This window comes from Neolamprologus brichardi, unplaced genomic scaffold, assembly GCF_056152115.1.
Source record: "Neolamprologus brichardi isolate AB-2024 unplaced genomic scaffold, ASM5615211v1 NODE_ptg000031l+_length_7269946_cov_1, whole genome shotgun sequence".
NCBI lineage: Eukaryota > Metazoa > Chordata > Actinopteri > Cichliformes > Cichlidae > Neolamprologus > Neolamprologus brichardi.
This window is the reverse complement of record NW_028270136.1, coordinates 3,363,031-3,423,978: the sequence shown is the minus strand read 5'-3', so window position 1 is coordinate 3,423,978 and position 60,948 is coordinate 3,363,031. Positions and strand designations below refer to the sequence as shown.

The 60,948-nt window shown below is 41.3% G+C and overlaps 5 protein-coding genes across 6 annotated transcripts in view; 3 read left to right on the top strand and 2 right to left on the bottom strand.

Annotated features, from left to right (window-relative positions):
* Positions 1–1,796: 1,796 nt before the first annotated feature.
* LOC102791077 (cyclin-dependent kinase 5 activator 1-like) lies at positions 1,797–11,783 on the bottom strand. Its single transcript, XM_006805121.2, has 3 exons — positions 11,287–11,783; positions 8,318–8,957; positions 1,797–8,230 (listed from the first exon to the last, which is right to left on the bottom strand). The coding sequence occupies exons 2-3, from the start codon at positions 8,831–8,833 to the stop codon at positions 7,739–7,741; spliced, it is 1,008 nt and encodes a 335-aa protein (XP_006805184.2). The 5' UTR covers positions 8,834–8,957; positions 11,287–11,783; the 3' UTR covers positions 1,797–7,738.
* Positions 11,784–15,594: 3,811 nt separating this feature from the next.
* On the top strand, positions 15,595–18,887 carry rpain (RPA interacting protein). Of its 2 annotated transcripts, none has more exons than XM_006805123.3 (7): positions 15,595–15,770; positions 15,870–16,061; positions 16,299–16,371; positions 16,451–16,562; positions 16,835–16,898; positions 18,507–18,644; positions 18,757–18,887. In XM_006805123.3, exons 1-7 carry the CDS (start codon positions 15,699–15,701, stop codon positions 18,784–18,786), a joined length of 681 nt encoding a protein of 226 aa, XP_006805186.2. In that variant the 5' UTR covers positions 15,595–15,698; the 3' UTR covers positions 18,787–18,887. The 2 variants fall into 2 exon arrangements, with proteins under 2 accessions (XP_006805186.2, XP_006805185.2); XM_006805122.3 differs by having other exon boundaries at positions 18,504–18,644.
* Positions 18,888–20,017: 1,130 nt separating this feature from the next.
* On the top strand, positions 20,018–32,208 carry LOC102791842 (26S proteasome non-ATPase regulatory subunit 11A). Its single transcript, XM_006805124.3, has 13 exons — positions 20,018–20,125; positions 20,837–20,938; positions 22,922–23,118; positions 23,551–23,608; positions 23,815–24,009; positions 24,098–24,242; positions 24,353–24,413; positions 25,328–25,390; positions 25,536–25,661; positions 26,605–26,640; positions 26,753–26,804; positions 28,996–29,139; positions 30,958–32,208. Exons 1-12 carry the CDS (start codon positions 20,035–20,037, stop codon positions 29,136–29,138), a joined length of 1,269 nt encoding a protein of 422 aa, XP_006805187.1. The 5' UTR covers positions 20,018–20,034; the 3' UTR covers position 29,139; positions 30,958–32,208.
* Positions 32,209–33,953: 1,745 nt separating this feature from the next.
* On the top strand, positions 33,954–39,530 carry LOC102792132 (homeobox protein Dlx3b-like). The gene is made up of 3 exons (XM_006805125.3): positions 33,954–34,374; positions 36,716–36,900; positions 39,006–39,530. Exons 1-3 carry the CDS (start codon positions 34,023–34,025, stop codon positions 39,450–39,452), a joined length of 984 nt encoding a protein of 327 aa, XP_006805188.2. The 5' UTR covers positions 33,954–34,022; the 3' UTR covers positions 39,453–39,530.
* An 18,781-nt stretch (positions 39,531–58,311) lies between these two features.
* Positions 58,312–60,948, bottom strand: part of LOC102792426 (homeobox protein Dlx4a-like) — a 12,662-nt gene continuing 10,025 nt past the window's right edge. The window contains exon 3 of the mRNA XM_006805126.3: positions 58,312–59,498. Within this exon, the coding sequence (XP_006805189.1) occupies positions 59,256–59,498 (243 nt within the window). The 3' untranslated portion in view covers positions 58,312–59,255. The remainder of the gene's footprint in view (positions 59,499–60,948) is intronic.

Sequence of the window (60,948 nt, the reverse complement as noted above, 5' to 3'; positions counted from 1 at the left end):
GTTGATTATCTTGGCCTGCCTGCTACCCCACCATCACCACCTTAAAGAAACAAACTATATTTCCATTTAGGCTCTTGTAAAATAATCTATAGACTTGCTATACTCACCAGACCTAAAGGTCTCTTTCTGTGAATTTCAACGGTCCCTGGAGTCAAATCAGGATTGAAATCAGGATGCTGTGCTGTGTCTCTTTCTTAGACAAGTCTCTGGTAATACCTTGGGTTAGGGATGCACCGATACCGGTATCGGGTATCGGCCTCGATACCACATTTAAAAGTCATCTAAAGTACTCGTACTCGTTAAAAGTCCCCCGATACCACGGCATTTTAAACACTCCGCCTTAGCCTACTCCCGCCTCGAGGACATTCAGGGACAGCTCAACCAGCCAATAAAGAGACTGCAGCAGGACGTACAGACGCGCTGGAACAGCACGTATTACATGCTCCAGTCCCTCATTGAGCAAAAGCGAGTGCTGGGCGTGTCCGAGCACGAACTCCCTGACTATCTCACCGCTCACCAATGGGCTCTTATGGAGACGACTGTTGCCACGCCCCCTTTGAGGAACTAACTAAAAAAGTGAGCAGCTACGACGCACTAGCCTCTGATGTCATCCCAGCTGTGACTGTGCTAGTGAGACTTCTAAACAGAGAAACAGACGAGTAAATACTTCTCAGCCCCATGTAGCAGTGTGGAAAGTGAAAGGCTTTTTAGCTCAGTGTCACACATTATAGATGAAAACAGAAACAGTCTGACTGCTGATAATGCAGAAAAGCTACTTTTCTTAAAAAAAACCTGCCACTCACCTTTTCTCTCCATTAAGTGAGTCATCTTAGACTTGATGTTAATACCTACCTCAGTTGCACTGACTGCCACAGTTCTATGTTGGTGGATGTTGTTAGTTTATTCAAATATTGTGCACTAAATAGCAAAGATGTTTATTAATGCCCCTTGTGTTGTCCAAAGCGGCAGAGTTTACAATAAACTGAAAACAATACTTGAGTTGCACTGTCACTGTTTAATTTTTTTTTTCATAATTATTTATTCTGTAATATGTTGCATACAACATGCTTTTCATTTTAAATAAATGTTCTTAATTCCAAAACAGTCCCTTGTTTTTTTGGGGTTTTCTTGTTAAATTATAGGACTAAAGCTGTTACCTGTAAATTTAAATCATGTTTTTATTAAGTACTTGGTATCGGTATCGGCGAGTACTGAAATGCAAGTACTCGTGCTCGTACTCGTTTCCAAAAAAGTGGTATCGGTGCATCCCTACCTTGGGTCTTTTGTCCCTTCAGTTTAGTGTAAAACTAGGTCTGTAGAAGGACTGTATGTACTATATGCTCAAAAGCCTAGCAGCCGTTGTTTATGTTTTTTTTGTTTTGTTTCTCGCTTTTTATCAGACTATAGAGGTTAGTATGATCAGTTTTTCAATTGAATATAAACTCATCAGAAACTACGATTAAAGTTTAAGTATTTAAGTGTTCAGCATCATCAGTAAGTTTCTCTTTATGTCAGATGTATAGAGCAGAATAATCAATGAATTGAGGGATTTGGTATTAAAAATTTTTTTATCACCAATAAAAATTAAACCTGCTCTTAATGACTCTCAAGTGTCAGGTTAGGGAGCTAGTGAGCAGTAATTGCATTTTTTCAAAATTATTATGATGCTCTTCCTCCCAGCTCCTCTTCAGCTGCCTCAAACGTGCAGCTCCAGAGACTCTCTGCTGCCTTCCTGTGGTCCAAGTAAGAACTGTCTCAATATCAGTCATAACACCTGAACAAAATACAGAACACCATGCTTGTAAAGGTTTTTATATAAAGTACCTGTAACAGTTGATCAAAGTATTCTTATTTCTCACATACATATTCATACATCCACATAGTAACAGATTGCAGCATCAGCACTCTAGTAACACTAGTAGCCTTGACTTTGTTCACCAAAGATTCTTGTTTACACAATATGATTCACAAATGAAAAGGAAGGAAAACCAACTTCATCATTAGAAGCATATGTCACACAATAGTTTTTTTTCTTTTGTTTTTTGTCGTTTTTTTGTCTTGTATGTCTCGCAAGATAAAATATGGCACATGGTTATGAGTTAATCAATGATGAGAGCATGAATCGGAGGGGGTGTTATCAACTCATACTTTCCTTCTCCATTGCAAGAAAAAGGTTCATTTAGAGGACAGCTTTCCTTTACCTTCGGTTTTCTCTTTCTTTGTTGTCCCTGCACAGCTGACAGGCCTGGAGCAGGTGGAAAGTGGTCATAAATATTTTGGTAATTTTACACATTAAGAATCATCACTCCTAACATCAGTGTCAAAATCTGACGCTACAAGGGTACTGAATAAAGAAAACAGAATATTCAGTGTATCAGAGAACGAGTAGCGCTGACCGCTTGTGAAAAATCACGGCTTGTTTAATGATTGTTTAATCACAGCTTAGCAACTGTAACGCAGCACAAAAGGTCTTTCAAGCTTTGGGTTTGTTCACAATGTGGAAAGACGTATTTCCAGAGTTTAAGGTGGTTCCTTATCGGTGCCATTCCATGACAAATGAGTTAAGGTGTGTTTCTCATCGCTAACATAAGATACAATCATTAGCTTAACCAACAGTTGTTACCTAAAAGGCCAAGCAGCTAATTTTTTAAATAATGCAGTGCCCCTTTTATCACTAGCACATCCACTTAGTTGTATATACACTATCTGTGACTTTGATGCTATCAGACTTTAAGCTAGTGTTAGCAGTGTTGTCCATTAGCTCCACTAACATTTACTGTAGCAACCCTAGCTAGCATCAGCCTAGCTAGCATCACCCAAGATAACGTCACATTTAACAGATATCTTACTGTCCTAGCATTAAAAGAAGAAAAAATAAGAGTCCTATTGACATTATTCCCTATAAGGTATGAACTGAACAGACTAAGTTGATAAGACCAATGTTTTTATTTGGTGAAGAAGCTAACTTTATGCTTGTTAGCTGTAGCCTTTGTCTTCAAGCATGAAGTTGTTTGTAGCAACCAGTTGCTTCATTAAAAGCCTTTTCATATCTCTCGAATAAATCAATAACTTTTTGTACCCGCTTGAGTGTGTCTGTTCTTAAAACTCTTGATAAATGTTCATCTACTTCACCCTTACTTTTGGTGTGTTTTGCGGAACATACTTTGGTTAAAGGTTGTTTTGTAAGAGACTACCAGTGACGAACAAACACTGGCAACCACAGTGACATCTAATCCCCATTTAACTGGGCAATGGGTGTTGGACAATTACATCTCATTAGGAAACCTGTTGTCTTGCTTTCCCAGTTTCAATTTAGCTGTTTATTAGCAACCATATATGCACACTTTATCCATTAAGTGTCAGCGATAGGGTTTCTTTTAAAAAAAATACTAGCCACTAAAGCAATAGCTCGCTTCAGCTACTGGTTTATTATAGTGACACAAACAAGGCAAATGCTATTGTTAGCATTCACAGTTCACCTGTGCATTTTACAGACAGAATTCATTCCAACAAGTAATTTTGACATGACTCAGCTATAGATAATAAAAAATAATTTAGAGAATATTTTAGCTAATGTTTATGTCAAATAGCCATCGAGTTAGTTAGCCTTTGACTGTTGTTCTTTAAGCCAGTAACCTTTGTTAGCTAGAAATGAGAAATTTGTTTTATGGAATTCTTTTAAGTAATGAATTAATTATTTATTTTTGGATCAATTACAATCTAAGATTTGCCACCACACCTGCTGCCCTTATCACTGTAAGCTTAGACAACTAAAGGCCTGGCCTGTGTTGTGGGGCTAAGCAAACCTTTACCCTTTAATTCGAAAACTGTGTCATTCTTCTATTAAATCTGTTAGATACTGAAAGTACTGACATGAATAAAAATTGCAAATTCTTGTATAACATTAACTTATTACAGTTCACATACATCTTGTTATGGAGTTGACGACTTGTAACCATTTGACCTTTCTTTTATCCCTTTGCCTGCAGAGAGAGATCCTTTTGGATCGTCAAGTACAACAAATTACAAACAGGATTATTCAACAGTCATCTTGTGAATGCCTTTGAGGAATATGCTACTTGTCTACTATTCAACCCATCAGAAACAGCTAGGAGGAAGGACATGTAAACAAGCATGTTTGCCATGGATTCATTCTTAGAGTGCATATTTGTCTCATGAGGTCTGACTCTGGAACAAGGCTACATGTTTTTCTTCAGAGCATGAAAGCGCTGCAGCCCAGTTGGTAATCATCTGAACATGAAACATCTCCTGCTTTGTGAAGACACGAGTCTGGAAAGAGGCATGACATTCTGTTTGATTAAAAATCCATTTCCTCATTTTTAAAAGCAAAGTCTTGTTTTTTCATATTACAAGGGAAGGCCAAATATTATTATACACAAATTAAACTGAATGTTGAACGCTCCAGTGTTGGATGACTCCAATTTTGGCATACATTTTGCAAAGTGACACACACAACTTCTCTGTATATTGAATTTACAAGCTTTCCATTTTGGCATGTATTCCTTACCATGTAAAGAAAGTCTTTTTTTTCTGGTCTACATGTCGGATGTACAATGCAGCAACATTATGAAAAGCTTACTCATGACAACTTTATAGTCTTTCTTGGCTCATGTTTTTTTGTTTTCTTTTTCTTTTTGTATGAAATAATGAGTCTTAGAATGATATGGCACAAGATCTCCGCCCTGCCGACAGGGCGCCGGTTTTCAAAAACTGAAAACATCTTATTGGTCGTTGTTAGACTTAGAGATATGACATCATCAAGGATAACACTCTCACCTCAGGGGGACATGTATAAGATCAGTATATCCATTTATCCATCATAATGTTTTGAAGGACTACCCTTACAATGGTCCTGTAATGGACCATCAATTCAATAAATTTATTGGTGACACAGACTGGAAACTCTTCTATAATCTCTCTTGTGATTCTGGAGGAGCTTTCCAAAACCGAATCATAATTCCTTTGAGCTTCTTCATAAAATTCAGTTTTGGGCTTGAAACTTCTAACAAGAAAGACCCATACAATCTGAAGATGTGGGGTCTTTAAAGGTGGACTTTAGGTGATTTAGGAAGAAAAAAGCACCAGATTTAAGCACATTATGGAAATTGTTTGATCACGCATTTTTAGACAGGAAGTCTGGAGATTTTATTCTGCCTTTTATAAGTTTTCAGCCTGAAAATGTGGCTGCTTACCAAAAGTCAGAACTATTGTACTCTTTACCCTCTGAGGCCTAAGTAATCACCCTATACTATCAGAATATGTAATATTTGTTCATTTTTTCTAAGGACTAGCAATAAGGGGACAAAGAACATATTGGTTCTAACCGACACATCAAAATGTGTTTACATTTGTCCAAAAAACCCCTGTTTTTCTTAGGTTTGGGGCTTAGATCTCAGATGGTTAATGTACAATAGGTTGCTGTAGAGCCACATAGGGGTAGGATTAGGGATGAGATACATTTTAGCAACATGCTCAACAGGTATAGTTGCAGAAACGAGAAGAAATCAATTCTTACTAAGATCGCTTTTACGTTTGATCCAAAATGTAAAACATTTTGCTTTTACAGTTCATTAGTTCTCAGATTTCTCTTTGGACATAACAAATAAGTGACCAAAGACACACAGAGGCTAATCTCGGTGGGCTCTTTTAGTCCTCTGTGCACATGAATACATAAAAAATCTGTTTTAAGGGCAAGTGCTTGACCTTGCCTTGACTGATGGATTTATAGTAATGGCATGTCCACTTCTAACCTTTCACATATTGTCCTCATTGGATCGTCCTTGCGCCTGGATGTCACATCGCTCAGTCTAGCTTTCAGCAGTTCAGCATAGCAACTGCTCAGTCTCTTTCGTAACATGAGGCATGGCGTGCCCAACACAAAGCAGCATGCTAGGAAACCTATAGAAGCACACATGCATGTCAAACGGCTCCGTGAATAAGTAAGCCATCAGGTCAGTGGACCAGAGAGTCTCTAAATATGGGACAACTGGACTGAACTGCACCAGACAGGACACGACCGGTTCAGACCAGACCGGAGCGATCGAAATGAGAGAGAGAATCTGTGTTGATTTATTTTGTCCATGTTGCTGTGGAGAGCCACGAGCAGAGGAAAGAGGGCTGGGTGTTGGGACTTCAAACAGCAGCCGAGGTCTCTGGTACCAAGTGGTGACGGCAACATCAAAGTGTTGTTGTGGAAGAAAAGTCACATCTACAATTGTTGTGTCTGGCTCTGCACTTCCACAGCTGGAGCATACTCACATTTACTTTTGATTACTAATGTGTGTAGTCATTGGCTGAGAAAGCGATCACATGATCTGCTATAAGAACATATCCTCCATGACCCATCACCACCAGTCACTCATACAGTGTGATGCACCCAACACGAGTGTAGTCGTTTAAAAGTATTCTTTCTTTCTTTCTTTCTTTCTTTCTTTCTTTCTTTCTTTCTTTCTTTCTTTCTTTCTGTTGTCAGCACCAATATGGACTGCAGGAGAAAGTGCAGGGTAAGAGAAATAAACGAGCTCATCCCCTGTGTAAAATGTGCCCTGGAGGGGTCAGTATTGCATTTTCCCACGTATTTGTAAACAGCTTACACAAGGGCTTGTTTAATAATTATTCATCTGTGCCAAAAGGTTTAGCATGTCATACTCTTAAAAATAGACAAATGGTCTCCTAATTCCCAGAATATTTGCCTGGATAAACCCAAATGTTCCTTTAAAACTACAGTACTTTATATAATATGCGGATGCATGAATCCACTTCAGTACAATAAATAGGAGTGCCAATTAAACAATCTGGTTGACTTGATCTCATCCACGCTATGCACGTTAATACTCTTCATGTTATGCGAATGGACCTTGCAGAACCACTTTTGATGAGTGCAATAAAGCTTGGGAAGGACTTTAGGAATAAGGTAAAGCGGAGTTGGCAATAAGCAAGTGGTCATGTGCAAGGACATATGAAGTGACCTCATGCAATGTGGTTCAATTCTCTATAGATAAAAATGCCTCAATGCTAAATATATACTGTATACATATACAGTATATATATATATATATTTATATATCCAGCCTCAGTAACTAAATCTGTGTTGTCTGGCGTCTCTAAACCCATTTATGTTTCTATTAACTTTCACAATAAAACTTAGTCGGGACTTTATTTCTTAACATAAAGGCCAGACTGACAAATTTCTTTACACCCAAGGTAAAAGGTAAATACAATGGATCTCTTGCGCTCTCTATCATGCTGTTAATGTCACATCATGATCTCTGCTAGCCGTGCTTTTGATGAAATATGATGTTCCTTTTCTTCTTTGTCAGATATATTGTTGCTGGGAATCTCAACAATTGTATCTCAGCTTTAAAACGTGTTACCCTGAGCTCAGGGACCTGGATGCTGAATGCCAACAAGTAGCCTGTTAATCTTGGGAATCTAATCAGATCCAGTCAACATGACTGGCGGTTTGAGAAACACCTCAGCAACCCTGATTTTATCTGCTTTGTTGTTTAACTGCAGCCTTCAAGTAAATTTATCATCAACACTACGTTTCACACAACGAGCTCTATCTTCTACATTTGAAAAGTTGGTTAATCATCACCAGTAGAGACGCCAGACAACATTACAACATTACAGTAACATTACACTGGATTACATTAATCTTCCTGTCCTTAACCTATTCACTGTCTATCCTTCCACCCCCCCCACTCCCAGCGCCCTCTTATCGGTCAAGGCCTATGAGGAGCTTGGTCTTCTCTTCCTCTTTCTTGCTCTCATTTTTCAGATCAGCAAACACCTGGGTAAAGAAGTGTGGGTCGGTGTTGATCTGGAGCATCTTGCCACTCATGCGGTTGATGATGTCCAGGCAGCGGTCCCAGAAGGCTTCTTTCTCTGCTTCCACCAGGAAGGGCTTCAGTGGGTAGGAGATCTCGTTGCCCATGTAGGAGTAGGACAGGTAGAGGCAGGTAAGCAGTGAGGCCTGGAGCTCGCGCTCCGAGGCCACCTCAGCTGAGACCACGTCGCGGCACAGCATGTAGAGGAAGACCACGTTGGCTGGAGTAATGAAGCCCTGATCCTGCCAGCCCTGAAGAAGGAGGGAGCGGTCCACACTGCGCAGCCAAAGCACCGGATCTGTCGGGGATAGACGCTTTAATCGGTAACACCGACGGCACAGGAACTCGCCCAGGCTGCGCATGAGTTCACTCGTGGATGCCTGTGTTTAGGAGGGAAGGAGAGAGTGTTGATCAAATTATGCATGCGTGAGTTTTTAGTTTTTCTTTTGCTATAGAGTGAAGGTTACCTGAACAATGACACGTTTTGGCGTTCCAGCTGCAGTGGAAGGCTGGATCCCAGGACCTGTGAGGGAATTCTTTTTGGCAACGACAGTAGCTACGTTAGCCAAGGTTTTGGAGGCGGGCAGGTGGGAGGAGGTAGTGGTAGTGGTGGCTGCTGGGTCCTGGCTGGATGAATAGGATGAGAGGTTAGCACAGGACTGCGACTTCTTGAGCTTCAGGCTATTGGAGGCTGAGTTGGTGGTGGCGGCTGCATGACCATCCGGAGAGCTTCCTTTCCCTCCATCCCCGCTGTCTGACTGTAATTTCTTGGACCCCTTCCTCTTCGCTGATACAGCCACTATACGTTTCCATGGGAGCACACTGATGATTGAGGGACGTTTTAGGGACTTTGCTGCTGCAGCAGCGGCATCCTTGGCATTCTTGCTGTTCTGGACGGCGGTGTAGTGGCCCACCGTGGCCGGCCCATCCTCAAACAAGGCTGCCTTGCGGTAGCTAGGAGACAGCGATAACACTGTACCCATGATGCCTGGTTAGAGTTAGCAGCAGAAACTGGGTACAGTGGAAAATAGTGGGGGAAAGCTCTTTGACTAGTCTAGACAAAAAGCTTGGAAAGGGTCAGCGTCTCACTTCTGGAGGAGTTTGAACCTGTGAACAAACAACAGACAAAAAGCAGCAATATTAGTTCGATTTCATTTCAACTGATGAAGTTTCATCAGTCTTCTCTCAGTAGAGAATGAGATGTAGATGTGGAGTGGTTTATCAAAGCAAAGAATAGACCTAGATGCTAAAGTTTTGCACAACCATGACAACTTAACACTCCACTAGCTGATGAATATTGAACATGAATGATGAATATTTTTTGCCTGTTTGCAAGACCAGAAGTGAAGTAAGACACTGACTCAAAAGAGCCTTCCTCTGCTAAGAGACTTTCCTCACTATGAATTCAACCATCCAGTTAGATCATTTCATGAGGTTGCTGCTGTCAGCCTCGTCAAACATGAAAAATGACTCTGAAAAAGATCCTGGGATGAAAGAAAGGCTCGTAGTAATTGTAGTATGAGTTAAGTTTTCTTTTTACTATTTCAAATGCTACAATCCTCACGTCTGAGCTTTGGCTTGTTTTGGTGAGGAGAGAATAAGAAAAACCAAGAAATATTGTTAAAATCTCCCCAAAACATCTGTAAGTGGACCCTGAGTTAAATGGGTTGGGTTATACACAAACTAGTTTTCCAAGAGCAGAATGCACTGAAGACTACAGCCATGACAAGATATCCAGATGAAACACCCCAAATGGCTGCTGGACTTTCAGATAAGACTTTTCACAGTTTTCTCGCACAGGACTAAGGAGAGTTTTTACTTCTCCTTTTGAAAAAAGAGTAAAGAGAGTAACCATTGAGGTCCCATTGAGTTTGACTACTGTCTGCTCCAGTCAACCATGAAATGTGGTTGAAAGGCTATTTAAGTCCAAAAAGGACCTCACACACTTTGATGCTCGAGGTCTTCACACTAGTCTAGAAATGACCCCTTACCTTCTTTTAACCATAAAGAGTGACAAATTTGGTTGAGAGTCCAAAGATATTTTGATATCTTTAAGATCAGAAAACATTCTATTTGTTTTCGTGAGGGAAAATAGGAAAACTTAGGGAAATGTTTGGGAAAACCTATCAAGATATACTTTCTATTTGTTCCTCTTGGGTTTCCAAGTAAGGAAGACCTTGAATATGATTTTAGAAAGTGAGGTTAGTTTTTGAAACCAGAAAGGACACTCTGGTTCCTACTTTGTGATATCAAAAGCAAGTCAGATGAAAATGGCCCAATCAACAGTTCTCAAGGTCTTCTTGCTAGTTATTCCTCCAAGGCCCTCAGCTTGGCTAAAATTTTTTTAACTAGGAAGTCAAATTCATGACATTTCAGTATCTCTTTTGCAAACAGCATTCAGACAAGCAGTGCCTTTTTGTTTTCTTTTGATGGAGGGAGAAATCCAAGCTCCTGGAGAAAACCAAGTGGACAAACATAGTTTTCAAGCTACAGGAAAATTTTGTTGTGATGCAACACTGCTAGCTGCCTCACCCACCTACTTTGCAGTAACATACAATAAATATCAATCATATCAATGTTTGCAAATCACACATATATCATTGGTGATCATTGGTGAAAAACCTGGATTCTCATCTGCTAGACAATGAGAAACAACCTGTAACCGGCCAGATAGATATTTACACAGTGAATCTGCCGTCCACTTGTAACAATGACAACTGAAGAAGCTCCTGCCTGGAGGAAGAGCCTGCAAATGCAGATGAAAGCAGGTCACAAGACCAGCGCCCCCCTTTCAGAACACGTCAATAAGAGGATTTTAGGTTAGGTGGTGGGAGTGTTTGTTTTTACTGCGCAAATCTCTGCTTCCAAGGTCCACATTGAGCTGTTGGTGCTGTATGTTCATTAAGTGAAGAAAAGCACCCCAGAGCTTATGGTTACAGCAATATACCAGCGAGAGAAAGAGTCAGCCAACTGCATTAGGTGTCTGTGCAGAAACTTCATAATAAATCGTGCAGCCACACAAATAGCTGGCATTCCATCACAGCAGTCCTGTATAAATGGCGCACCTCCCCACATAAAGCTGCATATAGACGGCACTGGTAGCCCCAGCATGGGCCTACCAGTGTTCACCAGCATTATATAAGAACCGAGATAAGGCCACGGAGGCAGGGAAAAGAAATGTGCGCAAGCATCCATCTTAGCTTCAAAATGGAAGCCTTGAACACCCCCCACCCCCGAACACCACCAACACCAGGCAGCATCAGAAACACACACCGAGAGGCAGCCCTGAACATTAGGGGGGGGAATGCTTTTTCCTCTCTTTTTGAGCAGGTGGCTGTGTACTGACTGATTCTGCGTTTATCTGAGAATTATTTGAGCGTCTTTAATATTTCATCACCTGACAAAAATGGTGTTACAGGGAAAACACGTTTCCTACCTTCTAATTAATCTTCTCTTCTTGTGAAATCCATGTATCCCACCTTGACCTCCCCCGTACCCTCGCTGCTGGGTAAGATCAAAATGTGAAAAGGCTTTCCGCCCACGGTATCCACAACCGCCGGCACGAGCTCGTCCAGCCAAACGGGTCTCGCTCGAACACCGACAGGTCTGCTGCCCGCGCCCCTTCCCTTCACAGCCTCATTCAGAAAGAGTCTCTCGCTCCTCTGCGGGAATACACACGCAAAGCGAATATGTGCCGCACTCCTTCGCTCGCAGCGAGTGGAGAGGTGTCTTCCATTGAGAAGCCCGAAAAACTACACGGTGGAGGCTGTTTGATGCTCACAACTCGCCCAGACATGAATCAAACAGCACGCCGGCCCGCTGGTCTAAAAACCTACATTAACACAAAAAAAGCGGCGACAGAGAGAGAGGGACAGAAAAACATGGCCACGATAAAGTCCAAAAATAGCGGCAGCTTATTCCCTCAGTAAAGCAGCAAAGCAAAGAGAGAGCGAGACGGGAGAGAGAGAGAGATGCGGGCATCAGCACTTATTCGGGTTGGATGTGGGAGAGAAACGGCGCTCTCTCATTGGCTGCTGCCCGGATGCTGCCGCCGCCGCTGAAGTCATTGGCCGCCCGCGCGCTCCAGCCTATCGCTCTCCGAGGTGCTGAAGCAGCCGGCCAAACGTGTCGAAGCTGCTGCTGCTGTGGTGGTGGAGGTGGTGGAGGGTGGCTGCTGAGGATCAGCGCAGTGATTTTTGTGAATCACTTCATCACAGCGAGTGAGGCCCCGTTAACACCGTGTTTGCTAACAAAAAGAGCAGATTCACAGGCGAATCCTCCTCTTACAGGTACAAAGAACCCCCCCCCCCCCCCAACACACACACCTTCCCTTCCATCACAGGGCTAATACTGAGGGATGTGCTAGTTGCTCTCTGATGTGTTCACTGAAATATGAATGTGTGTGAAGGTTAGTCAGAAAGAACTTGTGTTGTATAAATGAGTAGGGGTTGTATAAAGTGCGCAAGCAAGTCTGTTTAGTCAGCTGACTCAGTCTTAACCAGCTCCTCTCTCAGAAAGATGTTAAAAATTATTTTCTCCTTACATACACAATCTACATAAATGTAGCGCCCTGCGACTATATTTTCTATTTAACAGGTAACATGAATACATTCTTAAAGAGACAGAAAGCTACATACATGTTCCCAGTGTGTCCGCGCAGGTTGTGGCTGTCCAGGTCAGGGCTTCTTTGAGTGGTTGAAAAAAGGAAGTCAAATGTACTTCCTCCAAGAGGTTTCTTCAGTTCTAAAACCAAATGGTGGAGAGTCCCAGGTATTTAACCCCGAGTAGGGGTTCCGAGGGTCACTAACCCTATTAATCATGTGAGTCATCACATGAGCCAAGGTGTGAAAAAAGGCGTGGATCTTTATCATCACCGGGATTAAGGGTGAAACCCCAGTAATGAGATGAGATCTTCCCCCACCTCATCCTGCGCCTGGGAAGGGACCTCAGGACTCCTTAGGTGTTTTGTCCTTGTTTACTGGGATCATGATTTCCTCAGAGCTGAAACTTCCACTCTGATCCTGAAACCACGACTCCTACATTCCTGCTTTCTGAACCTTTTTATTCGTAAGCTGGTTGACATCACTACAACAACTGGCTCGGTTCACACAGATATTGCTGGTACATTTATTTACTTATTTTTTGCAATAAAAACCATGAAGAGCTCTTTCCAACTGTGTTACATTGGCCACCCCTTGATTGAATCACAGCAATCTGGCAGACGGCTCAGAACAATCAACGCCCACACGCACAGACGGAAAAACAATTGCTTCCTCAGAGCTATGGCCTTCATCACAACCCTCCTGCTCATCAAAGCACTGATTACCGGAAATACCCCCCCCCCCCTCCCTCCCCCCCTCCCATCCACACACACACATTGCACTTACACATACAGATCTGACGCCGCTGCTCTTTTTTGGCTAAGGAGAGTGTTTACCTAAAATGTCATTTAACACTTAAGTAACATTAAACGATGTCTAAAATTGGAAACTATTATGAAAATAAACAGTGACTTCAGTGAAATTAGGTTTAAGGGTCTGTCAGCAATCAAAGACGAAGGCATTATTTTGATGAAGTCAGTGAACAGCAAAATGCTTTAAAAAAAAAAGGAAAACTAGTGTAACTCTGAAAGAAGATAATGAGACAATAATCAGTTTGTCAGTTCAGCCAATCACTACCCAGATATTTCCAAAATGTACTTAGTTATGACGTTATTTAAACAGCACTGATCAGGAGGAAAATCACAAACCCTTTTGCAGCCACTTCCCTGACACTCTGCAGCAGACACCAAAACCCGATGCTTTCCGCAGTCTCTCTCCAGATGAAAGTCAGTGTAAAATCAGCCTGTACAGCTGTTTTCCAACAGCAGTAACACTTTTTCATCCATGATCCAGACTCCGTAAAAAGGCAGTGAGCTGGAAAATGGATTTATCTGAATGGCTCTCTTCACAAACACAGCTCTACCCACGGGCAACAGAGCCCACTGAGTGGGACACGAGGAGGGACTTTTGTAAAGCTTAAAGAGGAAGCTTTATCTAAATCCTGCAAAGAATAAGATACACAGTAAAGCACAGCTGATGGGTGACTGTATCAATATATGACAAATAAATCAATATTCAGATTTATGGATCAGATGGTTAATGATTTTTAATATTCTTAAAGGTACAATGAAGCACAGTGGGGATACAGTATTGATCAGCAATCAGTGCTTTGCTGTTGAGCTTATGCTTTGTGGCCTGATGCTTTCAGGATGCTGAAACAAAGCAGTATTCAGGCTCACCTCTTGCACCATCGTGTCAACTCTCCCTGGTCCTTTGTCCTGTGTCTTGTGGTATAACCCTCAGCTTATTCCACTGTAGAAGTAGTGTAAGGTTACAACTTACAATTGTCTTTAATTACAGTTTGTTTAGTAAACAAAACCTTTTTTAAATTACCAAACTGTTGCCAGATACATTTCTGCATCCTGGTTGGTTCCCAGTTGGCCCAGTGACATCTTTTTTTCCTTTCCTGTGGTCCGTAGTTAATCTGGCAATGAGCAGAAGTAATTTTAGGATTTAAATGAGTGTAGGAGACTGAGGATGACACAAGACTGTGTGTCAACAGCTGAATAAATCAAATCACTTTTATTGTCACATCACATGTGCAGGTACACTGGTACAGTACATGTGAGTGAAATTCTTGTGTGCGAGCTTCACAAGCAACAGAGTTGTGCAAAAATACAATAACGTAAAACAAGCAAAATATAAGAATGGCTAAATCTGAGACTAATAAATATATGTACAATATATAATAGTATATGCATTACTGTATAACAGATCAGGAAAGCTTTTCAAATTTTTAACATTTGATTGTTTTGCTTTGTTGAATTAGAAATATTATATTTAACTTATTATTGTTATTATTATTTATTATTTCAGGTGTAATTCATTAATTTTGTTTAGGGTATAGTATCTTAAAGGGTCAAAGCACCCCTCCAATAAAACCTCTCAAATATCGTCAGTTTCTTACTACAGTAAAAACATTTCTTTATATTCGTTTTTTGGTGTTTTCTCTCACATCTATTCCATAAATGGTGGTTTGGACACAGTTTAGAAATCCTTAAAGCAAGGGTGTCAAACATAAGCCATAATTGGCCCGGCAAAGGCTCCATTCTGGCCCTGCTGCACTGGAAAACATGAAGGAGGAAAAATTACATTTTTGGACTTTTAACTGTTTATTTTTTACTTTTTACTAATGTTACACCAAAGTAATCAGGAAATACATTTAAAAAAATACATGAAAGAGGAAAGTTCCTGTTTTTTCACTTTTTCACAGTGACTTAACACCCCCCCCCCCCCAACTTTCAATTTTAGAGGCGAGTCACTGAGCTACACCTTCCAGAAGTTTTTCTAAAACGTGACACATTTATTTCCGTACAGTTTCTTTATCATGTAGAAACATTGAGATGCTCTGTAGAAAGTATACTTGTTATTATTTTGATGCATCTCAGGGCTTAAATATGCAATTACACCTCTTTATGCTGACAGAAGATTAAAGTGGGATTTGTGTGGTCCATGAAGTAAAATGAGTTTTAATACACTCGTGTCTAATCTTATTGATTACCCATATTATTTCAATTCTTTAAAGCTGACAGGACTTTTATTTTATTTATTTTATTATTTATTTATCTATTGTTTTAGTATTTTTTCAGTCAAAAACTACATAACCCGTCATGCAATCCGGGCCAGTACACGTCAACTTCCGGGTGGCGGGGCGTAAAGCCGGAATGTTTTGATTTTGAAGTCTTCTCCAACTTTAGCCGGTTGTTTCAAAGAGCAAGTGTAACCGGACAGCCTCCACAGACGGTTGATGGACGCTCTGCACAGGCACCGCTCACTTTATAAAGGAACGACTCCGCCATGGAAAGAAACATATCGCAAGGTATTGCTAGGTGTCGGAGAGCTAGTTAGCTAGCATGTTGCTAACTTTTTCAGGCTATGACTCTAACACTGCAGTGCGTTATTTTCTTGCGTTTTTAAGCGCTGTGTAGACAGGCTAAAAAACAGTCGGGCCAGGCTGCTGGAGAAATACCGGCAGATGGGGGAGAGCCAGCAGTGTAGCAGCTCCGGGGCCTCCATCATCGTCCAGGAGGTGATGGAGGAGGAGTGGAGCGCGCTGCAGTCCGAGGACCAGAGACTGCCCTCACTGTGGGGACCTGCGGGCATGGCAGAGGTCTGTCTCTCCCAGCATATCCTCATTTCTAGTTAGGAATGTCTTCTGTGTTTGGATTTCGTTTGTCTCTCATTATTTGGTCATTTTTAGCTGTTAATTTAGATAAAAATCTTTATAATGTGAAAACTGCTTCTGCGTTCACACTGTGCTGCATCTAAAGGCTTGATTACGATCACTGATAGCAGATCAGAGCTTAGTTGGTGTAATCGAGAACTGGTCTGACACTTTTCCTTACAGATGTTGGGTGTTATGAGGGAGTACGATGAACTGGCGGTGCTTGAGGAAATCCAACAGGAGCTCATGTCTGAAGGTAACACAGGTATTTTCAGTGGAGATCCAGCCTGTGTGATCCTGTTGATCCTGAGCCTCTGTGTTTCTCTGTGCTGCAGAGATGTCCATTATTGAAGAGTACGAGAAGAACCAGCTGTTTGAGCAGCAGTACATATCATCTGTGGTGGAAGGAATGGATGAGATGGGTATTATTTGCCCCGTATGTCACACGTGAGTTTGGAAATCAATCGCTTTAAACACGTGACAGCAACAATTGGTTGTTTCTCATTTTGCGATTTCTAACTGGGATTTAAAGCAGTCGACTTGCCTTAAAATGTTTTCTGTCAGAGCGGTCGCACGCACACTTTCTTCTTTGTCACAAATAGAATCTGAAGGCGATTTAACACCGAGTGCGTCATGAAACACTGACATGAAATTCAGATTTTTTGACATGCGATCCTGTCAGTCTTGCTTCAACCTGAGCTTGCTTCTTAATCTTACAGGAACAACTTGAACATCAACAGCTTCTTTATCTCCTGCCCCTGTGGAGTTTATATCAACACTAAGGTTTGTCTGCTGAACTCATATCTATTAAAAACTCATTATGAAGGCTTCACTAACTTTAGAAATCATAGCTCTGTTATTGTCCATGATAGCCTTATTTCTGTCAGTTTGCATCGTAAAGTCAGTCTTTGTTCTCCTCCTTAATAAGGTTTCGTAGGCCTGTGTGTTCTTCACGTATCCCAGCAGCCGTCTGTCCCGAGTTTAGATTTTGGCTAAAATGTCCCAAAAATGACAACCTGCTCCTCTCTGTGTGTACGGGCACACAGAGCTGTGTCAGCTTGATTGCCTTAGGCTACGTCCACACGTACCCGGGTACTTGAAAACGTAGATTTTTCTATGCGTTTGCACCTTTCGTCCACACGTAAACGGCGTTTTCGGTCACTGAAAACGGAGATTTTAAAAACTCCGGCCAGGGTGGATATTTTCTAAAATTCTGTTTTTGCATTTACGTGTGGACGAGAAAAACGGAGAAAACGCAGCGTCAAAGGTGTGCGCATTTTTTGACGTCACACTGTGCGCCACGTTATTGTTTCGGTGAAATGAATTTCTACAATACTGTTACTGTTAATTGTCTCTGCAGTGTTTAAATGCTTACATATACACGCACAGTTACTGTCCCTCCACACATACGACTCGGTTCTGCTTCTATGCCCCAGCTTTGTTTACTATTTCCCACCGAGGCTTCTAGACTTCTGATTGGCCAACATTTCTGCACGGTTAGGAATATAGCGCCACCTGCTGCTTTGGCATGTTCCTAGCAGCGTTTTCCTTCTTTTCTGCCTTTACGTGTGGACGGGAATATTCTTTAAAACGAAAACGGAAAATCTCAGTTTTCAAAAATACCCGTGTACGTGTGGACGTAGCCTTAGTGAGGAGATTCCTGCACAGTGTATTCCCTAGCCTGTTCATCCTAACCACAACAATTATGGTTGCATGCAAAAGAACATTATAAAAACTAAGCTTTTAAAATGATCTAAATACAACTACACAACCTTGCAAAAGCACCTTTAGCTGCAATAACCTGAAGCCATTGTTTCCTGTATTACCACCAGCCTCTCACATCATTGTGAAAGAATTTTGCTCTTAAGTTTCTACCACAACATTTCAGTATTTGTTCTTCTTCTGAGCCCTTCTGTTGTTGTTGCTGTTCTTGGATCATTGTCCTGTTGCATGATCCAGTTTCAGCCCAGCTGCAGCTGTCGGCCTGATGTCCTCACATTTGACTCTTCGGTATACAGATGTGTGACAAATCATGACCCCTCCTCTACTGTGCTTCACAGCTGTTATGGCCAAACATCTCCACTTGTAGTATTAAAAGGACATTGTTCTTTTGGTTTTCCTTGTAGTTCCTTCATATGCAGCCTTCCAGACCTAAGCTGAGCTGCTGTGTTCTGTTTAGAGACTTGGCAAACCTGCTGAGGACCAGATGTTTTATTTGAAAACTTTCTTATTAGAATGACTGTACGGACTGTGTTTTCTTTTCAGGGAAACATCTTGATTTGAATAAAATAAAAATAGTGTATGTGGCTAAAATATGCTGAAAGCCTGTAAAGGTAAAGGAAGAGGAGAGAAAGTGGAAACATGATGAAATGTCTGCATTGTCCTTAGAAGCAGAGCATCACTCCTGATGTCCTGCAGCATCTTCTGGAGTCCAGGGTGTCGGAGCACATGGAAGACTGTCTCCACAACCCCGTGTTCTCTGTAGCTCCTAACATAGAAGGCTCTCCCAACCTCATGATAAGCTGCAAGGTACGGTGCCCATTCATCCACACAGCTCGCACGTCAAGTGTCATTAACGTCTCAGAGTTCGAGGTGCTGTCGGTCTAAAACATCCAGATGTTCTCCTTTACTCTCACTTTAGGTTTGTGACTACCTATCCATCGTCCTGTGAACGCAGACGGCTGTCATGAGTGATCCACTCGTGAGATTTGATTTGGAGTTTTTTGTGCTCTTTGTATATTTTATTAAATAAAGGAAATGTTGTATATTAAATGGATGATGTTTCTTTTCTTTACTTTTTTAGCTCAGTAGAGTCGAGCTCTGATTTTCTCACTTTATTTCAGTCATGATGAAAAAAAAAATCAAGAATAAAACAAAAAATATACACAATATATATACAATTTAGACAGTTTAACATTATTACGCTTGTCTGAGTTTACACAGCATATCATAAATGGCAAAGCTGTCACTGCTAAACTTCACCAAAAACTAGGAGCAAAACAGAAACAGTTGGTTTTCTAAACGATAATCGTGCTTGAGTTTTAAATATTTTTTTTTCTTTCATGCTTGTAGAACAAAATGACTGGGTTTAAATCAGAAGTTAGTCAAACTGGTCTCTGCATATACAGCTACCATTGGAAAAACCCAGAAACTATTCTAATGGTCAAATCACGTCTTTATTGATATACTCAGATGGCAAAACTCACCGTTAAGGGTAAAGTGGAGGCAATTAAATGTTGTCTTTATGGGGAAAAAGTTCATATTTGCATCTTTACTGTATGTAAAGGATGTAGCTACATTCTGCTAACTCCCTGGTTTGCAAAGTCTCTTTGTAAAACCTGAGTGGTGTACTTTTTTGTGTAAATGATTGCACTGCACAGTACCATCATTTAGAACATATAAACCATGTTGTGTTCAGTATGAGTTAAAACTGAAAATTGAGCATATCGGCAAAGTGTTTATTGAGGACACTACTGTAACACGTGATGTGTTTTTTGCACAACAGAAAGGGGTTTAAAGCCCCTTCACATTGGTTTGAGGACTGGAATATGTGTCCATCTTTAATATACAGTCTTTCCCTTGCTGCGTTAAAAACCCATTACTCAGCATTTTTAAAAAACTTGTCACAGAAATGGCCTCATTGAGGCTCTGCAGCCCCAGTCATTAACGCTTTGCATTAATGACTGGAGGAATTAATGACCGGAGAAAACATGTATTGTAAAAATTGTTCAAACATAATTAACAAATTAGTTAATGCTGTGCATTGCTGTTAGAGCTTAATATGCCGTGAAACTTTTCCAAGCGCCGTTTCCCAGCGTAGTACTGGGCGCGACCTGTAGAGGGAGACATTGTTCCAACCCTGTGAACGACCTGACCGGAAAACCACCAGCAAAGTGGAGCGGAGGCAGGCAGAGGAAAGATGGCAGCCGCGGCAGTGGCTGAGTTTCAGAGAGCACAGTCTCTTCTTGGAACAGACCGGAATGCCTCTATTGATATCTTACATTCAATAGGTAAATATATTCCGCAAAACGTGGCGCTAGTGAGAAAGTTATTTCACGAGTAGACACAGAGCCTTTTACTTTGCTCCATCAGTCCTGGAGCAGCTCAGTTAGCCAGGCTTGCTCTTTGCTCGCTAGGTAGCGGCTAAGCTAACGCGAGCTAGCTAGCTCAGTGCTGCCCGTGTCTTTTTGCCGACTGCTTTGCACAGTGAGTCAGCAGCAGCGGGCTAGCCGGCTAGCAATATACCGGCTAGCTTACTAGACAAGCTAATGTTAGCTACCCCGCTCATTCATTTGACAGTGACTTGGGTGACAGCTGGCTAGTTAATGTTAGCTAGCAGCCAGTGTTGTTAGCAGCTATCCCTTGTCTGGTCAGATGACAGGCCGACAAAGAAACTTAAGTGAAAATGAGTTTGTTGCCTAATATCACCGTCTTAATCATAACGCATGTCAGTGCGGGGTTGTGATTCTTTCTGTCGTTTGTAAAGGCTTAGCGGTTTAGTCGCCAATGCCGTTTATTGTTTCACTGTGACAGCTCCGGTATTTCGCAGCTTCTGGAGCCTCTTGGCTGCTCGCCATCCACCTCATTCCGCTCATGATAGCTATATCTTGTAGCGTTAAGAGACGGAAGTGGTAATGGGACATCTGCATTTTCACTGTTTGTATATCGCGGTGATTCACGTTAACACGGATCAGATGACATCATCATTATGTGTGTTGTAGTGAAGCGGGACATCCAGGACAGCGATGAGGAGGCGGTGCGTGTCAAAGAACAGAGCATCCTGGAGCTGGGGGGGCTGCTGGCGAAGACGGGACAGGCCGCAGGTAAACACAACGCAGTGTCCTGATTTTTAACACGCTGTTTATGATTTGTTTACATACGTTGTGAATGTTGAGCAGCTAGACCAATAGGAAACCAGTTTTAACCAACTCTCGTTTGGGCGTCTTGATGAAACCTTTGAGCAAAATCCTGAAAAACCTGAGTCACATGAAATGTTAGGGCTGTGGGCCCTGCTAGATCAAGTACGATTGTTGTGTGTCCTAGGAGTTTGTTCTGGTCTGGTTGAATCATCAGGTTTGCTAAGAAAGGTTCATAAGTGAGTGAATGAAATGACCCAGAAGTTAGGAAAGGTGTTTCATTGCTTCCTTCATTACCCCCTTTAGTTATGGATTCACTGTACAGGCAAAGAGACTGGATGAAAAATTATATTTTTGTCCTCTCAGTGTGAGCAGGACTGGAATGACCAACAGGTTTACAGGCTTCCAGGCTGACATGTGCAGATGCCAGATCTCTGGACATAATGGTGTCACACAGTTCACAGCTAGGTTTAATAAAACTCGCTGTTCAGGGAAGCAAATAGGCAACACTGCTGAAGCTTGATTTAGGCTTCGACGGGAGACAATTGGGTTTGAATTTTAATGTAAGCTGTGACGAAGATCTGATGCAGAAGTATCATAAGTGACGAAGACGATCGTGTCAATGAGTTCTGTCACTTCCTAGTATACTGACAGGCCTGTGTCTTGAACACCCACAGCTGAATTCTGAATCTTAGTGAAATCAGCTTGCTATGAAATTGTTTGGTATTGTATTAAATATGATGGTGGTGGGCTCTGTAGTGTAAATGTTTACATATTCATCTAACACATGAAAGGTCCTGGGTTCGAGACCAGGAGGAGTTATAAATACCTGCGAGGGTTGTGTCAGGAAGTGGGAAGAAAATCACGTCAAGGATGTAGATCCACCTGCTGCGGACGCAGCGACTGAAAGAAACTTTATTTGAAATGATAAAAGTGAAATTTTGCCATGTTTTAGGGTGACCATTAATTAACTGACTGCTGAGATAATGAAAGCCTTAATAAGAAAAAAGTTTATGTGGATAATGGTAGCAGAAAATAAATTATGTGAGCAGCATTTCTTAATACAGCTGTTTGATTTGACTGCTAATGAAGTGGTATTTTTGAGTTTCCTTGTTTGTGTAACCAGAATAAAACACTGACTGTGATCATATGGGCATTGAAACTGTGCTTTTTGTAGTTCGACATTGGGACAAAGTAGTTTGAACACTTCAGACCCACAACATCAAAATTCACTGTCCCCTGTGAGGCTTTCTTTGCCTAAAGCCTTTAAGGAGAACCTAAAATCTCCTTCACATCTGTCCTTAACTCCATGACGTTTTCACAATGAGGTCAACATAAGGTGACTGATTTTTGCCATGAAATCTGCCATGACTGATCCTGGGAAGAACATATGGAAGAGGCAAATGAAAGGAAACGCGCCAGGAGCTAGTAGAGAAGGTGGTGCAGGGGGCTCACTCTGCAAAGTCCTAAACCAACTGGGCCTAACAGGAGTGGCTAGGAAGAGCGCCTTCTGGTCTGTATGTGAAGCCACAGAGAAGGCCACGAGGTGGCTGTGGATAAAGAGGACTGATCCATGGGTGGCTGCTGCTGGGATGCAGGCTGGGGTCTGATGGGGTCTGGGTGTAGGTGTCCGATGTTGAAAGACCTGAAAGACCCGACTGCTGACAACTGCTGAGGACTTTAAAGGATCGAGTTTGTGTTTTTATTGGCAGCAGTGAATGACACAGGCCATTCTTTTAAGTTGTCGGTTGAGTCCAAAGACAGAAAACATTGAGGTTCGTGACTTACAGATGAATCATAAGACATGTGGCTTTATTGAAATCTAAAGGTAACAGATTTAGCTTTTTCCTCCATTACTGAGGAAACAGTTTGAAGTTGTCTTTTTCTGAAATTGCAGTTTGTTTTTATTTGCCCAGATAAATAATTTCTTTCTATTTATCCTCTTCTCAGAGCTCGGGGGGCTGCTAAAATATGTCCGGCCCTTCCTCAACTCCATCTCCAAGGCCAAGGCAGCCCGGCTGGTCCGCTCCCTGCTGGACCTGTTCCTGGACATGGAGGCTGCCACGGGTCAGGAGGTAGAGCTCTGCCTTGAATGCATAGAGTGGGCCAAGGCTGAGAAGAGGACCTTCCTCAGACAGGCGCTAGAGGTGAGATGTGCTGCTGTTATGCCTCAACTGCACTGATCACTTTGTTCAGTGGCCGGGTCTTTACCTTTCACGTTTATTTGGGCGAGCAGTAACAGATGCAGATGTGTTTAGTTCCCTTTTTTATTGGAGTCTAGTCTTGTGGGGAAGAAAAAGTGAGAAGGAAAAACTCCCTTTTAACAGGAAGAAGACCAGGATCAGGATTGGAAGACACCCAGAGAGTAATAATAATAACTTCATTTGTACAGCACTTTATTTTTTTACCCATGTGAACCTAATAATAACATATCGCAGAGCTACAAACTAAATCTCAATAATCTGGATTGTGAGCAGCAAAGGAACCCAGCTCTTCACCCCAGGATGTTTCTATCAGCAGAAATGAACAGTTTATCAGGTTTACATTCAGGGGAGAAATAACCTCTCCTCTCTCCTCAGGCTCGACTCATCTCACTGTACTTCGACACAAAGTGCTACCAGGAGGCTCTGCAGCTTGGTGGGTGAAAATCTCCCCACATTTCAGTTTTTAATTTGCCTGATAAGACAAACCTTGTGTGTACAACTTGCAGAAAACATATTAGTGTACTATAAAACTATTTTTTAAATAGTTTTAGTCCTTATTTAAGGACTCCAGGTTTTCCGCCTGTCTGAAGAAGAATCTCACGCTGAGATCTGACTCTACTGCATGTCTTCTTTCTCCAGGCTCCCAGTTGCTGCAGGAGCTCAAGAAGATGGATGATAAGGCCCTGCTAGTGGAGGTTCAGCTGCTGGAGAGTAAGACATACCACGCCCTCAGTAACCTGCCCAAGGCCCGCGCAGCCCTCACGTCTGCTAGGACAACCGCCAACGCCATCTACTGCCCGCCCAAACTACAAGCAGCTTTAGACATGCAGTCAGGTACCCTTCTTAAAAGCAAGAAACAAATCAAAATGCGCGTCTGTGCAGCGTTGCCAGCTCAACATTTGTGTATTTCACGTGTTTCCAGGGATCATTCATGCAGCGGAGGAGAAAGACTGGAAGACGGCTTACTCCTACTTCTACGAGGCCTTCGAGGGCTACGACTCCATCGACAGCCCCCGAGCCATCACAGCCCTCAAATACATGCTGCTCTGCAAAATCATGCTCAATGCGTAAGTGCTCTACATCACTGTGGCCTTCAGAGGTTAATACAGCTACTGGAAATACAAAACTCTGTTTCCAAGGGAGTCGCCATGCTGACATATCTGCTTCTCTGCCTCAGGCCAGAAGATGTCCAGGCCCTCATTAGCGGCAAGCTAGCTCTGCGGTATGCCGGCAGACAGGTATCACTCTTTGTTTCAACTTTTTATTTTACTTAAAAACTTAAAAACAATCGACTTTGCCTGGAACTATTATTTCTATCCTGGCCAGACTTCAAAAAGGATGTGGAGCTTTGGATTGCTCTGTGCATGGTCCTGTAATCCAGATAAAGATGGACTTAAGTGATGGGCTAGCATTGCTTAAGTCTGCTTTTGAATGACTTTCTTTTGGAGCCAGAAGTGACCCAGTTAACCGTGTTTGTGGTTGTAGCACAAACACATACCTACTCATTAGTGCCAAGTAAAGACTGTAGAATACTAGAAAGGCACTCACCAAAACTGAAGCACAGGCTCTTTGAACAGGCTCTTCCACACAGCACGCCAAATTATTTCGAATGGATCATAGAATTAAAAATGCTGCAAAAGGCCTCAACACAACAAAATGCTGGAGAGGTGCAGTTCAGTGACTCCTTTTAGTGGAGGTGAAGCCAAGCAGACAGGTGTCTGCTACAGTGAGCACACCTGTAGGTCAGAGTGGGAGCACCCCTAACTTTGAGCCTCTTTAAAAACCAGGCTGGTATTTGTAGCATCCACATGTTGCTGCTTAATCTCACCCCAGCTGAACACCTGTTGGAGGTTTTGGACCGATGCGTTAGCACAACAGCAAATGAGGGAATGTGTTTTGGAAGCATGACGTTCCATCCCTCCAATAGAGTTACAGAGACGTGATCCTCACTTTGCACCATGACCTGCATAACATGCTATGTGAGACTGGGCCGCCGTGGCAACAGTAACCATTTTCCCCAAATGGACGGCTTTCTGCAGGATTTACTGTATATTTGTGAACACTTGGTTGTTTCGTGTCCAGTGTCTGTCAGTAAAAGCTGTTCAGTCACGTTGGCTCTACTGTTATCCATCCCTCTCTTTCTCTCCCACAGACAGACTCGCTGAAATGTGTGGCACAAGCCAGCAAGAACCGGTCGCTGGCAGACTTTGAAAAGGTGAGTGTGTGTAGAGTTTGATGACTTTTTTCTTGACATTGTGGTTAGTAGACTGGTTTGTGTGGGTTACATTTTCAGTTGTAATAATATTTGAACCCCCTCCTGTCATTTGTGATGAAAAATGCCCTCTACTTCCCCTCCCCAGGCACTAACAGAGTACAAAGCAGAGCTGCGGGATGATCCCATCATCAGCACCCACCTGACCAAGCTGTATGATAACCTGCTGGAGCAGAACCTCATCAGGGTCATCGAGCCATTCTCCAGGGTCCAGGTAATCCTCTCCAGTCACTTCTGACTAGGGATGCACCGATACCGATACTGGTATCGGGTATCGGGGCCGATACTGTAAAATGTGTGTGTACTCATACTCGTAAAAGTTAACCGATACCATGAACCGATACCAACTTATTTCATTAATCAGAGGGTGGCTTGTCATTTCTGTTGTAGTTTTTTAGATTGGCCACTAGGGGGACATCCCGCGCTAAACAGGTACAGGGTTAGGCGAGTGAGACTGGCAGCTCCAGATAAAAAAGAGAAACTGGAGGCTGCTGTAGCTAGGCTAAACAAAATGTCAGCAGTGTGGAACAGCCAACTTTAACTCAGGTTTTGGAAAAGCAACGAAAAATGTCAAGAGAAAATCCACGGGCAGTTAAAATAACAGAGGCTCGACTCATTTTATTTCTCTGGATGACCAGCCAATGCCGGTCGTGGAAAGCATAGGATTGAACCGTCTTCTCAGCATACTCGAGCCGCGATATGAAATATAATAAATGAACAGAAGTGTTTATTTATTATTCTGAAAGCTCGAGACAGTGGCAATAGTTCAGTGATATTTTGTTAAATTACAATGTGGAGACTCTGCAATAATTTAACAGAAGTGCTTATCTTTCACTTGGAATTTTTTTTGTGGTCATTTTTATTACGATTTTATTTTTTATCGGCAGAGAATAAAATAAAACCCGTCTTCCAATTCATTGCATTTGTGTGTGTGTGTGTGTGTGTGTGTGTGTGTGGTAGAAGTATCGGTTTTTGTACTCTGTATCGGCAAGTACTCAGATCCAAGTATCGGTATTGTATCGGTTTGAAAAAATTGGTATCGTTGCATCCCTACTTCTGACAGATATGAACATGGCTCATATAGAATAACAGCTACCTGTGTAGTGCGCTGATGACTGCTTAGTGTTTCTAAGCACTCGTATTCTCTTCTCTGACAGATAGCACACATTTCCTCCCTCATCAAACTCTCTAAGGTAAGGTTTTGCTCTTGCTGGTTAGTATTTCATTTTCATTATGCACCAGCTTTAAGTATTTCCAAAAGGTTTATATTGTGATCGCTGCACTCAGGCTGTGTCTGTCTTGCAGGGAGACGTGGAGAGGAAATTATCACAAATGATCTTGGATTCAAAGTTTCATGGTACGTGTGAGCGTTGTGTACATGATATGGATGGTGTAATGTGTTAGGAATGAAAGGATGCCACATGGTTTGATGGAAATAAAAACGATCAACCTACACAGGGCTGAATTCAAGACACACAAGTAATAAATGATGGAGTGGGCTTGTCCATTTTGCCAAAATGTCACAATAGCAGCTCAGAATGGTGCTGTAGATGATGGATGGTGTCCAGCAGAATCTCCTCCCAGATCTGGACCAGGGCATCACTGAGCTCCTGGAGAGTCTGAGATGTAAGCAGAACATAATGTCCCAGAGGTGTTCTGTTGGATTTAGGCCAGGATGGAGGCCAGTCAGTGGTATCAATTCCTTTATCTGTCAGGAACGTCCTGCATCCTCTCACCATATGAGGCTGGGCATTGTTGTGCACCAAAGATAACCCAGGACCAGCGTGGGAGAACTCTGTGTGTCCCTCCATGGATGTGCCTCCCCAGACCATCACTGACCCACCAAACTGGTCATGCTGAACGATGTTACAGACGGGATACGTCTCCACGGCTACTCCAAACCCTTTAAGGCCTGTCACAGGTGTTCAGGGTAAACCTGCTCTCACCTGTACAGATCGCTATTGTCAGACCTTCCAATTCTGCTGTTCTACAGCAAATGCACGTCGAGTCCAGGGTGTCGGGCAATGAGCACAGGGAAAACTAGAGGATATCGGGCCCTCAGGTCACTCTGACGAAGTCTGTTTCTGATTGTTTGGTGACACAAATTCACACCTGTGGCTGCTGGAGTTCACTTTGAAGCTCTGGCAGTGCTCATCCTGTTCCTGCTTGCACAAAGGAGCAGATATTGATGCTGCTGATGTGTTGAGGATCTTCTACGTCCCTGTCCAGCTCTCCCACAGTAACTGTCTGTGTCCTGCAGCCTCCACAGTCTTATGTTCTTGAGACTGTCCTGGGAGACACAGCAAACCTTCTGACAATGACACACATCATATTGTGTGGGGGTGGCTGTAGCTCAGGTGGTAGAGCAGGTCATCTACTGATCGGAAGGTTGGTGGTTCGATTCCTGGCTTCAGCACCCTAGTCTACATGCCAAATATCCTGCAAGATATTAACCCCAAATTGCTCTCCGATGCACTCATCGGAGTATGAATTAGTGTGAATGCTACTTAGAAAGCACTTAGAATGGGTGAATGCACAAGTTGTGTAAAGCGCTTCGAGTGCTCAGAAGAGTAGAAAAGCGCTTTATAAGAACCGGTCCATTTACCCTGTACCATCCTGCAGTAGTTGGACTACCCGTGCAGGGTTCAGGTATCGCCTCATGCTACCAGTGACGGTGACGGTCACCTTAGCCAAATGCAAAACTAGTGAAAGATGAGAAAGGATAAAATGTCAGTGTAAAAGCAGTCCTGTTTTGAACGTTGTCTCATTGTTGCTGTTAATCAGCTGAAACTCTGCTACTTCACATCAGTGTCACAAGTTTAACTGACGTGATGCTACAAGTGTTCTTTGAGTCTTGAGCGAGGTATATAAAGTGGATATCTGATACACTAAGTTTTCTTTGCTTAAGCAAAGCCCTTGAGACAATATTTTAAGCTACAGGTAATAATAATAATAATGGATTGGATTTATAAAGCGCTTTACAATGCCACTATTCATTCACTCTCGCATTCACACACTGGTGGAGGCAGCTACGGTTGTAGCCACAGCCTGGGGCAGACTGACAGAAGCGAGGCTGCCATATCACGCCATCGGCCCCTCTGACCAACACCAGTAGGCGGTAGGTGAAGTGTCTTGCCCAAGTACACAACGACCAGGACAGAGAGCCCGGGGGACAAACCGGCGACCTTCCGGTTACAGATACGCTTCCCAACCCCCTGAGCCACGGTCGCCCAAGTAGAGTAGCTAAATAACTGTTGACCTCCACATTTTTGCATATGTTTGAAAAATATATAACAACTAAAGGAGTTTTACGAAAGTTTAACAAGAAGCCCACAAATATTCCGATCAGCTGACGGCTGTCTATTTATGTTCTACTTCCCCCCAAGTGTCAAACATTATCCCTGGTCAAAGGTCTTTTTTAAAAATAGAATTTAATTGTGCAGTATGGTTTATAATGTTCACTCACAGTCCCAGTCCTGATACATCACTGTGTACGAGTGTTTTCCTGTTTAAATAATGATGTTTTGTGGCTCCTTCCTACTCCACAGGTATTTTGGACCAAGGTGAAGGCGTCCTGATTGTGTTTGATGAGCCGGTGGTGGATAAGACGTACGAGGCGGCACTAGAGACCATTCAGAACATGAGCAAAGTGGTGGACTCTCTCTACAACAAAGCCAAGAAGCTTACATAAGGTGAGTCTGATTGAGATCATTCACATGCACTGTAGAAAGATGCTTTTACTTCACTCCAGCAGTCTTGAGCAGTGATGAAGTAACTACACAATAAAGTGAGTTACTCTCCAAAGTATGAATTTTATTTTAATTTCTAAATATTTTGAATCCATGAATCAGTAAAATGTGTGTCTGGCTCTGCAGATCTTACAGGAGGCCAATCCTGTAAAAATGAAACCTCAGAGCTGTGGTGACTCTGACCTGTTTACTGTAAAGTATAGAAAACCTCCGTCAGCCTGTTTGTTACTGAATTAAAGATCAGAACCAGGGGTTCATTTAGATGCCGCTGCCGTCTCTTTCTGTCACATAACTCGTGTTCACCTGCCAACTGTGAGTCTGGGTGTGGTGTTTGCCTTCAGCATGATCATTATTGACTCACAGCGAGTTGAACGTCCTGTAGTTAGCGGTTTAGTGTGAGTGTTTACTGCTTCACCTCCATCTCATCGCTGTAAACTGAGCCTCTTTGGAGTTTTGGACTGATGGACGACGAGATGAGATTTAAAGGTTTTAAAATGTGTTTTGACAGGTAAGATTGGGAATCGTTTGAGTGAATAGTTCTCCAGGATTGAATGATTTCATCAATTATTCTGGTAGCTGATGAAAATTGATTGAATAATTACTTTATGTTTTGCGGGTTTTTCCACCAGTATTGGCTGATATGCGACGCAGCAGGAGAAAACACGGCTAAAGTCAAATATTTTTTGATGATTTCCTTTTTTTATGTTTCCTAAAATTACAAAAACTTTAAAATGAACAAAAAAACAGGTTTCATTTATGCCTTTCAAAACACTTTGGACATGACGATGTCACAATAGTCCATCCTTTGAGTTATTGTAGTTTAGTAATAATACAAACACGTAAATACACACTTATAGAACGATTGTAAATGTTTAAACTTGTCATTAAAAACTGCTGAAAAAGCAAAAGTCACCAGTGTCACTAACTGCAGAATCTATACCTCAAGCACCTTGAGACTACTGTTGTTGTGATTTGGTGCTATATAAATAAAGTTTTGGCTCATTGTGATGCAGACGACAACTATTGTTGTGTTGATTCCTCGTGTGTATTACCGGCTACTTTTTCACTGCAGTTTTTTGATTTATCACAGAGAGAATAAAAATCACCGTCTCAGTATGAAGAATAATGATCCTAGCATTCATAAAGAATAACAAATGTCAGCAAATTCCTGGAGGGAGATATGAAGAAGGTACACGGTGGTGTGGCTGCGCTGAGCGTGCAGGTTTGCTGAACGAGGACCTGTTACAAACATGCTTTGTTTATTTGCAGTTGATTCATCAGAAGCTGTTCAAATGATATTTTTCAGACATATTTTTGAGAGATTTTTTGCACACAATGAAGTTAAGATTACAAAATATTTGAAGGTCTGCTTGTTCTTGATTGTGTTTTTTGTGTGTGTTTGTGCAGCCATGATTCTGGTTCTGTATCTTTAGCTGAGTTTTTGTGTACTGGGTCACGTGTGTGACAGGTCCAAAGACTTTATCTTTGGCACAATAATATGTACGTGACAGGTTAAAAAGCGTGTGTATGTCCTCAATCCTTGTAGGTAGCTGTCTGATCGCTCCATCACTCGACGTGTCCAATCCAATGTTCAAACAAACGTAGCACAGAAAAAAGCGTTTTCTGTCTGCTCTGTAAATCAGAAGCAGCTAGCCTGGAGTGTGCTGTGTCCTGCTGCCTGTAAGGCAAACATAAACTAACCTCATCCTGGTGTCTGCTGATCATTTTTTCTGTCTTGTTTCTCTTTACGGTTCTCCTCAGAGTGACACCATCTGTCCTCCTGTCTGGAGTGACGTGAGCCAGTCTGACCTTTGTCGATTGCTTCACTTCAACCCGGGAGGGACGAGGGGAGAAGGATGAGGAGATCACAAAACACTCAACAACCCAGCAAGCAAAACAACCAGCTGCCCCACTGAAGATGACCCAACAGAACAGCAAACTGACAGGGTGGACTGCCCGCTCCTCCTGGTCCTCCCTCAGCCCTCTGCTCTCCCGCCCCTCCTGTCACCGTCTCTTCTTCCAATCTAATTGGGGTTGATCAGACACAAAGTGCTCCTCCCTATGGACAAATCCAGGCACTGCGCCTTTCTTCTTTTCTCCCACCACTGATTTTTACTGTATGTAAAATTGGATGAGCCTCATTTCCTTTTTATTTTTGTTTCGTTTTTATTTTGGTTCCTGTTTCTCTCTGCGCTGGCCATCAGGGAATCTTGTAAAATACCAGTAAAGAATACATATACAGCACTTATACATAAATGTATTATAAACAGACACACACACACACAAATGTTTGATCTGTTCTCAGAGTGTAAAAAAGGGTGAAGGTGGGTTGGTTGGTTGGTAGATCTGAATTCTACCTGCTCTGTTTAATTTTCCAGCCGGCCCTGAAACCGAACATTTGAATTTTATCTGTTGTTGTGAAAAATGGACCCCGTGTTGTCCACAGGACATCAAACAGCCCTTCTTTCCTTACCACAACTTTTGCCACCCTCTCCCTTTAACGTTTTCACCCTAAGTGTGCTCACTCGCTCACTCACAAGGCATTCTGGGATTTGTGGACCATACAGGGAATTGCTCTTCTGTCCACTCGGGACCATGCCACAGGAAAAGGGGAGAACAGTCATCACACCATGCTGGGGTCTCCAATACCCCCTCCTCTTTCCTCCCCTCTGCACTCCCACCTCCTGTTTGTATATAACATTGCCAAGCGCCTCTGTTCATCCCAGGCCTGATGATGTATTCACACTGTTCCCCTTTTTTTATAATCCATAAGAACAGAGTATACCTTGCCACTGAGAGCTCGGTCAGTCACACGAAGAGCTTTTGAGGCTTAAGATATGACTTGATGGTGAACTCTGTGTTCTGAGATATGATGAGTCGGTTGTGCAGAAAAGGGCAGGCTTTGCTGAAGAAAATAAAGCTGTACATTTCTGGGAACTTAATTTTGCAAGGACTCAAAGGTTTACCATATATGACATAGAGAAAGAAAAATGCTAATAAAAAAAGTCAAACCTGCAAGCGGTGTGCTTTTACAACACTGGGAATAATCACCCATTCACTCTTTAACTTTGGTAGTATGTTGAAAATGACATTTAACTTGTTTACTTGCCTGTAGTAAACTAACTGTCAACCAATGATATTGATAAGTTCAGTTAATTATAAGGGGCTGAGCATCTTCTGGGTGAGCCATGTAAAAGCTAGCATGTGAAGAAGGCTATACAATCAAAGGCAGTGGTTACAAAAATTGCTTTTACTAAGACTAATAATTAGCTACCAAACCGAAATGAAATGGATGAAAAATACTTCTAAAATGAGTACGTGGCTGAAGGATAATGATGAATAACTTGGTAAAAATGACGTTTCTTGCAACAAAGGACTTTTCGCCAAAGCAGTGTTTAAATGTATTCCAATAAAGAAATGTATAATTAGCTAAAGGTAGCTGACACATTAATAGCAATGAATATGGAAATGGCTACAGTAGCTACAATTCAGGTTGAATGTGTTTACGAGCAGTTAGAGAAAACTCGATGCAAGCTCAAGTATATTTCTGTTACTAAGGACAACCAGTAAATGGTTAAGATGTTTTCTTTAAAGCAAAGAATGGTTAACCAAGAAACATATATACGAATAGATATAGTAACAGTTTCAGGTTGGCAAACATGCATTCTAAAGGCGATAGTTAGCTAAAAGTAAAGACTAACTTGCTAACATAGTTAGCTAAAAAGAAACAAGTATGTGGTTTACATGTGTTCCTAAAAGAGGGAGCTTCTCAGTTAAAAGTGTTAAACTTGTGAACAAATCCTGCGATTATTAGAGGTAAGAACAGTTCCGTTACATCAGGCCGGTTGTCCGACTGGTTCGTGAAAGCGTTTTCATTTAAACCCTGTAGTCTCAACAGCGACGCCTGGTGGTGAGATTCAGTGTTATTCGATCAAAGAGCCTGTGAGGGAGATGGAAATTTGTGTATGCAAAAAGCCAAATTAGCATTCAGTTTTTAACAAACTCCCTCTGTTACTGCAAACTATAGCACTTTGTACTGTTTCACTTCAAACTGAGGTACTGCAAGGAAGCTTTACCCATCATCCTCCTGTATTGTCTCTCGGGAATGTCACCTGCACTCAAAACTTACAGTAGGTTTGTTGCTGGCCGTTTCTCTCCCCCCATCCCAGGCAGAGCAGAAGCCCGGGGCCCCACATTGACACATGTAAAAGAAGAAAACGACAAGCCTTGATTAACTGTAAATAACTCCCAACGTGTTCTTAAACAGCACCTGGCTCTATTTGCATTTAAATGGGAGGCAGCACTATTACGTTAATGCGTTAACACTCCTTATCGCAACACCATTACGCATAGTTTGGTTAGTAGCTACATATTTGATCTGCTCTGCTCACGGTCCTCTATGTTAACTTGAATATATTTCGAGGTAGATAAAATAAGGACTTTTGAGTAAGTCCTGCCAGCTGTTTACGCGCTCTGGTGAAGGCCCTAGGAGAGGCTTACTGGAGGTTTATGTGGGGAAAAGAAGGGAGCCAGACAGGCGACAGCGCTGTCTTGGCCTCAGGGCAGAGGCAGGGAACGAGCAGGCGAGCCAATGAGAAGGAGACATCCACTCCTCTCTGTCCTGCTCGGCTTGGCTCAGTTCGGCGCGCCCTGTAATTAGGGGCTCTAGTTGGGTTGGGCGCCGCCACGGTGGACAGCCTGGCTGCTGCGTCAAGGGAGTTTGGGAACGCGAGCTTCAGACTGTGTGAGGAGTTTCTAAACAGTGCTGCTTCGGAGCTCAGAGCAAACCTGATCTGAGACGACAACAGCGAGATAAACGCCTGAAAATGAACGGGCAGTCCTCACCTGTCTTCGAGGAGAAGAAGCCCTCCATCCCCGTGGCCGGCGGTTCCATCTCGGCTTCCAAGGATTCCCCGACCATGCCGGAGTCCTCCTCCACAGATATGGGCTTCTATAGCGGCCAGAGCGCGCTCCACGGCTCGCAGGATTTCTACTCGGCACAGCAGCCGTACTCCGCTCAGCACATGAACCCGTACGCATACCACCACTACAGCCTGAACGGAATGGGTCCCGGCGGTGCCTACCCCGTTGGGAAGGCAGAGTACCCTTACCCCCATGCAGCATACAGGGAGCACGGAGCATTCAACAGAGAGGTTCAGCCAAGTCTGCAGGACAGCGGTAAGTTCACCCGTAACGGAAAGTTAAAAAAGAAAATATGCGCATAAATGTGATACGCACTGTTGCGTAAGCTGCTCTCCATCTTTGTCAAAGCCACACTGACCACCTGAGGCTGATGTATGGCAAGAGCTCATGTCTAGCCACATGAACCCAATAATTGCGCATGAGTTTTACGCACGAGAAAAAAAGGAAGTTATTTTTGTTTTTCATTTTTCCACTGCGTCAAACTCTCCACACATCACATTTCATAGATATGTGGAAGCATTCAACGGATTCTCAAATAACTTTCTATTGTTCATCACGAGAAAATGATTAGGCAGGAGCAAAATCCCACACACAATGGTGCAGGGCTCAGGGGAGAGGCGCTGGCTATAGAAATAACCTTGTAACGTGTCTGTGTAAAGAAAGAAGACTCACAAAGATATTATGAAGAGTAGCTGTTCTTCAACTCTAAAAGTATTTTTTTCTACAAAATAAAAAAACAAAACAAAACAACCATGTTGATATGCAGCTGATGGAGTGCTACAGTTTGTGTTACCTTGTTTTAAAAGTCCCAAACGCTTTACAAAAGGAAAGACAAGTCTATAAAAATCTAAGCTTTAACGTCAATAAACATATCAATGAGAAGCTTGTCTGGGATATCATAAACAATTAAGGCATCAGTGTAGTTTCTATGAAGCAGGATGACGTGATAGGTACATATTCCTCGAAGAAACAGGGATCATCACCGGTGAGCTTCAGTCACTGCGAGCAGAGCCTCGGTGCAAAACGCTCCTGTTTGTCATCACTGCTTTGAACCTGATTCAGATCGTATTTTGATAGGGAAATGACGAGCAGGCCGAAGGCCTTTGGATGGGAGCCACGTTCCAGCTCTAATCAGTGACTTTTCAACCTCACCGGTATCAGCAGCGAACGACTTAACACGCAACCGGTTCATGGTGGGCTCAACGTGCTGATCCCGTGTCGGTATTACAGCACAGCAACGTCAACATTTTCAACAACAACCATAAAGCGAGTTCTCTGTAACTTCCCTTTGAGTGCAAAACAAACAAACAAAAGGATTTCTCTCTGGGCTCCTTTTTAGAGCTTGGAAGGTGTGCCGGCGCAAACTACAGGGAAAAAACAAGCTTGACAGACTGGTGCACTGTTTTTGGCATTCCAGTTGGGAGTTCACTCCTGGAAACGGCCCCGGGGGACTTTGGCCCACAGCCACGTACATCAGGTGTCACGACTTGTCAGTCAGCCTTGGCCTTTGAATCATTCAACGTGCATGGTTCCTTATCACGCAAAGCCCGTCGCCACACCCAGAAAAATAAATAAATAAACAAAGGTGCAAATATGTAAACCCTATCACCTCTAACCAAACGATTAATGAATTTGAACACAGCCCAGAAATGTAGACCTTTTTTTAAAGAATAAACTGGTTCTTTAAATACATTTATTCTCCTTTATAAATCCTTTAAATTCTCTTTCAAAAGTACAGAGTCTAGCACACGACTTTTAAAACAACCACAGTGTGTGGTTTAATATAGAATATAAAAGTTTAGTATAGAATAACTCCCACTTTGGCTACAAAGCCTGCAAGAAAAACACTGGAGTGGAATGTAATGAGTCTCTTTTGGAACTCTTACACGTGAAAAGCAATTTCAAAATGATGTTTTTAAGCCTGTTATAATTAAAATAGCTGGTAAAAAAACTGTCAATATAGACTGCTTTGTAAATAGTCGCCTTTCAGATTCAGGCATGCACGCAGTGCTTTACTATTGTTAAAAAGCTGCTTTATTCAATGCACCTGTACAAATCACACACCGATGATGCGATGGGGATTCATTTAGCATTGATTATTACTACTCACTTGTCGAACACTGCAGACCGGAGGAGCCGAAGATCAATTCGCTGACTTTCTTATGACTAAATAACTCACACTGTGTCCTGGACCAGAGCCGCCCAATGTGTTCTTCAAATACAAACAACGATGGGTTGTATATTTAAAGAAAGACCCCCAAAAAAGGATACAAGAATAACAACAGGACAAATGAGCGGCGTTGTATACAGTCAGGCCTCCAGGCTACATGAAAAGCACCTATAAATCTCTGTCTCCCTCCCCAGCTGTGGGAGACACTCAGACCAAAATTATAAGCTCAGAGTGCTGTGCGGAATTTCTTTGAAATTTCGGGGTTTGCAGTGGCTCTGGCTATTTTTGTGCTAAAACGTCTCTGCACCAACTGCCCTGTAGTAAAACAGTGCAAGTTTCGTTCATTGAATGAGAAACGTAGGTGTGAAAAGGTAAAATATTGCAGTATTTTTACTTCTTTTTTGTTTTCCCTCGCCGCTACTGCAGTGAAAGAAGAACCAGACGTGGAAGTTAGGCTGGTCAACGGGAAGCCGAAGAAGGTACGCAAGCCCCGGACCATCTACTCCAGCTACCAGCTGGCAGTTCTGCAGAGGAGATTCCAGACAGCCCAGTACCTGGCCCTGCCAGAGCGGGCCGAGCTGGCTGCACAGCTGGGCCTCACACAGACGCAGGTGAGACTTTATGGGTGATAACTTTGCAGTTCAGTCATGACTTGCAGAATTTAAAAGCATCGGAAGTACCGGCCGAAGTGGAAGCACGGAAAGGATGTGAAGTGTCCTGTGAAATGGATGCGCTGATAGTATTTCACATTCAAATTTGGCTTCCTAAGGTCCTTTTATATGTAAGCCAGGGTCTAAAATGAAAAGGCCCTAAAGCAGTGGTACTATCAGAGACGTGAGAGATGAAAGCAGCTGAATGGACAGTGACGCTGGCTTTTTAGCAGCGATGTCAGCTGAATGCAAAGATTCACAGCATTTAATGTGGAGATGCAGAAGCAGCGCAGAAAGCTGAGGTGTTTGAGGTGTACTCTAAAGTTTCAGAGGCCTCAAAACTTGAAGATAAAGATGTTACAATATATAAAATTTACAAAAAACTGAACTGGAATCACTCCGAAATAAAGTGAAATGTATGAAAAATCACGCTTTTAAACCGCCCAGATGAAATTAGAGGAGAACACAAATACACTACACTGAACGTCTGACCTCAACTGTAGGCAGCGCTGCGAGTTGTTGCAGTGTGTCAGTCTGGTTTTTGCTGTCGTAATCTCCGTGCCCTGATGATTTACTAGCAGACGTATTATCTGTGCTTGAGTGATAAAAGACAAAACTTGAGGTGTGAGTTGTTTTATCACAGCTGTTGTAAATCATTGCACTGTGTCATGCTCGGGTAACATTCCCAAGCTTTAAGCAAACACAGACATGAGCGCAGTTCCCTTCAGTTTGAAAAAGCATGAAATATGATTTGCATTCACTGACAAATAAAAGAATAATAGGGTTAATAATCTCTTTAAAGTCCACATAAAACAAGAATTAATATGCCTCATTCTTTTTTAAACCTTATTTATTGTTTAAAAATTAGCTGCATCAAGGTTTATTTGGTAACAGCTGTTTAATAGGTGCGTTTTAGAAATGACTTTGAGATGAGATTAAGGCAATGATACAGTGAGTTTTCAAAAGATTTGTATAAATCTGTATTTCTTTAAAACACTGGCTAATGAAATATGACAAATATTATAATAGACTTGGAATACTTTGTCTTGGCCACATAATGGATATAACTCAGTTTTTGCCTCCTCGGCAGCTAAATGCTACATAGCGTTTACTAGCTAGCTGCTAAACTTGTCTGTAATTCATATAATTAACACAAATTGCCTGAAATTTGATTATTTAAGCTTTTTACTGCATGTTTTGGCTAGAAAGCCTGAGAAAACTCACATTTATGCAGAGAAATTCTACTTGATTTGCAAAACAGTGCTAAAAAGAAGGAAGAAAATAGCTACATTAAAAACTGACGGCTAAAGGTGCTAGCTTTAGCTATAGAGTTAGCATAGAAAGTTAAAGGAAGAATAAGTTTATCTTCAAACTCTCCCCATTCTGCTTGTGGCTTAGATTAACACTATAATGCACCCATATCTCTGACTAATCTTACCAGTCAATTATGCGTAATATAGGCAGCTGGTTTTGAAAAATATGAATAGAAATTTCTCACATGAGTTTTCCAGTAGTCACGTGGAAACCGGTCATGGAGGAACAATGTGTATTCCGCAACTGTCACAAGGTGCATGCACTTAAAACCACCTTGTGATTGCCTTGGTCATGAGCAGATTGCCACAGTCGCCTGTAGTTCTTATGGAAGATGCCGACTTGTCTGCAAACACTCACTGCTAGTCGATCGGAAATAAAAGTTTCACCTTCAAAAGTTGAACCTCCCCGCTACAGCAAACACAAAAACGGCTGCTGAGGCAAACTTCAATAGCTCTGTTTCTGCCGTAGTTATTTTGATGCTTTTTTAAAAAAAGCATAAAATAGATGATTTTGCATGTGAAGGCAAAAATATACGAAATTCTAAGATGGAAAAAATGCAAACCAAGGCGACACCTTTATGGTATCAACCCTAGTGAAATTCCAAACAAGAAGCCAAATAAGGATATTTTATTATTTCTGACTTTATAGTTACAAACTATGCTCAAACTATATAGTTACATGTCACACACAAGTGGCCAAAAACCAAATCCTAATATTTAAGTTGCTTCAGCATTTTTTCTTCTTCCTCTCAGGTCAAAATCTGGTTCCAGAACCGTCGCTCCAAGTTTAAGAAGCTCTACAAGAACGGAGAGTTTCCGCTCGGTGATATTCCTCTTGAACACAGTCCAGACGCCAGCGACTCCATGGCCTGCAACTCTCCTCCATCCCCAGCTGTGTGGGAAAACAACAACAGTAGCAATGGTAACAATAACAGCAGCAACCACAGCAGCGGGAGCGGCAACAACCCAAACGTCAGCAACGGTAGCGTCAAAAATAGTGCAATGCTGGATCCTACCAGTAGGGGGCAGGTTCCCTATCAGCCTCCGGTGGATTCTTCACCTGCCTATATGGGGGAATACACACACCAGAACTGGTACCAACAGCAGGGTGCACACTTAGGTCTCTCACAGTCAGGCCAAGTGCACCACGCAACACCAACTGCTCCGTCGGCCACACAGAGTATGGGAGCCGTCTACTGATGTAGAAAAATGGACAACATTTCGACTGGAGTCCTGGGCTTCACCTGGGGCTTTTTTTTTTTTTTTTGGATGATTCTGAGCTGTGCTGTGTGCAGAAACACCTGACAGTGATCATCAATTCCGAGTCATAACTGCAAAAACCCGAAACACATGTTGTCACACAGGCTGCAAATGTGGATTGAAAACAAGTGTCGGCCTCATTTACCCTCCACCGCTCACAAGGTGAACTCACAACACTGTGGGAGACCGGGGTGATTCAACTGGGTTTTTTTTAGTGCAGAGACTCACATTTATATTCGATATCACTGATAACAGTTCATGTTTTGTTTATAAATATTTGAATTATGAATATATTTATGCAGAAAAATATAGAAATGCTCAGTATTTCCCTCACACGTTTCTTCTTTCTGTAAGGGGGAGTTAGACTTATTCCACTAAAACTGGTAATACTACTGAAAGTCGCCCATCAAAAGAAAGCCTGCCACACTAGAATAGAATAGAATATGACAGCTTGATGACCATTACACGCATAACATATCAACGCAACAGCGAAACAGAGGAGAAAAATTACCAGCATGTAATTTCACATTTGCAGGAATGAAACTTGTTTTCCTCTGTGGAACAACAAAGCGGACTTAGCAACACAAGCAAACAGGTGGTTTTGGTTTGTGTGGAAGTGAAGAGCAAAGCTTGTGCTCTCAGTTTAGAGGTTTGGCTTAGACTAAAAGTGATCCCCCCCCTTCAGATAGAGCCGCACTTCTTGTTCCAGTATTTACACCAAGGGTTAGGCAGGTTTACCAGCTGCTGGTTGTAGCTACAAAGTCAGCATCTGAACATGAGTATGAGCAGTGTATTAAACTCACCTCTGGGGGCTAGTGGCTAAAAGCCAGAATAGCTGCTTCTAGCCAATATAGTGAGTTAGAAACAAAGCTAAACTAGCTGAAATATGTTTTAAAAACACTTAAAGATGCTCTTTTAAAAAGTGGCTCATATTCAATTCCACCCCATAATTTCAGTGAATGGCATGATGCAGTCTGCCATATTGGTTGTGAAAAATATATAATCCCCATCTGGTTGGCGAATGAGTCCTGGAGGTTGCTTGCAGCCAACTGGTGAAATTGGTCACAAAGGGGGTGCTGCATCAAAAACCACTTTGTTCCAATCAAAAGCAGAGTGCCACAGCTGCCTGTAGTTTGCATAGGAGACGTGGACTTGTTTGCAAATCATACATGGGATAAAAGATGAGGTAAACGTTTCTTCCGTTGCCGTCTTGGTGGCAAGAAACTGAATGTGAGAAGAAGGGGCAAGCGAGGGGAAAATACCAGGGCTAAATTCTCAGTTTTGAAACATGGTATGATGAAACGTGATTTTGGTTTTTACCAAAATAGCTCTACTCAGTATTACCCAAACTAAGTGACTAAGTGACTAAGACAATGAACTCAGCAGGAAATTGTTTACAGAGGCTAAGTTAGAAAACGTTTTTGCAACAACAGCTATCACCATCTAGTGGCCTAGATAGGAATAAAGTACACCTGCACTGGCTTTATTTTTCTGACCTGGAAGCTATGTCAATTTTTACATACTTTTTACTTGATAACTACTTTCCAAGTCAACTAATTGACAAGTAGAGCGCGTTGAGTACTCCGGGAGAGTAGAAAAGCGTTATATAAGAATCAGTCCATTTACCATTTACCAAACCTTAAAAAAGGGTGCTACAAACTACACATGGAGAATATTTGCCTTCACAGTAAATGTTATGTCAGTGCTGCAGCCATCACATTTAAAAAGGCAGTTTTTACTATGAAGGCAAATGTTCACCACTTTGGTGGTTTGCGTCACCCCTTTTCAGTTTTCCTTACTGTTAAACTAGTAGTTAGTGAGTGTTTGCTGAGAAGTCGTCCAAACAAACTATGGGCGAACATGCTAATCTGCTAGCAATCAATGCAATTACAAGGAGACTTTTGCGGCACCATATACTTCTTTGCGATCAATTTCACCGTAGGCGTGCCAGCAACCATTTGCCAGTTGGTGGAGGGTGGTTACCAGGGGGGTCAGTAACCAGTCTCTTGGGCTCTGGGGCCCTAAGCTTTATTTAGATCTTTGCATTTATTCTATAGAAAGTCTGTGATCTAGCTTACACATTTACAACTGTGTGTAGTGAGCCTTTGTTGCTCTGCAATACCACTGCCAAAACATTATTTGGAAGTAGAGTTTCTCTCCTCCAGTTGATTTTATTTCAGTCAATTTAAAAAATTAAAACAGAAGAGAAAGTAGCTGTTAGCGCAGAGGAGGAATCAGTGATACTGGTCTCAAGTGTCAGTGCAGGTGGCGCTGATCCGAAACATAGTTGTATTTATAAGGAAGTACACATCAGATTATGGCGTAAGTTGTGGTGTAGGGTTTTAAAAAGTTTATAAGAGCATATAAGTAGAACTAATCTAAGTTAAGATAGGCTAAGCTAACTAGCTGCTAACTGTTGCTACACAGTGAACACACATACTTGAGCGGAGTTTGACTCCTCTGCTTGAATCCTCCACTCCCGGTCACAGAATATGCGTTGCCTATCCAAAGACAGACATATTATTCAGTTAATCTCTTTTTAATAATAAATGCCTCCAACAGAGGTTTGGTGCGCAGCTACAAAAAGTTAAAGGGCAGCTGAGCCTGAGCCAAGCTGTAAAAATGCTAATGCTTAAAATACAACCTACAAGAGCCATAATTCACCACATTGTAGTATAAATTCCCACATCTTTTAAACATCATAGCCCGGCCTTTATTTAAATCTTAAACTGAGATAACCCTGATTATATCACTTTAGTTATTTCCTCACACTTTTAAAGCCTTTTGGTCTTTTCGCTAGCTCAGTAATACTTTTTTATTTTAAAAAACAAAGCAAAACAAAATCCCCTGGCCTTTCACTTCCTAGCAAGTTGGTGCTAAAATATTTTTAAAAACAAGTTGTTTATAATCTTTCAACAAGTGTGCTGTGCTCAGGTTTTTTATTTATAGTGTCAAGTGTAGATATGAAGTAGCACAACAGTTTGTGCCTTTGGAGCTTTTTTTTCTGTAAAGTTGAAAAAGCAAAGCGAAAATAAAATGTACTATTTTGTGTATTTCAATCTGCTGCTGGTGTTTTCATTTCTACCGTGTTTACGTGTGAATACACCAAACACACGAAGGCGTAGTGCTGACGGCGCGCTCTTGGTGTGCCTCTCGGAGTGAGTCAGACAGCAGATCCAGGTTGCGCCCATCTATATATTTTACACACACAAACAGGCAGGGTGCGTGTAAAGGAGGCTGTGGGAGGTGACAGCGCAGCAGACACTCTGGAGTCTCTGGATGCTAATAACACACCGCTGACACTGAGAGAGACGGCTGTACGCCGCTTTCATGTGGCACACACTTGAAAAGGGGAGGAGAAATGTTTGTGTGGCAGTGTTAGCGTGTGTGTGTGTCTGTGACAAACAATCTACACTTAACCAACCAAACCCATGGGTTAGCTAACAAAAAGAGGGTGTGACAAGGAAGAAGAACACAGACTTCAAACAATGTTACTAGGAAGAGTGCAAACATGACATTGTGTCTTTGTCTGAAATACCATGACATTAAAAGGAATGGCAAGGAAAGTTATGCAAAGCAATGTCACCTCCTACGAAATAATCTTCCTCCATTGTTCAACACCATTAATCAAAATGCATTTCTAGATTTTATGATGCCTGTCTTGCCTTCTGTTGTGCTCAGCATTGGCATCTTCATATTTCTGCACTCCTTCCTGGTTACCGAATGCTTAGATTTTACTACTTCTAAAGTCACATGGAGGAAAATGTTAGAACTATTCCTACAGCTCAGTACACATAAAGCCTCAACATATACATTAGGAGCAACTGTGACTACATAATTTCCTCTGGGATTAATAAAGTATTAAAGCAAGACTGGCGACCTGTCCAGGGCGATCCCCGCCTCTTGCCCTATGACAGCTGGGATTGGCTCCAGCGCCCCCCGCGACCCTGAAAAGGAGAAGCGGAAGCGAATGGATGGATTAATAAAGTATTCTGACTCTGATTTATCACTAGCACAAAGTGCATTCATCTGCATACAGGCCAACCTAACCAAATACAAAAAGTGCTGACTGAAGTAACACACTGAATATATCTGTGGGCGTACAGTTTTGTGTGTGTGTGCATGTGCTTTTAAGTATGGAAGCCCGTTTCTGCCACACAAAAAAACATAACTCGAAATTTCGAGAATCTACGTAAATGACGTCATTTTCTTGTTACCTGGAAGGATATGGCGCAGATGAATGCACACTCAAAACCAGACTGCAACACACTGACGCTTTCAAGAGTACGTGGCTGATAGTAACGCCATGTGATTCAGCTAATAACACAAGGATTTCATCATTTGTGAAGCCACACTGAAAATACTCAGCAATCTGTGCATTCATGACCAGTGTTGGTCAAGTTATTTGAAAAAAGTAATCAGTAACTAATTACCGATTACTTCCCCCAAAAAGTAATCCCGTTACTTTACTGATTACTTATTTTCAAAAGTAATTAATTACTTAGTTACTTAGTTACTTTTTAAAAACACGATTTACAACCTGAATAGGTGATAAAGCGATAGATCTTTCAGCCCAATTCTACTTTTTCTACATAATCCATCATACAAAATGTAATCAAATGGAAAAGTCTCTTTTTAAAACTTGTTTTATTAGTTTTAATCTTTTAACTTTATGCATCAAGCAAAAATTAAATTATCTGCAACATTCTCTGACTGGAAGAAATTAGTTTAATATTTAAACTTATTTTCTGCACATTCCAGCACATAAAATATTTTTTTTGTGTGTGTTTACATTCAGTCTTTCAAATAGATGCAAGTAAAACACAGCAGAAAATAAATAAAGTAAAAGACTAGCGGTCCTGTTGCTCTATTTTCACCTGTAAAGCAGGAGTGGCGTAGGCGGAGGTTTACCCTGGTGCAGGTGGAAGAATCCGCGAGTTTCTCTGTGAGTTTCCCATTACGTCGTAGCTACTCGGTGCTTGTTTAGGGTTTTTTTTTGCTCTGTACACTAATGTTTTTGTCACTTTTTATGGAATCAAACTCAAAGTAAGGTCAGTACTTCCACGCTTTAAACGCTGCACGCTCATACTCTCTCCGCACTCGATATATGATCCATTGTTGATCTGCACACAGCTGTTGTCACGAACGTCGCACTCGCTTACGTCACTGTCATGAGACATTCTCGCAAAAAAAAAATCACGGTTTTAGTAACGCAGTAACGCAGCGTTCCTACGGGAAAGTAACGGTAATCTAATTACCGTTTTTGCAATAGTAATCCCTTACTTTACTCGTTACCTGAAAAAAGTAATCAGATTACAGTAACGCGTTACAAGTAACGCGTTACTGCCCATCTCTGTTCATGACTGGCTGTGATACTGGTAGCTTAGCTGTAGTATTTGTAGCTGAGGGCTTCAGCTTCCGGGTAACAAGGAAACGATCTCATTCACTTAGATTACTGATTGGAAGCGCTAACTCGAAACTTCGAGTTATGGATACTTCTTTTTGTGTGTGGCAGAAACGCTCTTCCATAATTATGCCATGTTTAACACATGTTGTATGTCATTGCTATGTGGATGCTAATCCTGTATACTAAGTCACAGGCTCGTGTCAGCAGTTTCTGGTTATTCTCAATGCTCAAAAAACGCTAATCTGCCCTTCTGTACTTGCTGTTTGTTCTCTAATGTTACCAACTAGCTTTTACCAACTGCACCTTATTGCTAAGGCTAAGCACTATGTCCCTCATACAGATCTTGTAAAGCTCATTCATGATTTTGTGACTTCTAGATTGGATTACTGTAACTCTCTCTACTTTGGTCTTCACTCCGCTCTCCTTCACAGACTTCAGCTTGTCCAAAATGCTGCGGCTCGCCTCCTGACTGGCACTAGAAAGCATGCCTCTATCACCCCTGTTCTTATTGAGTTGCATTGGTTACCCATAAAATATCGGATTGAATTTAAAATATTGTTGCTCACCTTTAAAATTATAAATAATTTAGCTCCTCGTTATCTTGTCGATCTTCTTAGTCTATATGTCCCTGGGCGAGCCCTCAGGTCTTCAGCCCAGTTACTCCTGGCTCAGCCTGGATCTAGACTTAAATCTAGGGGTGACCGTGCTTTTGCCCTGGTTGCACCGCTATCCGTGCATGAGACTTCCTTTTTATCTTTTAAATCCCGTTTAAAAACTCATTTATTAGCTTTTCCATCTAGTTAGTGTCACTATTTTATATTTGGTTCAATTTCTTATTTATGTACTTTATCTTTTAGCTATATCTGTTCTTAGTAACTTTGTTCTTATATTCCCTTTTATTGCTGTATAATTAATTCAATTCAATTCAATTCAATTTTATTTATATAGCGCCAAATCACAACAAAAGTCGCCTCAAGGCGCTTCATAGATACAGAGAAAAACCCAACAATCATATGACCCCCTATGAGCAGCACTTTGGCGACAGTGGGAAGGAAAAACTCCCTTTTAACAGGAAGAAACCTCCAGCAGAACCAGGGAGGGGCGGTCATCTGCTGCGACCGGTTGGGGTGAGAGAAGGTGCCCTTAACCTGATGACATATGTGGTACTTTGTTAATAGTCTTTTATTTATTGTCTTAATTTTCCTGTTTTTATTGTAAAGCACTTTGGTGAACCGCTGGTCTTTTAAACGTGCTATACAAATAAAGTTGTATTGTATTGTAATGTGAACCATTCAAATTTTCATGCATTTTATCACATCTTCATGTAAACATATATCAAATGACGCCTGAATTGCTGTAAAGCAACACTGAAAGCTCAAAAACTTGGATCAGGCATTCCTTTGGACAATAACGTTTGTTTTCAAGATTTTATCTAAGAAATCTCATACCTTGCTAAGGCAGAGGAAAATGTGAGAACTATACTTAGATGTCTACATTTGCTTGACACGTTCCCCTGAACCCATAAGTGTGCAGGGTGTGGACCCTAAACCATAGATCCACTAAAACACCTTCCATGTTTGCTGAGGTGCTTACCTTCCTGTGCTGAGCCCTCGGCTTCCAGGTGTCAGGTAGGAATGCACCTGAACATCACAGGGAGACAGACAGTAAGGGCAAACAGAGACTTGTAGCGACCTGTGACTGGTACTCCATTGTGGGTTTTTGCCTGACAGATTACAGTTTTAACAAATAATCTTCAGCTTATATTCATGCAACCAAAGACAACCATGCCAAGTTATGACTCTTTTTTTGTCATGAATGAGTTTTACAAGCATGTTCACTCACTTGGAGAAAACGAACGTCTTATTATATTAATGTGAAAAAGTTGCGCAGTGTGTTTGGAGGGTTAGCCGAGGTGGCAGTTAACAAAAGGGCTGAAAGGGTGAGATGAGGTGAGAAGAGGTGACGGCATAACCTGATGCAAGCCAAGTTGAACAATTCAGCAGCAGAAAGGTTTATGACAGCTTCTTGACAGACTGGAAGCTGACTTTACTTTCCTTTCCCTGCCTCGAGGTGTAATGTGTGTGCTGACCTTGGAAGAATATGTGATTTTGAAATCTGATACTAAACCCGCCATCTTTATTCCGTCTGTGTCCATTTTGAGATATTGCCTTTTATGTTACAACAAAAATAAAATACACAACAAACCAAATAATACCCGAGGTATGTTCTTTTCTGAAGAATGCACTTGCTGAAGAGTCAGTTCTATAGTAACGAACTGTTTGTGGTTAACGGCTCACGATTTTGCAAGGAGCAAATCACAACAACAGTTGCCTCGAGGCACTTTATATTGTAAGGTTAAGACCCTACAATAATACAAACAAACAGAACAGCAGCAACAGCAAGAAGGTCCTCGGGTTGAATCTGCTAGCCAGCCTGAGTATACATGTTCTGCGTGCCAGTTTGGCTTCCAACAGGTTTTTCCTCCCACATTGCAAAGACATGTTTGTTAGTGTTGTTAATGATTATTAATTGAATGTGACTGTGAGAGTGTGTGCTTGCCTCTTTGTGCTAGCTTTCTGATGGACTTGGGTGAAATTCCTTGAAATAGGATAGGCTAGCTTGCTCATGTGCCCAGATAACTATAAGTTTTGGAATTTTGATATGGGCCAGTGTATTTGGAGGAAAAAAGTGGATAAAACAGTTCTATAAAAACAGGAAACCAATTTGGTTTCCTATTTTTCATGACCAAAACTAATACTGGTTATTTTGGATCCAAAAAATGCATTTGGACTGAAATAAAATGTGTACACTGTATGACAGTTTGCCCATACCTTTATCCAAGCAAGCCTTATTCCAGTGTATGTCACTCAAACAAAAGCATATTTGTATTTGGTGTTGTTGTAACACTGCTTCTTGGCAGTAAGGCTTATACCATTGGAAAGCCTGTTTATTAACACTTACTTGCTGCCACATTTGTAACGAAAATGCATTTGTGGGTTGAGCAGCAGAGTTGATTATGTGGGTTGCGCCCATGAAAATCTTTTCTTTCGGTACCAGACAGGTTATTCTGCTACTGACTTGTTTGTTTTTTGTTTACTGGATTAGATGATTTAAGTCTGAAGAAACAAGACATACTGGCTATTTAACAATTTATTCATTTAACAAGCAGGGGCTTCAGCATATGGAAGAGTCATACACAACAGCCTGATACCTCCTCATCATGCTGGTCACCAGCTTGGTCACATTTTAAAATATGGGACGTTATCCGACAACAATGTGCGACCAAGCTGGCGACCACCATGAGGAAGTGGTTGTGTTAGTCACTCTGGCACGAACAGCAAACCTGAGCTGATCCCGCAACTGTTCAGTGGAGTTGAGGTTGGGACCGTAGGCAGGAAATTCCATCCTCTCCACGTCCAAATTGTCGAGGTAGTCTCCGATAAGTTCTGATCTATGGGAGCAAGCATTATTATCTTGGAGATCAGAGTTTGGTTGCGAACTGTGTTAATATGCCACTGTTTGCAGAATCTCATCTTAATATCTCTGCCTACAGTCCCTGAATACTGACAGCTAGAGGAAACGGTCTTCTTGTGGTGTCATCTCCTGGGGATCTTAACTTTGCAGCTTGTCTTTGACATTCGATTATATGAAACTTGGCCTTCAATTTGGTGATGGTACTAGGGCTCACTCTAAAGAATGTTGTTATTGGTTTTGTGGAACTTGTGCAGCTTGAAGTCAACCTGTGGCATGTCTCCTACTCCCTATGGTGTGCTTCGAGCAGACACAAGTTCAAAACAAGAGTCAGAATAAGCTGTAAAGTATATAACACTAATGGTTACCATCAGACCTTAATTTAGTAGAATTTGTGGTCATTATTTCAATAATTTTATGTTTAGAAATGTAATCCTTGTGTATATGAAAGAAATTTTTTAGTGGTTGTCTGGCAAAGAACAGTTGACACTACATTATTGATACAGGAAATGTAGGAGACGATTGAAACCCCTGGATGACGCGATCGTCTGGTATCGGTGGATATCATTGTGCATCAGTGTCAGGCTTATGCATTAGCGCATTACAGAAACCTTGAGATGTGCACACACACACACGAAGCCACATTCCCATACACTCGGGCAAAAACAGCCAAGGTTCTGCAGTATCTCAATTGCACTTAAAATCTAAGCATGCATGTGTTTGTGCACTGCATGGGTCAACTTTAACAAGCAAATAAAAAGTGACCCCTGCTGCTTATTACTTGTTTTAATTAATGTGTTTTTTTCTCATCTCGCTCCCTCAATATGCCTCATTCATGAATCCCCCTCTTTATTTGCTTTCTACTCTCTAAGGGGTCACATGCTGTCATCTGCCCAGTAGCAAGTTGTGAAGGCTTTAGTTTTATAGTTTTTACTTTTTAGTCCTCACGCAAGAAGGAACATTTCCCCCCTTTATTTCCTATTCATCCTGCACATGATGTACCATAATGTACTGTGGAATACCATGTTGTGAATGTATATGAATATTTGGATGGGAAATTTCTTAAATATAAAAAAAGTTGATGATAAAAAGACTTGATAACAAGTCCAGATAACTTAGCAAGTTGCTAGATATGTAACTGCCTTGTTAGGCCTTTAGCATCCAGCTAGGAAGTAGCAGTTGATCTAACTTGCTGTTGGCCCATCTGCTTATTTATGGTTCACTCGGTTACAATATTTTGTAGCCACACAAACGGCTGGTGCTAGTCATTAGCTAGGTGAGTCATGTATATCCATTAGTAGATATCTTAAGTTCCAACATTTAAGCTTGTGAGAGGACAAGCATACTGAGAATTTAATTGGTTCTTGCAGTACTGATTGTTTTCTGTTCACTCACTGTAAGGTTGTGCTTTACAAGTATTTGCATTCTATATTTGTATAGTTAGGTTGCATCAAAGTCCACAATATACATGGAAAAATTACCTCACTTAAGTATATTATGTAGTAATCTGCCTATTAGGTTTAATTACTCATGCCAGAATTGCAAATCATTCTAGCTCAATTTAACCTGAGCTTAGTATGTATCTTTTTTCATCTTTAAAAATTGTCCTCCCAGGTCTTCAGGGGCAATCGGGGGACAGAAAATAATTATTCTAAATAAAATCAAAAATATCAGAGGCTCCTCTCGTTTCCCCCCAAAAACATACTTTCTGCTTGGAGTATAAAGGTACAGAAGTGGATCAGGGCCACTGGGAAAAAAATTAATGCTGTTTTTTTAAAATCAAGAATTCCAAGATAAAAGAAAAAGCTTTTTTTCTTTTTCCAGTGCCCCGAATCCCCTTCTGTATAAATGTCTTTACGCACCAGACGCCCTAAAATTCTTTTTCAGACTCATTTGTTGTTACTGTTTCAGTTCACTGGACGAATTTGCAGCATTAATTTGTTTTTAACCAAGTTCAATTTGAGGTTTGAGGTTCCAAATGAACTGATTTGACCAGTCAGACAACCGCATTTGGCAACAAGTGCATTTGTAGCTCAACACATCCTCCAGATACACAGGAGGATCTTTGGGTCAATCGGATCTCTGCAACGATCTCTCTGCCTCCTCAGGTGTGGTCCAGGCTCAAACTGCCTCACTGACATCCGGAAATATGTATGAAATCGATCGTGATACAACTTCAACTCCTGGATCAAACTATGAACTTCTCCCTGCTTATTCAGTTTAACACCAGTTTGCATGTATTTATTGTGGGTATTTTTCAGTTTGCTAAACGAGCAAAGAGGAAACAAAGAATGTCTTTAGGTGTTCCTCCTCCCTTTTTCTCCCTGAAGAGTGTATTGAGTTTATGTTGGTCTGGACCTGTGTAAGATTACCGTCCTCAGCCCTCCTTTCCTTATAAATGTGACCACACTGTAGCTGAAAGTGTATCAACAAAAGTGCTCAGTCATTTAACAGAAGCTTTGAATCCTCTTGTGTACTGACTGTATTCAAAAACAATGTGAACATGCTTTTTAAACATAATCCTCAAAGTTTTGTCTGTTATTAAGGGAATAAGAAAAGGACTTTAGGAAATATCAGAAATGCTCCTGTGTTTCGGGATCTGTGTTTTATCAACAGCAGCTGGCAGGCTAAGCCTGGAGGCTTGGAGAATAAAAGGCAAAGTCAGCGCACAGGATCTGTACCTACATGTCATGAGCAGACAGCAGTTGTTAGTGGTACTGAAGAGTTAGGAAAACAGCAGCATCTCACTGGACCCAAGTGATATTTGCAGGTATGTGGAAGCAAGGCTTCACATGTAGTGCAGGGAATAGACTAGAATTACCAAAGTGAAACTAAGGGGCATTTTAATGAAAATAATTCAAAGAGTGTATTAAAGTCATCATCATCCCCTCAAAAGTGTTTTCTTAATCAACAACCATCATATCTAAATGTCTGAATAGGTCTCCCTCCAGTGACTTCCAAAATACTAAATGAGTGTTTGTAGAAATGACACAAAGTTCAGGGACATCTATTTGGCCACAAATGGTAAAGATCTTTACCACATACAGCAACATGACTATGAAGTATTACGCTAACTGTCCATTGTTGCAGTCCCAGCAACGAGACGAGCATGGCTACGCTCAGAGCTCTTAATGTTTGCACTTTTCTTAAAAAGTCAAGGAAAGGCATCCAGCAAACAATCAGGTATCTTTCGTCATGCTAGCATAATGTTTGTTTTGGAACAAATTTTCAACGTGACTTATAAAGACATGTTCATTCAGTCAAAATGTTTTTTGGGTTCGTGCTTGCAAACTTGGACGCAAACCTAAATCACCTTTTTGTTAGAAGGTTTTTGGAAAAACAGTGTTGGAAACACATAACAAACAAATGACTTTTACCCAGGAAACTGGGATTTGTACCGTATACAGGACCATTATTTTAGAGTTAGCCAGCTGATTCATTAGGAGATGTGATCAGCAGTAGTGACAGAAGCTCAATATAACCATCCATCCATTCGCATATCCTTTTTCAGGGGCGCCGGAGCCTATCCCAGCTGTCATAGGGCGAGAGGCGGGGTACAACCTGGACAGGTCGCCAGTCTGTCGCAGGGCCAACACACAGGGACAGACAACCATTCGCACTCACATTCACTCGCACATTCACACCTGTGGGCAATTGGATTAACCAATTAACCTATCCCCACTAAGTGCATGTCTTTGGACAGTGGGAGGAAGCCGGAGCGCCCGGAGAGATCCCACGCAAACACGGGGAGAACATGCAAACTCCACACAGAAAGACCCCGGCCTGATGTTGGAATTGAACTCAGGACCTTCTTGCTGTGTGCTAACCACCATGCCACCGTGCTGCCCTAAATCTGGCTAGTCTCATGTTCAAGTTGATCTTCTCAGGTATATCCACACAGCTTCCACATAGCTGTTTGTTTTTTAGATCACTTGTTGGTAGTCCCCTTTAAGCAGTTTCAAACACACCCAATTTCACGTGGAGAATTATTTAGTGTAAGAACTATGTCTTCAGCTGTGACTGAGCAGTTTTTTGCCATTTTTAATTAAAAAGTGCAGAGTTTCGTAGTTTGAAGGCAGCACACCAGATGAGCAGCTAAACCAGAAGAATGCTTCTCCTGTTCTTTTATCCAGCATTCATGAGGTTTTGCACCGTGACATCATTCCCCAGGGATACTGTTAATGGTGAGATCTATCGAAAGGTTATCGACATTCTGAGGAAACGATGCCGACCGAGTTGAAGGAGCATAGTTTTGCTATACTGTGCTGGTGCAGGGGGACACAATAGGACTTCAGACGTCCAAAAACAACAGCTGCACTGAAAACAGATTAAAGGCATACAAGGCGAAGATGATGACCAAATTTAAATCAGGTAAGGTATTTGATAACTACAGAGCATTTCTAATTTTTGTAAACACAGACTTCTCTTCCATGTTTTTAGTTACCATGGTGAACTAATAAATGACTGGTTGCCTGAGGATGAGTGGGTTTTATCGACATCTGGTCTCTTTAAGCCCCTAAAGCGATCAACTGAAACAGACTCTTTTTGAAAAATGTGAATGGTTGTTTATGTGTGTCACGTGGAATGATACTTTTCTTTGTTCCCTGATTGCTAAGAACTGAGAGACCAATTTAATCAAAACAAAAATTAAAAAATTACATTTTGATTGCCAGAGGTGAGAGTTAGTGTTGGAGTTGTCACACTTGATGAACTGGTCCTCGGAGGGTTAAAGGTCTCTGCTCCCGCTCTGCTCTATCTGCTATTGTGTCTGTGTGGCCCTTTGGTTCGCTCTCAGCTTTTCTTGCCTCCTTCATTTGCCAACACTTCAGCAGACACCGCTATGTTGCCATGGTTCCTCAGCCTCCGGGAGGCTTCCGTCAGTTCATTAGGACAATCCGACATGTCTGAAGTATTCCATAAAACTCTATGGTGTGAACTCTGCCAGGGGCAACAGGATGCTGCTCTTGGTAGCAGATTAAATCAGTTGAGGTCTCCTAAAAATTTCCAGTGCGGGCTTTCTTTTGTTCCAACGGCTGTTTGATGGTTGGGAGAAAACTGCTTGTAACTTCCACTCCTCTTCCATACGAATCGAGGGCTTTTAATGTAAATAAGTCCATTAGACTTCTGGCGTGAACAATGCATAATGCTCAGGTACTCTAATATGTGTTTACTGTGAAAAAGACAGCAGTCAACTGTCTCGATTTAAGAGGAAGAGGAAGAAAATTGTCCAGTGGTGTAAAATAATTTACTGTTGCAGTTAAATCGCTTCCTGAAAAATCAAGCCTCTTCATGCTCAGGTGCAAATGACTCCTTTCTCTGCTTCTTCATTTAACGGCACGAAGGGTGCAGTGTCATTAATAACGGATTATATTTTCCTGTCCCAACCCACAATTACACATTTAGAAGCACTATACGAATGATTTCAAGCGTTTGTTATTATCAACCTTAACTCTTTATATGACGTGATATAAACAGATGGTTTACAGTGGACGACTCAGTTTAATTCATTTTAATGATTTGAAAGTATTTCTATTGCCTCATTTCACAACAATGGCACTTCACTGTGTTTTCTACTGTAAAGTAAAGACCCTGTGATATTCTAAGGTCTGATGACAGTCTGTGAGGAGCAGTAGAAAGGAAGAGCACAGCTCATCTGTAACAGTCAGTGCTGGGAAGGTTACTTTTAAAATGTATTCCATTACAGATTACAGAATACATGCCCCAAAATGTATTCTGTAACGTATTCCGTTACATTACTCAATGAGAGTAACGTATTTTGGATTACTTAATATATTATCATGCTGTTTACAACTACATGAATGTACTATTGCTGTGATTTATTACTGTTACTGAAGGTCCGCGGCTCCGAACCATAGTAAAGGGACCTCTGGCTAATACGTCGGGTTCGTAGCCGAAAACTAGCTTTACTTTGTTGTCTGGGTCAACTTTGCTAGCAGAGACAGAGAGAGGCGTTGAAAGGCTGCTCCAACAGAACTTATTGTTTCAGAGGAAAACACGAACACGGTGTACAGTCGAGTCTTAATAGCTTACTTACAACTGGGCTCGTCAGGCTCTCTTCTTGGCTGCAGTGGTTATTATTATATTTACATGCTTCCAGCTCCCGTTTCTGCTCGATGACAGCTCGTACTTTTCCTTTTTCTCCCTCCCTCGCTCACAGACACATAACGTGTATGGCAGTCCATTCTCCCTGCAGCACGGACTACACTGCCCATGATGCTACATTCTTTAGAGCTATACCTGTAGCATTCTGCCTATTAGCTTAGCACAACAACAACAACAACAAGGCCTCTCTCACCCAGGAAACACGCAGAGAGAGAGCGTCACCCTGTAACCATGGCAAACGTAACGCTGCCGCCTGGAACAACAGAACGTAGCTGTCAAACAAAACCCAAACAGTCCTGACCCGCCACAATATGAAACAGGGAAGTACCGCCGTGTAATCCATTTATTTCAACAAAGTAACTGTATTCTAAATACCACCTTTTTAAACGGTAACTGTAACAGAATACAGTTACTCATATTTTGTATTTTAAATACGTAACGGCGGTACATGTATTCCGTTACTCACTGGTAACGTAAAAGATATTTAGCAGTAGGCAGTTTGAATGTGAGGGGGAAGAGGACAGGATAAAAAAAGAGCGGTGGCCTCCATTATGCCACCTTGGCACAACTTTAAATTTCACAGCTAATGTGTCATTTGAACAGAATCTTTGGTTTACATGATAAAAGAAATGAGTAATTTTCTTCTCCACACTATTTATAAAATCCTGTTTAAAACACAGGTCGATCTGAAGAATAATCTTCCTCTGAAGCCGCTGCTCACAGTGAGAGACCACAGCATTCAGCTTAACTGGACTTTCACCTTACATAAATGCATAAATGTTAGTTTTAGAAGCAAAGTATTGTTATTGTGTGTCATTAATAACAACAAAAACAATGTCATATTGTTAAAAATCTAGAGAGAAGAATAATGAAGTTCTTTGAAAATGATTTGACATTCACGAACGTTGTTATTTATTTGTTTACCTTCATTATGGGATAATGTGAGTATAATTTTGAGGTAAAAATTTAATGTAATACATTTTACAATAAAGCTGTAACAGGACAAAATGTGGAAGAAGTGAAGCGCTGTGAATACTTTGTGGATGTAGTTGCCTCTTCCTGACATGTCTTCCTGTTAAAAGGGAGTTCTTCTTTCCCACCATCACCAAGTGCTCACAGAGGACTGTGAGCTGATTGGAGTTTTCCTATTATAACAATGTTGGCTCTTTATATGAAAACCCTTGAGAGGATTGTTGTTGTGAACAGGCATTTCATACAGTAAATAAACTTGCACTGGATTGAGTTTCACCAATTACTCTATTACAACAATGGAATGTGCTACCTTATAATGCTTCCTGACTTCTTGTTTTTTTCCATATTGTTTGCAAAAACATTTTTAGTATTTGACAAAAATAACTTACAGATAAAAAGATAGCAAACACAAAATACCATTTTTAAGTGATAATTTAATTTATGAAAGGGTAAAACCGTACCTGGCCTTACTGTATGTAAAAAAAAAGTAATTGCCCCCTAAAAGTAATAACTGCTTGTAACATCCTTGGCGCCAAAAACTGCAATCAAGTGCTTGCGGTAACTGGCAAGGAGTCACATCTCTGTGGAGGAATTTTGGTCCTCTCTTTCTTAATTCAACCACACTGTTTTTCATCATGAACAGCCTGTTTAAGGTTATAACATTAAAGCATCTCAATCGAATTTAAGTCCCAACTTTGACAACCAATCAGAGGTGGACTTACTGGTTTGTTTCAGATCAATATCCTGCTGCATAACCTGCGTGCACTTCAGTTTCAGGGCACAAACTGATGGTCGGACATTTTTCTTCAGGGTTTTCTGCTACGGAGCAGAATTCACAGTTCCATCAATTACGGGAAGTCATCCAGGCACTAAAGCAGCGAAGCAGCCCGAGACCATCACACTAACACCACCATGTTGACTGTTGCTATGATGGTTTTTTAATGAAATGCTGTGTTAGTTTTACAGCAGATGTAACAGGACTCAAGCTTTCCAGTAAGTGCAGCTTTTCTCTCATCAGTCCACAGAATATTTTGCCTCAAAGTCTTGGGAATCATCAAGACTTTGGTCAGCAGTGTTGTTTCCTTGGATCTCTCCCATGGGTGCCATTTTTGCCGTCTCTTTCTTATTGCAGAATCATGAAAACAGACCTTAACTGGGATAAGTGAGACCTGCAGTTCTTTAGATGTTGTTCTGGGTTCTTTTGTGACCTCCTGGATGAATCACCAATGCGCTCTTGGGACTATTTTGGTTGGCCGGCCACTCCTGCGAAGGTTCAGCACTGTTGCAAGTTTTGTCCATAGTTCATAATGACCATAGTTTACTGGAGTCCAAAAGCCTTAGAAACAGCTTTCCAGCTCCTTCCAGAATGATAGATGTCTGGTAGACTTTGTTTCTCAGTTGTTCTTAGGTTTCATCTTCTAGATCGTGGAATGATGAGTTGCTTTATGAAATAGTTTAACCTTTGTCAGACAGGTTTTATTTAAGAGATTTCTTTATTTAGCATATCTGGCAGTAAATAGTGAGGCTGGTGAAATTAAATTCAGCATTCCAAAAAAATGTTATTAATCTCAGTTAATTAATAATTTAACAGAGAAGGGAAGTTAGTTTTTCCACACGGGGCCAGATAAGTTTGTATAGTTTATTTCTTGTTATAAATGAAACTGCTTTTGTATTTATTCATCTTACCTTGTCTAACATTAAAATGTATTTGATCTAAAACGTGTGAGAAATATGGAAAAAAACTAAGAAATTAGGAAGTTTATCACGGCACTGTAGGGATTTGCTTTTTCTGGTCCGAAGAAAACATGAAACTCGTGTTTTCATGCAAATCTTCAAAAACCGTTCAGCAAATCAATTTGATGCGAAAGGATTAGGCCTCAGTAATCCAGTTTGATGCAATCCACTACTTCCTAGACTTCTCCCTCGAGGGCTGGAGGCAGAAGGATATTCCCTTGACTGACAATTACAGATAATTACAGCGTCAGAGTGAAAGCTTTATTTAACAAGCTGTGTCCTAAATTACCTATAATTGACGTGGTCATTTTATAAAATCATTGACAATGTTTGACGACTCTTTTTGCGTTTCCAGATGTTTGCAGGGGTGAAAGACGTGACTTGCTTCTTCTGATTTACGACTTTAAAGAAAATGGCTTTGGGCCGCAGGGACGCACAAAGAACTTAAACTGAGGAGGGGATGTGTTATTTTAGCAACAAGTTACTGTTGCCAGAATTCGATATTCTATCAAAGGTGCAAAGATAAATTACGTCCACCTACGGATTTAGGTTAAATAAACAAAATCAGCGATAGGTTTGATTTATTTCAGATAACAAAGGCTAACCTAAATCTGCTATTGGCAAAATGTTAATTTGGGATTTTAAGAGGTCATTAAGTTGAAAAAAAAAAGTTTGGAATTTAAAGTTGAAACTTATGGAGACGATCTTTGTAATTCATTGGAGAAATAAAATGAAAAGTTCATAAAAATGTAACTCAGCCTATTATTTTCCACCAAACACCCCAATCCCACTAAAGCTTTCTGAGGAAAGAAGTGAACAATGAGTTGAGTGGAGAGGAGCATGAAGCCCAATTATTTTAATTTAGTCAATTTTTCACTTATGTGGATCATAAAAATGAAAAAACAGTGAGCCAAAAAAAAGAAAGAAAGAAATGAAAGGCAAACGCCCTAAAATGACTCTTTATACCGACACTATATACTATATAAGTGCTATTAGTACTTTTTTATATTTGCCTTTTGCACAGAACACAAACACACAAATGTCAGCATCACAAGAACGTTTGTTTTCATCTGTGTTTTAATTTGATCTGTATTTAACATTAAAAAACCAAAGTGTTCATTAAAAAACATTTATGAGGACGCCCTCTTTTTACACGTGTACCTGCCCAAGTGTGAACCCAAATAAAAGGCAAAGAAAAAAAGAAGCCTCCGGAAATGTCCGGAAGCAGTGTTGGCATTAGCTTTGAGTTATAGCGTTAACTTGTAGCTTTATCAAAATGTCGTAGCAGGCAGAGCTGCTCTGGAGGCAGAACTAGACTTTTTTTTTTTTAACTTAGGTAAGGTTATTTTTAAAAAAATATATTTAAAGCTAAATTCCTCCTCATACAAATGAAAAGCTGAGTTCTACTGCTACTGTAAAGCTACATTTACCATATTTATACTGTAACTGAGACTTCCTGGACCCGTCGTCACCAGTACAAATGCAGTCTCGCTTTAAATTGGAGTCGGATACGCGCAGTTTGATATTAGGCAACTGGCAAAGTAAACACCAAAAACATGACAGTGAAATACTTCAAACAGGTATACACAGTGCTATGGCTTTGCGTAAGTACCGAACACTTACTGCTCAGCCTGGTGGATCTGATGATTCACTCCTCAGCTGAGTCTCGGAGAAGTTTATCAATACTCATAACTCGCTAGTTATATTTTACAAATGAGACCTGAGCCACTTTGTCCCTCATTCCAAGTCTTATCAGACATCATCAACACACCGCTAACAGCTAATAGTAAATTCAGCTCGTGTGAAAAATGTACTGATTGTAGTATTTCTTTCTGTTATAATATTGTGTATTTTACAGCTATTTTAGCAGTTTCCCCTCTATCTGTCCACTTTACTTTTATTGCATGGCTGCTGCTTATATTTTTGCCTCTAGAGTGGCTCAGACTCTAACAAATGTCCTTGTCTCTTAGAGCTTCAGTTCAGCCTGCCGGAATAATTCCGCAATTTGTCCCGGAAGCGTTGCATCTCCCCTTCTGTCACATCATCTGAGTTCTTGGCATGGGTTCCTGCTGGTGTCCGGGATACCAGTGTCCAAAATTGTTCACATATCCTCCCGAGTGCACCGGTGCACCTTTGGCAGCCATGCTGATATCCCACAAGGAGCACGGAGAGGAGGAGGCTGGTGGTGGAGGGGCAAGGTGTTCTCCCTCGGGTCCACAGGGCCCATTCTTCATGATCTTCTTGTATTTAGATCGTTTATTTTGGAACCATATTTTCACCTAGAAAAAGAAAAAGTACAAGAGTTAAGAGTCAAACAGGAAACGCTGTGATTGGATTTAGTGATTTATTACAAGATAAAGACCAAAACTATCATAAAGTGACTGTTTTATTTTAAGGTCATGGGCTCAGTAAATAGTTATATTTATGCAGCACCGTGTTCTTATTTTGTCCTCTTTTTTTCTTCCTTGAGTTTTTTAAAAATCAGTAACCAACACAACAGTGGGTGAGTCTTTAACCATAAATATACATCTAAAAACACTTTGTTCACAACTAAAATCAAATCAGGTTAAACTCTCATTGCACCCTTGTGGCTGTATACGACTACCAACAAGTCAAGTTGGAGTTTACAACTGTCTTTATCAAGGCACATATAATATGTGCTTTATTAGCATCGTCAACCCAGCAGCCCAAAGGAACGGTACAATCACCTAAAAATCAAGGTGGGTGTTGTCACAATCTCTCCTATAATTTTGTCATTAACCACAAAACTAATCAGTTCAAATGCAGTTGTTTTGTTTTTTTTGCCATATTTGAAGGAATTCCCTCAATGTGTTGCTAACAGTGGATCACAGTAAAATCTAATAAGATCATCCGTAAGCCTGAGTGAACCCTCCTTCACCACGGTTACTGACAAGAAGAAAAGATTTCAATATAGATGACCTGCTAACTGAATCATTATAAAGTCATTGCTATCTAACAGCTGTGATGACCAAAGGTAAGTGATGTGCACGAGTAGATTAACATTAGCTTCGGGCTCCTTAAATCTAGGTGCTAGCTTAGGCTTAGGTGCTTCCTTTAAGTTGAACTCAGCGAGGAAGCAGTTTTTCTCTGCACAACTGTTTCTGTTTTTAGTTTTTGGAAACATTAAAAGGTTTAGCACATGTTAGCAATGATACCTAATGATGTAGCGGTGATAATGTGATACCTGCGGCAGGCAGAAACAAAGCAAAACAATAAGCAGTGTAAGATTACATAAAACCAGGCAACAATAGGCAGCACACGTAAGATGTGCATAAGAAGTAAGCTTGGAGTAATATTACAGGGAAACTATAGTTAGCTCCTACAGCTAAAAACAGCAGCACATGATAAGGTACTTGAATCACACTGTCACACCCACTCTACTATACAGCTCCTTTAGGGTTATAAAAACGATCTTGGTGTGACACATAAAGCTGTTTATTGGAACGCCTGCATCCTATAGAACGACGGGTTCAATGGAAACTGAGGTCAGCATATTACCTAATCCTGTGAGTATATTAGCCAGCAGGTTCATACAAAAATATTCATATGTGACTACAGACATCACATAATTAAAATATCTCAAAGTATTTAGATGAATATCACTTCAATCATTTATCTGTGGTTACAGATGATTTAGTTACGTTGTTAATATAATTGCCATTTCTTTGTTTCCAGCATGCTTGCAAATGAGCATCAAATTGCGCAAAT

Coding starts and splice junctions, on each gene's coding strand:
- LOC102791077 (XM_006805121.2), bottom strand. CDS start 8,833: ATGGGTACAGTGTTATCGCTGTCTCCTAGCTACCGCAAGGCAGCCTTG. Junction 8,231..8,317: donor CAAAACGTGTCATTGTTCAG/GTAACCTTCACT, acceptor TCCTAAACACAG/GCATCCACGAGTGAACTCAT.
- rpain (XM_006805122.3), top strand. CDS start 15,699: ATGGACGCTCTGCACAGGCACCGCTCACTTTATAAAGGAACGACTCCG. Junction 16,372..16,450: donor ACAGGAGCTCATGTCTGAAG/GTAACACAGGTA, acceptor TCTGTGCTGCAG/AGATGTCCATTATTGAAGAG. Junction 16,899..18,503: donor GAGTTTATATCAACACTAAG/GTTTGTCTGCTG, acceptor CATTGTCCTTAG/AAGCAGAGCATCACTCCTGA.
- LOC102791842 (XM_006805124.3), top strand. CDS start 20,035: ATGGCAGCCGCGGCAGTGGCTGAGTTTCAGAGAGCACAGTCTCTTCTT. Junction 24,010..24,097: donor AGCTTTAGACATGCAGTCAG/GTACCCTTCTTA, acceptor ACGTGTTTCCAG/GGATCATTCATGCAGCGGAG. Junction 24,243..24,352: donor TGCAAAATCATGCTCAATGC/GTAAGTGCTCTA, acceptor TCTCTGCCTCAG/GCCAGAAGATGTCCAGGCCC.
- LOC102792132 (XM_006805125.3), top strand. CDS start 34,023: ATGAACGGGCAGTCCTCACCTGTCTTCGAGGAGAAGAAGCCCTCCATC. Junction 34,375..36,715: donor GCCAAGTCTGCAGGACAGCG/GTAAGTTCACCC, acceptor CCGCTACTGCAG/TGAAAGAAGAACCAGACGTG. Junction 36,901..39,005: donor TGGGCCTCACACAGACGCAG/GTGAGACTTTAT, acceptor TCTTCCTCTCAG/GTCAAAATCTGGTTCCAGAA.